Below are 72,089 nucleotides of genomic sequence, written 5' to 3' on the forward strand. Positions count from 1 at the left end.
TTTATGTGTAAAAAAAGAGGCAGGGTCATAAAACTAGAAACAAATTTGTAAAGAGCCAAAAAATCAATTGTCCCCTAGCCATCTATGAGCATTGGGATATTTTATAAATTTACTTGGAAAATCAAAATCAAGGTGTATCTTAAAAAATTAGATTCTAGATTTGTCTTTGAAACCCCTCACAAATAAGGTGTAGAGATTCCAAACCAAGGTGGTTCAATTAAAAAAAGGGATTTTTTATTCTTATACACTATTTGAAACTTTATTATCCTTAATGTTCATGTATAGTTAATTATCCAACATAAATAAGTTTTGTTTATAAAATATATACAATTCACCTTAAAAGACTCCCAAATCCATTATTTGTGCCTTCAATCAAGAGATTTAATTACACCTTTTTTTTCTCCTAGCCAACATGTGCTTTCATCCCACCGCTAGCATTGCTCCTCTTCACACCAACCCTCGTCTTTTCTTTCCCCCAGTATCGAAAATGTTGGGACAGCGAAAGACAACATGATAGTTTAGTAGAATAGAAAATATTGAGCTTTCTATGTTACTCCAAGTTTCAAATTTCAGGTTATTCGTTTCCCCTTCTTGAAATGTCTCGCAGACTGTAGCATGATTTGACCTTTTCACATTGCTCCTCTTCACACCAAAATATATCTCAATATTTGTTTAATATCAAAAAGAGTTTAATATACTTCTTAAGAATGACGTAGGATAGCCTTAATTTTAAAAGTATTTGTTTAAACTAGCCTTTATCTCTTTTCTAGGTATATTTTTTCTATGATCTCGAGATTTTCCCAGTTATTTTCTGTTGGATCATACTCAATACTTATAATATACACTTATTTACAACTAATCTAAAACTTATCTACAAATTTTATACATTATTTCTACACAGTTAAATACAACTACAATATCATACAACTTAAATATAATTTTTATACAATATTGTTCAACTTTCATATAATAGTTAAATAAAAAAATATATATAAAAATAACAGAATACAATTTTTCTACAATTTCGTAAATATAATGTATGTCATGTCTTCTTCTTCTTCGTCGAGTTTCAATCTAAAATTCATCCAAAATCAAGTCTAATCTTCACCAAAATACCCTTAAAATTGAGATATAAACTCCAAACCATATTCCCAATTGTTTGCAGCAACACCCAATCCAAACAAATAATGGTTTTTGAAAACCTAAATTCGAATTCAAAGCTTCAAAGCTTTTTAATGGTTGTCAATGGTGAAATTACTGCTCTCTTTTCATTTGCTTTACATTACTGAAATTAGGGATTGAGAGATAGAGAGAGACGTAGAGAATTCCCAATTCTTTGCAACAACACCCAATTCAAACAAATAATATTTTTTGAAAACACAAATTTGAATTCAAAGCTTCAAAAGGTTTTTAATAGTTATCAATGGTGTAATTGTTGTTCTCTTGTGCAAGATACGTGGGAAGTGGGGATGTGGAGAGAGAGAAACGTGGGGGAAGTGGAAGATACGTGTCACAACTCCTTTTTGCGCGCCCGACCCCGAAGGGTAAAATGCGCGAGGGAGTTTTTCCAATTTAAGTGACAATATACGAAATGAGATTATTTATTTAATTCAGAGTCGCCACTTGGAAAAGGTTTGGCTTTTGGTGTCCCAAGTCACCGGTTTATCTTGAATCCCAAATCGAGGAAATTTTCGACTTTCCAAATGAAGTCTGCGAACCAGAAATTCTAAGTAAGGAATTTTGTTGACCCGAGGGAAGGTGTTAGGCACCCTCGAATCCCGTGGTTCTAGCACGGTCGCTTAAATTGTTATAATGGCTAAATATCTGATTTAAATACATGTTGTGACTTATGTGCTTTTATTGAATTTAAAACCGCTTTTATTATTATCATTTATTTTTATAGAATTGCAACGTCGTGAAAATGCATCTCGAACCATGTCACAATCAATGCACCCGTAGTTGTTAACACATTTCGACTCCGTTGAGATTTGAATTTGGGTCACATAAATGCGCACCCGAATTTAGGAATGTAATTTAATTAAGTCGCGCCTAAAGAGTCTAACGCGTTATTATCTTTGGGGAAGGCAGTGAAATTCACTAAACAGTCCATCCCGAATTCTAAGTATTCAATATATATACACTTATGAGGGCCCCGCAGTTTATGTCTCACATTTGGCGAGGCTCGTCTCATTTTGTGAAGCAGGTAAGCCTACGATGATTACATTTTTATTATGTTCGTCTCTAATAAATGGAGAAAGAAATTACGTTCTAAGTAAATTGCATGCTTGGCCGATTTCCGGATTCTTGTTTAATTATATGATTGGTTGTTTATGAGGTGGGAATCGTCTCATGCCTTACTTCAACGAGTGAATACGCTTGTTAATTTGCTAAGGGAGATTGCAAGGAAGACTAATAACATATACTAAACTTACACTAAATGGCCTTCAAGTTTGAATTTAAACTAGCTTATTTGGGCTTGATTAATGAAATCGGCTATTTATTAGAAAACTGCTATGAATCCGTGCAGGGTTCATATACTAAACTTACACTAAACGGCCTTTCGTTATTCCCTGCAGGGTTCGTCCGAGCCCTTTCCCTGGCCTGAATCCGTGTCGGATCATCTCTTTAGCCACCATGATCGAGGCATTAGACAAGAAAGGCTGGGGGCAAGGTCTTCCCTCTTCATACTGCTCTGCTAACACAATTTCGAAAGCTTGATAGACCGTGTGTTCGCTCCCTTCTCTTTGTTCAAGATATGGGATGGATGGGTCCCGATAAATAGCCTACTCGTCTTCTCCATGGACCACAATCTCTCGGTCTTCGTACTCAAACTTCACCATCTGGTGAAGAGTGGAAGGCACAGCTCCTGCCGCATGAATCCAAGGTCTGCCGAGGAGGAAATTGTAGGACGTATCCATGTCAAGCACCTGGAAAGTTATTTCAAACTCCACCGGTCCTATGGTCAAAACCAAGTCTATTTCCCCAAGGGTGTCTCTTTTGATGCCGTCAAAAGCCCTTACGCTGACATTATTGGGGCGGATTCTTCCGGTCCCAATTTCCATTCTCTGTAGCGTGGAGAGCGGACAAATGTCAACACCTGAACCTCTATCCAACATCACCCGCTTGACGTAGTAGTCTTTGCATTTAACCGTTAGATGCAAGGCCTTGTTGTGTGCCGCTCCCTCTGGGGGTAAATCGTTCTTGCTGAAAGAGACCTGGTTAACGGTGAAGAACCTCTCCGTCATCCGTTCCAGTTGTTCAACTGAGGTTTCGACTGGTACGTATGCTTCGTTCAGGGTCTTGAGTAAGATCTTTTGATGCTCGGTTGACCTCATCAGCAGAGATAGCATGGACACTTGCTCAGGGTACTTGCGTAGTTGATCTACTACTTCGTAGTCTGGCATTTTCATTTGTTGGAAGAAAACTTCCGCTTCTTCAATGCTTACAGGCTTCTTTGGTGGGAAGCGTCTCCGTGTGGCGTTTTTTAGCTCTTGAGTGTTCGAATACCTTCCAATGAAAGTATTTTCCGGAAGTTCTCCCGTGACTTCTTTACCTTTGTACGTAACCAACGTCCTCTGATAGTTCAACGGTACTGTGGACGGGTTTGTCATCGGCTTTTGTGGCACGCGTCCGATAACCACTGGCTCATTCAGCCGAGGTGGTTGAATCGTCCCCCGGACCACATAGGCCCCCTTTGGTACGTACATAGGTTTTGCCCTTTTGACTTCAAAACCCTGTGGTTTCTCTGCTCGACCTCGTGGGATGTAAAGAACTCCATTCTTCACAGGCACCATCTTCTTCTCCACCTTCTTTTCGGGCTCGCACTTTACAGTACTGGCCTTTTCCCCTTTTTCTGGTTTCTGGGTTGTTTCAAGCTTTTTCCCTGCGTCGACGATGGCGATTATAGCTTTCAAAGCAGGGTCAAATTCTTTGTCTTCGCAAATCATTCCGATCAACGGCCCATTGTTGTGGGCAGGTAATGGATTGTTAGTCACATTTGGACCTCTTCGTCCCTTAGCACTATTTTCCCCTGCTCTATCAAATTCTCGACCACTCTTCTCAAAGCCCAGCAGTCGTTTGTATCGTGCCCTTCTGCTCCTGAATGATAGGCGCACCTAACACCGGCTTTGTAAGAAGGTGATGTCGGATTGCGCCTTGTCTGAGGGACCGGCTGCAGGAAACCCAACTGGACTAGCTTCGGGAACAAAGTAGAGTATGGTTCACCGATGGGTGTGAAAGTCCGCCTTCTAAGTGGTTCCTGAGGGCGGAAGTTATTTTGAGGAGGCTGTGGGTTGTAGTGGTTGCGGTATGGAGGCTGATTTCTGGGAGGTGGAGCTTGGCCTCGATTGGCTTGCTGCAGAGGATAGACATAAGGCTGGGTGTTCATGACCATGTAGGGTTGAGGAGCATATGCCACATTTTGGTGGGGGTAGTAGTGTTATGGGGTCCTTTCTGGAAAACGGGGCCTGGGATTACGATATTCCCTTGCTTCTGATGCTGCCATGGCCGTTTTTTCCTTTTTCTTTCCTCTTGCCATTCCTCCGGACCCGCTTTGGACAGCTTGGGAAGTTGCCCTTATGGTTGCCTGACTCAAAATTCTACCCGTTTTCAGACCATTTTCCACCATCTCCCCAATCTTAATTGCTTCTGCGAAAGACTTTCCCATGGCTGACATCATGTTTTGGAAATAGTCGGACTCTTGAGCCTGGAGAAAAGTAGTGACCATTTCTATCTCATCCATGGGAGGCTTCACCCTCGACGCCTGCTCGCGCCACTTAATAGCATATTCTCTGAAGCTTTCTGAAGGTTTCTTCTTCAAGTTTGACAGAGAATTTCGGTCTGGTGCAATGTCGATGTTATACTGGAATTATCTCACAAAATCTCTGGCGAGATCATCCCATATATGCCATCGGGATATCTCCTGGTCCATATACCATTCCGAGGCTATTCCCACAAGACTTTCCCCGAAATATGCCATTAGCAACTCCTCTTTTCCGCCGGCTCCCCGCAATTGGTTGCAATATTTCTTGAGGTGAGCAATGGAATCACCGTGCCCGTCGTACTTCTCAAACTTTGGGGTCTTGAAACCCACTGGTAGGTGCACGTGAGGGAACATGCATAGGTCGGTGTAGGAGACGCTCTTCTGTCTGCTCAAACCTTGCATGTTTTTCAAACTCTGTTCAAGGCTTCTCATTCTTTTGGCCATCTCATCTTGTTCAGCAATTTTGGGGTTCTGATCCTGCCCAGGCGAGAACTCGCATTGAGGTTGTGGAGGATGAGCGCTGGTGGCGAACCGAGTTGGCTCCATTGAGAAGGATGGCGCTTGGAATGTAAACGAGGATGAGTCGAAATTTGGCTTATGTGTAGCAGGTTGTGCCGTGATTGGATAGGGAGGTGCAGTAAAGATGTTTGTATTTGCATCTGTTGTTGACACCCGGGGATAAGAATCAGAGGGCGATCCAGTAGAGAAGGCCGAAATGGCTGGGTATCCGAACTGGGCAACCGGATAGCTTATGGGGACGTTAGAAGTCCCGCTTGTCCTGGAGAACAACTCAGGGAACCCAGGGATGACACTTGGTAGCTCTTTTCCGTTATTCCAGTCGTCCAGCATTTCCAACATGCGGAGCCTTTGGATTCTATTCTCTTCCGCGGTTGTGGACTCGGGTGTGAGGACGGCCGAGATCGAACTCTCCTCGGAAACAGGAACTGTCGGCAAAGGAATTTCTGAAGACATTTCTATGCTTTCTTTTGACCTTGTGAAATAAGTGTGAGCACCGCCTCCTGACTTAATAACATGTAATTGAACACTCCCTTTCGACCTCGTGAAGTATGAGTGCGAGGCCAGACTTTCACCAAACCAACCGCCTTTTCCAAAAACCTGGAGGAACTCAACAACAAACGAACGGTTAATTCGAAACGAATAACAGATAGGCAATCTCACGTTGGGGCATGATGAACCTATACAGTTAAGTGGATTCCTACATGTTTGCAACGAAAGCATGCGTCATTCCAGCTTCCTTTTAGGATTCCCTTTTCTTTTTCTTTTTTTTTTTTATTATTATTTTTTGTTATGTTTTTATTTTTCTTTCTTTCTCCTTTTGTTACTGTTTTCAATTTTTGTGGTTAAAATGCGACCGAATCCGATGAGGATTGCCTACTATCACGATGCCACGTGAATCAGACCATTACGTAGTTCAAACACAAATGAGTGTAAAAAGAAGCACGCCTTTTATTACTGAGACGATCTATTACAACCAACATTTTTGAAAAAGGAAGAGCAAACTTAAAAAAATAAACATAGACTCAAACAGACTAAAAACACTCTGATGCGAAAAGATAGACAGAAGATGTTAAGATACAGACTCGACCTATGAATACATAATGGTTTTGAAAATTGGTGCCCGCGGGGCATCGTTCGGCCTCACCGCGGTCTTGGGTGTGAGATCCCTTTCAAGTTGTTCTAACTCATGCATAGTCTGCTTGACATAACCCATCACTGCCGAGAGAACGGTAATGCTAGTCATGTTCTCACACCGTAGACATCGTCTTATGATGGCGTGGGCAACGGTCCTGATCCTATCTCTGGCTTGTTTCTTCTCTATGAGCAGGCGTTTTATCTGATCACTACACGTTTCTAAAACGTGAGAATCTTGTATATGCTGATTCTTCAGTTGCCGCACTTTTGTCTTCATTTGGGCCAACAGGTCGTAACAGTATCTGCTCTCAAATTGGAAATCCTCGGCCCGTTTAGCTGCTTTAACCTCAAGTGTAGCCATCTCTCTCTTCATTTTAGCAACAGTTTTCTCGTGGTCGCATTTCAGTTGGTTCAAGTATCGACGATGCTTATCTGTTCTTGTACCCCACTGTGCTTTGAGCTCTGCCATGACATTTTCAGACTCTTCTAAACCATCTCGCCATTCCCTCACTTCTCTTTTCAACCCTTTTATCAACTGCTCGTCTGATCGACTTCTGGGCTGTTCATCAAGAGCCAATCTCAATTTTTGGATTTGGGCCTTAAGTTCTTCATTCTCTTGGATCAATCTATTCTTTTCGCTTCGATCCGCAGTGATTTTTATGCTGTTATTGAATTTCAGACTGTCAATTTGTAGCTTCAAATCACCGATCTCTGCCTGATACCCCTTTTCTTTTGCTAACCAGTTCCATTGCTCTTGGGACGACTCAACGAAATCCTTGAGATGAGGTCTCTTAACTGGTCTCTCGCAGGACAAGTCACCTCTAAACCAAGCGTGATACCCCGGGGCAACTTCCCCTTTTGTTGTATCCATCACACAAGTGTTTGCTGTCAGATGTTGGCACTCACTCCAGATTTGGCGAACTTCCTCTTCGGGGAAATGACCGTCCGGGCTGATTTCAATCACTTGGGTACTCAAATCTTCATCTTTTGGTACTACTTGATACCTCCCAAGTTGCCTCAAAACCCGATACGGTGCATAGGGTTGGATGCTTTTAAGTCCCATTGACATAAAGTGGGGCCTGATTGCCGGCATGTATATGATTTCCTCAACGGGCAACCATCCGGGCATCCACTGGATTTGGTTGGCAGTGAGAGTTCGAAAAAATGAGGTCCATGATGTGACTCCCTCGGGTAGACTGAACCCTTTGATTCTTGTGTAGAATTCTCCAATACAAGTTTTCTCGGGTGAACCGTAACCCAAGAGCGAGGAACGGTGGCATAAATGATTGGTCATCCACATTTGCAACAGTAGGTTACATCCTTCGAAAAAGTCGCCCCTGGCTCGGCAAGCAGTGAGAGCTCAGAAAATGTCAGCTCATAATCATAGGCGCCAGAGTACTTTTATCTTGGGTGAGCAAAGTACTGACGACCCCAGTTATTTTTAGATCGATGTTTCCGTCTTTCCTTGGGAACACTATAAGACCTAAAAAGGCTGTCATAAAAGCTACCAGCCTGTGTTCGTCCCACTTTTGTCGGTTGCCTCTACTACATAGTTTGAAATCCGGCTTATTGAACCCGCCCACGTGGCCGTATCTAGCATATATGAGGTGGAGACTGCAGAAACCTTTGGCAAGATCTGGATGGTGAAATGTTCGGGGTATTTTTAGGAAATCCAGAAACCGGTGTACCGTGACGGCCCCAGGTGCAATCAAGTATTTGAACCTTAACGGAGCTTCATCACCTCCGATGTATCCCGCTATTTCTTCCAATGTCGGGGTGAGCTCAAAGTCTGAGAAATGAAATACATTGTGTGCTGAATCCCAGCAAATGACCAATGATCTGATAATATCACCCCGAGGCTGAACGTCTAGTAAATCCGGGAGATCTTTCAGATATTTCCTTACTTTGTCTTGCCCCTCCTTGCCTAAGTCGTTCCACCATAATCGCAACTCAAAAGGGATCTTGGTCATTATTGAAAAGGGTTCGTTTTGTATCGTGCTCATCCTGCACATTTATTAGGGTGATTATGCTAATGAAAAGACTTTTATTAGACTTAAAATAAAACTATCTAGATTTTTTTCAAGATTTTTTTTTTATATATATTTTTTTTCAAAGCGACTAACTTGATTTTCAAATGCGGCCTTTTAGCACTTCGAGAATGAAGACTTTAAGGCTGCGAGGATCAACCGATCAAAAATGATGACCAAAGATGGCCGTTTATGCAACGTCAGCCTTCCGGCGTCCCGTTTGGGAACATTCGGCTGTTTTTACAAAAAACGGCGTCACCCGACTCTTTATAAAAGTGGCAACATTTTGTCATTTTTTTTTATTTTTTTTTTGCAAAATGGGAGGTTGGACCCCGATGAGAGTTGCTTACGTATCTCACACTCTGTGAGAATCAAACCGGCGTAGTTCGGTCGGATCAGAAATAGGGAAACAAACAAAATCTTTTAAGAAAAAGAGGAATAACTATTTTTCTGGAATTTTATATATATATTTTTTTTATATTTTTTTTTGAAAAGAGACTAAGGAAATATTTATAAATTTTAAACTTCTTTTTCACTCTTTTTTTTAAGAAAATTCCGGCGAGGTTTTAACATTACTTGGGCATTGGTTTTATTTTTTCCAAAAATAAGTAATTATCTCCCTACCCTGTTATTCTTTTTTTTTTTTGAAAATTTTTGGAAACCGGTCAGCATGCAGATCCGAAGCAAATAGATGCGCAAAACAAACGGGATGCAGCAGGATGGTCTTTTCATTTCAGGTTGCCTGTCCTAGACGGACCCAACCCCTGTGTTGAGTCCCCTATGTCGAATGCAACATGATGCAGATAAGCGTTCCTACTAGGGATCCGGCATGAGGTTTCGTTATACTAGGTTTATAACCTGGGTATATGTTCTAGACTATGTACCCGAGCAGACAACTCGAGTCGAGGAGGGGGCAACTTACCGGAAACCAAAAGGCCATCCGGCTTCGTAACTTGTCCGGCCTCTTTCTTATTTCAGGTATTGACACTAACAGAATAGGGAGTCTCAACCAGTAAGCACATCCCCGGAGGTGAAGAGAGAAGGGTTTCGGCACAGTTTATATACATTTCAGATAATATCAAAGCGGTAAAAGACAATATTTTAGCACGTTATGTCAAAACATGTAATAAATATCAGATAATAAAGCCAAATATAACAATTATTCTAAGCTCGAATTCTTGAACCCTGAACCAGTGGTTCTGGGTTAAAAGATCCCCAGCAGAGTCTCCAGAGCTGTCACACCTCCTTTTTGCGCGCCCGCCTCGAAGGGTGAATGCGCGAGGGAGTTTTTCCAATTTAAGTAACAATATTCGAAATGGGATTATTTATTTAATTCAGAGTCGCCACTTGGGAAAGGTTTGGCTTTTGGTGTCCCAAGTCACCGGTTTATCTTGAATCCCAAATCGAGGAAATTTTCGACTTTCCAAATGAAGTCTGCGAACCAGAAATTTTAAGTAAGGAATTCTGTTGACCCGAGGGAAGGTGTTAGGCACCCTCGAATCCCGTGGTTCTAGCACGATCGCTTAAATTGTTATAATGGCTAAATATCTGATTTAAATACATGTTGTGACTTATGTGCTTTTATTGAATTTAAAACCGCTTTTATTATTATCATTTATTTTTATAGAATTGCAACGTCGTGAAAATGCATCTCGAACCACGTCACAATCAATGCACCCGTAGTTGTTAACACATTTCGACTCCGTTGAGATTTAAATTTGGGTCACATAAATGCGCACCCGAATTTAGGAATGTAATTTAATTAAGTCGCGCCTAAAGAGTCTAACGCGTTATTATCTTTGGGGAAGACAGTGAAATTCACTAAACAGTCCATCCCGAATTCTAAGTATTCAATATATATACACTTATGAGGGCCCCGCAGTTTATGTCTCTCATTTGGCGAGGCTCGTCTCATTTTGTGAAGCAGGTAAGCCTACGATGATTACATCTTTATTATGTTCGTCTCTAATAAATGGAGAAAGAAATTACGTTCTAAGTAAATTGCATGCTTGGCCGATTTCCGGATTCTTGTTTAATTATCTGATTGGTTGTTTATGAGGTGGGAATCGCCTCATGCCTTACTTCAACGAGTGAATACGCTTGTTAATTTGCTAAGGGAGATTGCAAGCAAGACTAATAACATATACTAAACTTACACTGAACGGCCTTCAAGTTTGAAATTAAACTAGCTTTTTTGGGCTTGATTAATGAAATCGGCTATTTATTAGAAAACTGCTACTAATTAGATTCAAAACTGCCTAATGAAATTCGGATGTAACGGAGTTAAATTGAATAGTTTAAAAACTAATGTTGCCTCTGTCCAGGTTAATAGCAATCCATTTTATACATGCAGAATATAACTAAGAATGAAGTCTAGTTTTTGATGTACCAATTACTCATACATTCCACGAATTGCGTAATCACATCACACACACAATTAAACAAGATAAACCATTGTAAGTTAAGATAATTAAACAGACCCAATTTTCAATTAAATACAAAACTACCTGTTGTATCTTCCTATCGAGTTACAATCTAAAGATTTGCGCGAATTTACTAACACTTTATAAGACTATAGGTGCAGTACCGAAGGACTAAAAATTCTTCGCGTCTTTCATTTCAACTCATTGCTATTGTTACATCAATGTGAGATTCAAAAATGTGTACCTGGATGCTGAAATGCAAAGAAGAAAATGGAAGCAGCAAGTCAGCAACAAACTCAGATGACAACAGTGATCACAAGTAAAAGCAACGAGCAGCAGCAGTAGCAACAAATGACAGCAGAACAAACCCAGTGCAAGGGTGCAACTATGACCAATGGAAAACAGTAGCAAGATGATAGCAGCGAATAGTGGAGTAAAGTCAAAATCCCAGATAGACCAAATCCAGGAACAAACCAACGAAATAAACAACCAGTAAACTCAGTTGGGACTTGGAAAAATCAGTGTTGAATAGACAGGTCGAAATAAGTGAAATCAAGACAACAATGGAAAGATAGTTTCTAATTTTTGTCTGTGTGTGTGCCCTCTATGCCTATCCAATCTCTGTATATGCCTCTCTATTTTTCTATCTCCTCTTCTCCAAAAAAAATCCTTCTTTTTTCAGTCTCTATGTCTGTCTTCCTGCTTTTGATTTTCAGTCCCCCAACTAAATGGAAGCTCCTCTCTATTTATAGCCTAGCATTAGGCCATTTACAACCTGTTAAACAAATCAGAACCCCTCTTTTCTGCTGACAGCCTTTTTATCACCTTATTAAACTAAAACCAGACATGGGCAGCAAGAATATAATCTAACAGCACATGCTGTCCAATTATTTTAAATCCTTAACAGCTGACCATACACATGCTGCCCAAAATCTAAACCAAGTGAACATGCTATCCATTTTAAAACCAAGGTCTGAACTGCAACTATGACACCACCCTTAAATGTTTTCTGATTCAAATTGAACAAATCACAGGCAACATACTCAGTTCCTAATTGAATTCAAATAAAATATCAGTAGGAAAGCCAATAACATGGATCAAATTATTACCATTCAAAGCTGAACTAATTGACGACATATATTGAATCGACTATGCGAATCACAACACATACAATCGAAGCTCAATGATCAGAATCCAACAGTATTAGCAGGGGGTTCAAGTTGTATTGACCAAAACAAAATTGGCCCTGGGAACTAATTAATCGACCCATTTCAATTTCAGTTGGTTGTACAGTTTACACATACACACATTATCAGCAAATGAAGAAAGATTTGTCCAAATACAAAGGTCCGGGCAAGGTGGACAGGAACAGTCGACAAACAATTCAAAATAAAATCAACTAAACATTTGGGGCAATGAATAGACATTCAATTACAACAAACACATGAACTGATAAGAAAAGGAAAGCAAAAATACCTTAAAATCTTGAAAAATCAACAAACCCTAGCTCGGATTTGAATCGACCTTTCTTGGGGTTGAACGGACTTTAATCGAAGTGTTCCCAACTGAGAACACTTCGATTAAGGTCCATTAGACCCTAATCTTTATGGTTCAAACGGACACAGATCGGGCTCAGGGTTTCTAGGGTTCCTAAGGGAAGATTTGGGATTTGTGTTTCCCTGGTTAGATTCAGACCAAACCAAGCATGGTTTGGTCACGAGGGAGGTCAGGGGAGTGCCCGGTATGAACCTGGGGTGGTTTGGTGTAGATCGAGTTTTGCTCGAATCTTCAAATGAAGATTCGAGAACCTAGGGGTTGATTCGAGGCAAAGGGACAACAGATCCATGTTCAGGGTGGTGAGGCAGTCCTATGGTGTTAAGGTGGTGATCACCGGCGTCCTTGCCGCCGGGTTTTTGGTGAGGGGAAAGAGGGGTGGCTCTAGGGTTCCGAGGGTTTGGGTCCGTGAAGGAGACGACTCGAGGGGGGGTGTTTGGATGGGGCGTGGGGTAAGGTTTTAGGTTTATATAGTTAGTGAGTGGATAGATCCTGGCCGTTGGATGAGGTGAGATGAAAGGCCAGGATCTTTCAGCTGGTGGGGAACGATGTCGTTTCACATGCCAGGGGTTGGGTTGGTCCGGGGTTGAATGGGTCGGGTTCGTATGTGGGTATGGGGGATGTGATCTTGGCCGTTGATCGTCCTGAGATCAACGGTCCAGATTAAAAGCGGCTCAACTAGATCGGGCAAACAGGGATGCTGGGTTGGGTTGTTTTGGTTTGGGCCTGTTTGTTTTAATTTGGACTGGCCCAATCCGAAAATCCTTTTTTTTTAATCTCTTAAATTAAATTGCCAAATAATACTATAAAAACATTAAACAACAATTATCACACAATTAACATTTAATTACACTAACATCACTTAATAACAAAATAGAATGAAAGATGCATTTTTTTTGTGATTTTCCTTTTAATAACCGGATTGCGGTTCACACGACATATATTTTTATATTTTTGTTTGATAAAAAATAAAAAATGGACAAGATCACAAATAACTACCAAAAATGCCACGTAAATTCAAAAAATTGTACAGCAGGACCATTTGCTATTATTTTTATTTCTTTTGGAGTGATTGTCGCGTAAAACAAAAATCACGTGCTCACAATACGTTAGAGTGATTTTAGGACACTAATTATTATCATTAATTCACTTAAAATGTATATAAATGGTAATTGAGTATATAAAATGTAATTTTACTAAAACTTGAATAGAGATGATAATATGGTTTCATATAATGTATAGGAATGTAAATATCTAAAAAAAAAAAAAAAGAAAAACCTGTTGGGCCAGAACGGTGAAATCTTCCTCCTTAAACCTATTGGGCCATAAGCCTAACTGAGTTAACATGTGCGGATGCTTGTTTTTGGACAGTTCTCGTGTCTCCTAACTCAGTTAGCAGTCACTTCCTCCTAGGTTACCTCTTTAACACAAAATAGCTCTTATCTCTCTTCTCCCAAACGGTAATCTCTCCCCTTCTGTCACCTCCCCCTTTTCACGGGTCATCCCTATTTCCACTGGTATACATGACCCTCTGTTTATAACCCATATGGCCACTGCTGTTTCTGGCTTCTGAGTTTACATTATTATAAGGATTATTAATTATAACCAAAGAAAGGTCTGTTCTTTATTTTACATTGTAATTAGCTAAGATAGTATGCACCCCCTTTTACATAAAATAGAAGATTGAATTTTTATCTTGGGCATGCTAAATAACGATTCTTTTTGATTGATTCTAATTGCTTTTGCTCGTTGTTATTGATTTTTTTGGGACGCCCCATTTCTCTTTTCGCCCAACTTTTGAGAAAATAGAAAATTCAAAATTTGAGGACTGCTGACATATGCTTGTGTGTCAATGTTATATTGTGTTTGTGAATCACTGTTATTGTGAATTTCTGTTTGTCTTCTTGACTATTTTGTGTTGTGTTCACGATTCTTTTTCTCTGTCAATAAAGCTTATTGTGTGATTATTTCATATGATAACAAAAACTTTGTAAGGTTAAGAAATGTGATTTCTTTTGCAGCTAAAAGCAGTATGAAGCTTATTATGATTTTAGTTTTCTCAGGAAAAATAGCAAGTTTTCATTTTGCTTTCGGACAATTGTGGACTAACCGTATAAACTTTGCTTGTTATTAGGTATCTATTATACCTTTAATAATTTGCAATGTATGTGAGGAGAATAAGAAGCAACAACCAAAGGTGGAATCTAGCATTTCAGCGTTTTAACCACTATGTTAGTTCTGGCTACAGAACTTACTCCCCTATACAAACCTCAAGCGTTACCTATATACCTTCAGACTGCATTTCTCTAGGCAGTGTGATAGGACGAGCTTTGTTAGATACATCTAAGTCAATACAGACTGCTTCCCAACGAGGGAATATAAGATTGTTGAGGATTTTACCTGCAACACATTTAAGGTATTTTAGTTCTAAAGGTGATGGTAGGGATGCGAGTGAGGATAAACATGTACACACGAGAGATAGTGGGAGCTCTGATAAAGGAACAGTTCGGCAGGAAAAAGGCGGTGAAGATGTGAGATATTGTGATGCACATGCTCAGCTTGGTGATCAAGAGCAGAAGGAGTGGCTCCGGAATGAAAAGCTGTCGATCGAGAGTAAGAAGAAAGAATCACCTTTCCTAAGTAGACGAGAAAGATTTAAAAACGAGTTCTCAAGGAGGGTTGTTCCGTGGGAGAAAATAGCTCTATCATGGGACACATTTCCTTATTATATCCAGTGAGTTCCTGCCTTTCAGATCTATTTCTCTTGCTGCCAAGTTGCTATTTGGGTTAATTTATGTCAACAAAACTTGCAGCGAACATACAAAGAACGTTTTGGTGGAGTGTGTTGCTTCCCATTTAAAGCATAAGAAGGTTACTGTGGCTTACGGTGGCCGCTTGAGTTCTTCAAGTGGGAGAATCCTGCTTCAAAGTATACCAGGTAGAGTTTTCTAGACTGGTATGAGATTCCTATGACAATATAGCTTTTTATTATTGCTTGTTAGAAATAAATGCTGAATTCTTGATGATGTTGCAGGGACTGAGCTTTATCGAGAAAGACTAGTTCGAACCCTTGCTCGAGATTTAAAAGTACCATTGCTGGTGCTTGATAGCAGCATTCTAGCTCCATATGTAAGTTATTCATATATATATATATATACACACACATACATATATCATTGGTTCCTTTTGACTAAACACCATTATTTTGCTTTTTATCGAATATCTTCATAAAGTTACTTATGCACAGGATTTTGGTGAAGATTGCTCATCTGAAAGCGAATCAGATGTAGAATCAGGTGAAGAGTGTACGTCGGATTCTGAAATGGAAGATGCAAATGATGCAAGTAATGAGGAAGAATGGACAAGCAGTGCTGAGACAAAGTCAGAAGCTAGTGAGGAAGACGTTGATGTTGAGGCATCTGTGGAAGCATTAGAAAAACTTATTCCATTCAACCTTGACGACTTTGAGAAGGTAAATTTTGAGTTAGCTGTAAACAATCTGAAATCTGGTACTTTGTTGGCTGTAAACTGTTCATGGGCACACACATATCAAATATAGGAACTTGGTAATTCAGTTGGTTCAGTTGGGATTAGGAATATTAAGCCAAAATGTATATATAAAATGATCCATGAAAAGGGAAAATGATATCTTTCCTTGAATAGTCTTCATAAGAGTCAACAATAGGCGGAGGTTCGTAGGAGGTTGGAGAATTGGATTTTAAATATAATATTTGCTTTTCTCTATTTCCTTCGAATATCATGTAACTATTTTTGAAAGAGAACCTTCATGGTTTATTATTATAATGTAAGTATTATGCCCTAGTTGAGTTTACATCCATATCTTTTTGAGTGTTACCAATTTCTTCAAAATGTCACTAATTAGAAATCCATCATTATAGATGTTATATGCATTTCTCATGGTTTTGATTTTAAACATTGCATGGATTTTAGAGAGTGTCCGGAGAACTTGAAAGTTCCTCAGAATCAACCTCGGAGTCTGTTGATCAATCAGAGAAAACTCAACGGCCCTTCAGAAAAGGTATGAAGTGCCATTTTGCAGCAGGATTCCTCATAGGCTGTGCTAACATCTTTTGTTTTGTTTGGTTTATCGTTTTTCGTGAAATCAGCCATGTGCTGTAGTCTTTGTAGGGTAGATTCTAGAAGATGGTGATCGAAAAAAATTTATATGTACTTGCGGCATAAAAAAAGTCTCAATCATCTTTTTTATATGTAAAGGTGGTGTTTGGGCTAGATTGCGTGCACCTTTACTATTTTGCCGCGAACCTGCTACTTCGCAACAGTATAAGTACTGGATAACTTTGCCCACCAAGGTTAGATAGATGAGAAGAAATCACCTAGTATTTTTGTTTTCGTTGGGAATTGAACCTTGGTCTTTGAAGTTTTACCCACTTCATTGACTGTTAGGCTACACCTTCGGGTGTAAAAAAAGTCTTTCTCTTATCAATTTTCTAGGAACGACTTAGTAAGTTCATCTTCCTGCCACTTCATCCAGTTGCCCGTTAGAAGGAGTATTTATTTTATGGCTTCCCTTTTTAATCAAAGTCTCTTTGTGGTCCCCCATTTTGTGTTTAGGAGTTTCTTAAAGGAGATATTTGTTAACAACTTTTTAGAATTTGCTTTTTTAATTTTATTTTATTTGAGGAATCCCAAGGGTTAATGGCGTAAAACTCGGTGGGTGATGGTCCCATCCCTATACCCTTCTCCACTTATCTATCAGGCTTTTGTGTGCGGCATGGGCCGAACCCATGGCATACACCTAACCTACATATCACAAGTCTGCACCCTTATCACTAGATCAAAGCCCTGGGGCAATTTTTTGTTATTTAACCAACTGATTTGGGCACTTAGTGGTGGTTGTTGTGCACACTTTTGTAGTCGCAACATGAGATTAGTAAATGTTTTGCACTTGAAAGAGTTGACTGGGCATCCTTACATGTTACCCAAGGCAAATTACCAATTAGTTCATGAAGGGGTATAATTAATGACATAGTGTTTGGTCTTACTCCCAATTATTCCCAAAGAAAAAAGTAGTTTTCATGCTCCCTCGGTCACGAATTGATACTTCGTGTTTTGGGTTGAGAAAATATTAAGGAGAGTTGAAGATGTATATTTTCAATATTTGGTGAGAGAACATGTGGAGTTGTTGGTTACGTCTCCATTTTTAGGAGAACAATAGTAGAACAAGAGTATTTGAAAGTGTAAAATTGTGGTACTTGAAACTCTTATGCGGGGGGGGGGGGGGACATTTTAAATTGCTGCCAATGGAAATGATTGTCGCTCTTAGTCTCAGTATCATTTCTCCACTTAACTATCCCTAACGTGTCATTCTGACAAAGAAGTTCCTTTGTTACATTTGATTTACAGTCAAGAATGAGTAAGGCTTGTTCCAAGCAGCACATACACTAATTTGGTCCTCTTTTCTTTCCGCATTAAAATTAGGTCATAGGTCAACAGAAAATCTAATAGATTAGTGTAAGTGAACAAATAATCCTTCAGTTCTGATATCACAAAATAAACCTTTAGTTCTTCCAATATTATATTTGATAAGAAAGTGCGCAATCACTGGTGTCGTCTAGAAATTGATGAAGAGGGATGAAGACCATGAGAGACTAGGATTCAAGTCCTAGCATATGCGAAAAAGCTCAGTCCCATTTGCCCTTCTTTGGTGAATTGAGTTACCCATTCTTATAATGGTGGGAGGATGTCGGTATCCGGCGCCACTAGTATGTTTATATATATCAGAAGGAAGGTGAGTTCGTTAGCCCTTTTAGATGGGTGAACACAAAGATATGGTATTGATTAGGATGGTGTGAGGAAAAAATTCAGAGCCTCGTCACTAAAGAGGTAGTAAATTGCTTGATTGGTTCTTGAAGTAGTGATAATGGTTAGGATTCGGCAATAGAGAATGGACACCTAACAATTCATTTCAGGTGGTGGATAGATATGTAGAAAGTATTAAACTGAAAAAAAGAAAGAAAAGGCTATGGAGTATCTCATATATTGCAACATGAGAAGATTAAGGAATTTGGGTGGTTCTGAACCTTGTCAATGGTGCTGTATTTGCCTACTAGCACTTCTCAAGATGATGTGTATGCAATACTTGAGTTGTATTCTTATGATATTTCATAAATCTTTCATTAATGACGCACTTGAGTATGTCAAAATTAAGGACAAATTAGTGATGCATTTCAATCATTCATTTTTATCCGGCCAACTATCTTTACAATATTGTATTCTTTCTTTGCATCAAAAGTATACATAGAATAAATGATTTTTAATACTTTCTAGATCCGTCTTTTTTACAGATCTATACAACTATCTATACAATATTGGATTCTCTTGTTGCACCAAAAGTCTAAATAGGAAAAACGTAAATTTTATGTCTCGCTGGAGTTGTTTTCTTCAAAGTTTTGATTGACAAGGGGTGGTTATGTCAATTTAGACCCATTTATAGATGGTCAAGAAAGGTTAAAGTCGATGAATCTGTGCCTCCTCTCTCTCTCTCACTCACACACAACCCCCCCGGGTTATCTACTGGTAGTGCTCCTTACTGCTCTACTATTTTCTCTTTTTTCCCTCTTTCTTAATCCCCCATGTTTCTGCTGTTACTACATTGAAAGCTGTTTACTTCTAAAAGATATTAAGAAAAAAAGGTCCGCCTCACAGATTGAGGCATATAACTTGCTTTACCACAAGAAAATCACCTTGCTCACACTGTTTTCTTCTAAAACATTGTTATAGTAGTAGTAAGAGATCAATAATTCGTGATTGTGGCAGTTTATTAGTTGGTTTGGTATATAGCTATATATTCATGTTATTTGACCTTTCCATTTAGGAAAACTGTAACCAGATAATTGCACTTTTAGTCCTTTAGTTATTGATAAATTCTTATTTTGGTCCTCTAAATATTCGGCTAAGCATGCTTAACCTTCAATTAAATGAAAGTGTTATTTTGGTCAGTTATATAGGAAATATGTGATTTAGACTATTTATAGAACTGTATTACCCTCAAATATATAGTAACAATACAACTTTAACATATCACAACAATAAGTAAATGGTTTAGCACTTAATAATCGTTATCTTTGTGAAGAATCACAAGTCATAGGGATCGAAAGTGCTCCTATCAATTTGATTGAAGGTTAAATATGCTTAACCAGAAATTACAAGCAGTGTTTTAAAAGTCGGGCGAGCCACGAGCAAGTGCACTAAAAACGCATTGAGGCGTATTGGCAGGGTGCAAGTATCGCAGCCGTAAGTCCTAACCTTCTGCCCGTTCCCTTAGGCGTAAGTCCCAACATTCTGGGCATTCATATTGGGCAAGAGAACTTTGTCAAGTTGGAGCCAAAATTGCTTAATAAATTCTTTTTTAATACTTACGTGCTCATAAATTAACTCATAGTAAATTCTTAAACTGAAAAACTCAAAATTCATAGATCTTTACTAATTGTTTATCCTAATTCATAATAGTCTTTTTTTCGTTTATTGAGTAACGAATATTCTTCCCCTTTGTTTTCAAAGTGCAAACTACAAAGCAAACGTTTGGTCCTCTGAAGCTTGCTCTGCTTCTGCACTTGCAACTTCCTTTCTTTGCTTCATTTTCTTCAAGTTTTGTTTTTGCTTTCTATAATTTTCAAGTTAGTTTTTGGTTTTAGAATTTCTTTTGGTATCACTCTAGTTTAGATATCGTTCTGGAGACTCTTAAAAAATGCTCGTTTTTTATTATAATGAGTATTTGTGATTTTTTTTTTTTAGTTTTAGGCTTTCTAACAATAATTTTATATTCTTGTCTTTTGTATTTTTTGAATTATTAGGAACTAGTATCATTTTTACAACTCTAAGGCCTCATTTGTTTGCATTTAATGGGGTCTGAATCTTAATCATTTAGATCTCAGACATTAAGTGCGTTTGTTTTTAAAGTCTGAATCTTAATTATTCAGCTCTTAATCATTAAGTGTGTTTGTTTTTTTTACTTCACAACCACTTAATGGGTCTGAATAGGTCTGTATGATTAAGATCTATAACAGAGACTTAATTTCATTAAGATGCTATCACATATTCATTATTAACTGCCGCTACCGCCTACCATTATCAACTACCACCATGCCACCACCATCACCATAGTCAACCACCACCACCACCACCATAGTCAACCACCACCACCACCACCATCCTCAATCATAGTCACCACCATTATTGACCATCACCATCACCATCCACCATCCCCACCACTCCGACCACCATCATTCTCACCAACAGTTAACACTTATCCACCTCAACTACCACAACCAACCACTCCATCACCATTAACAACCACAGCCGGCACCACCCATCATTATAACCTACCACGACCTTCTTCAATCACAAATCACCACCCGCCATTATTAACTATCACCACTCACCACCACCATCCTCAATCATAATCGCCACCACTACCAATCACTACTAGCTACTAGCATGAACTACCATCATCAACCAAAACTACCACCAACCACCGCCTCTAGTCGGCATTCACCCGTTAGCCATCACCACCAACAACTATCATATTTTAAAAAACTATATATATTATTGATAGAATATTAGATCTATCATATTTTTAAAAACTATATATTTTATTGATAGAATATTAGATTAGTTAGTATTTCATTTGAATTTTATGTTTATTATTTTTCAAATAAAGATAAATTTTATGCATTCAGATGTTAAAAATTAAACAGTCTTAATTTTTAATTTTTAGTATTTAGATCTTAATACACATCTTAATATATTCAGATTCAGTTGTCTTAATCTTAATACACATCTTGATATTCAGATGTGTATTCAGATTCAGACGTCTTAATCTTAAAAAAACAAATGAGGCCTAGGTATGTTCCATCATAGTCATGTTACAGGTGTAATGCATCATTGCATCTCAACGTCTTTCACTTTTTCAAATAAGAAAAAAAATTCTTTTATAATGTTTATGCACATGTTAGCATGTTTAAATAGATATATACATGTTCCTACTAATTTTATAATTTTCTACATTTTAAATGTAATTTTTACTTTTTTATTTATATATTTATTTTATTAATTTACAAAATATTAAAATTAATGATCCATGAGGTTAAGCCCTGCGCCCGGGGCTTATGCCTCGCCAAGCGCTAGATAAAAAGCCTTACCTCACGCCCACACTTTTTAATACACAAATCACAAGGACCAAAACCCAAATTTGTTGATATTTGAGGGACTAAAAGTACATATTTCCCAATTGTAACTCAATTTGGAGATGCTTGATTTATTTTATTAAATTAAATAAAGCATGCAGATGTAGCAACTGTATAATGTTATGACCAAATGCAGTTATTCTACTTTGAAATTCATTACAACTTAATTTGGGAGCTTCAGTACAATATATTTAAGTTTGACACTTAAAATGGTAACGTGATGTTCAATTTTGATAACTGCAATAATCATATTTACTATCTTTTGAGGAGTATCTGCTTTTACTTTGTCATGGTAGTTTTCCTCTGTTATATTTACATTTTTATCTACATACAGGGGATCGAGTAAAATACACTGGACCTTCTGGTGTTGTTAAAGCTGATAACAGGTTAGTTCTTCTATGGGGCACATCTCTCTAGTATTTGTCTTCTTAGATATCTTAAATAATCAAAATCGTCCTGCTTCTAGAGTCTTTAACTTTCTGCAAATTAGCTGGCAAATTTTATTTATACTTGCTGATCTACATGAGTAACCTTTCTTTCCATTTTTCTTACCAGTTCATCTATATTTTCACGATTACCATCGCACGTACCATTTGCTTTCATGTAGCCCTCCAACTTTTGTTGCAACCTTTATGAGTTGAAATATTTTCAATAGAAAGAAAAAGTGCCTGTAATACCCCTCCTCACTTTGGGTAGTTACACATCATTGCATAATCTGTTAGGCTTTTGAGGTAGCTGCTTCCCAAAAAGCTTAGACTTAAGCTTTTAATGAGCAACCAATAACCCAATAAGCTGTCTTGACCGATTGTTAAAATGGCATTAGAGCGGGTTATGTTCGGATTCACTGTCCATTATCAAAATTAAAATTAGGAATTCACTGTCGCGTCATATCTTAGACTAGGACATTGATTGTTAAACCTTGAGAACATATGGTTTTGCTAGGAAGAATCTAAATACCCTGTATTCTGAACTTTTTGTAAGACTACTAAACAATCAATTTTTTATAAGACTACTATTCCTCTAGTACTAAATTAGTTGGGCTTAATCAATATTGCACATGTTGCTCACATGAGCAACATTGTAGTAATTCTTAAGAACTCCCTGTCAGAGTCTTACACATGAGTGCTCATTCTTGAATACACCACCACAATGGGATTTTCGAAGGTAAGAACAAGAGGTAGAATCTGCTTTTTCTTTTTAATAGCGATGGTGTTTGGCCGGCTGGCTCGCACCTCGACTAAATCCACCGGGTACTTGCTACCTCCCCACCAACACAATTATTGGGTAACTCTGTCCACTAGAGTTTAGATAGATAAGGTTAGGATTTGCTTTTAAGTTTAACCTATTCAAACTGGATGACCTACCTATGACCTATCTATTAGGTTTGTATCGTTGGTTAACATCTTTTGATCCCAAAGACTACTATGTTGTCTGGCTGGAGGGCTAAGTTGCTCGGACTCGGTTGCGGGTGTTCGATGCAGGTGCAGATCAAGAGGTCAGATCCTTCATGATCTAAATTTTAAGATTCGGTAGTACGTATCCAGGTATGGATACGGGTGCATGAATTCGGCTAAAAGTAATTCAAATATTTAAAATAGAGTCATTAAAATATGTCTAAATTATGAGACATTATTTGAAAAACTTACAAGGTATTCCAAGAAGGAGAAAATATTAGTTAAGAGGATAATCCGAGTTGGAGATAGAAGTTTAAGGACTGACATAGAAATTTCTATACATAAGGTATTCCATTTTCTTCAATTTCACCCTAGCTTTTATTTTGATTTCATAACTCGTTTTACCTGTCCTAAAATTTTCCGTCATTTTTGGTCAAAGTACCCAAAATCGGTTGACCATATCCGGTGGGGATCCCATACCCACACCCACACTCACGTCGTGTCAACACGGGTGCGGCACCAAAGTGAAGAGTTTGAGCAACTTAGCTGAAGGGTACCTTTGTAAAAACGAAATTCCATATCATATAGAAAGAGGTGAAGTGTAGTGATTTGTACTACTGAAAAAGTTCTGCTAACTGATGGGCAACAGAATCAGCGGATAGGCGCAAGCAAGTTTAGCAAATTACAAGGCTTTCCACAAATTTAGATTTGGCTATCAAATTTTACCAACTTGTTGCTATTGTTTCTGTTACTTCGAAAGTAGCTGCATCAGTTTCATCCACTTGAACTTTTTATTATTTTCCTTTTTATTTCTCATCACATGATGGCATCTTCTTCTAGAAGTCCTTGCTTCTCTTGGGCTTCATTTATTTATTAAGATTAAGATGTCTGAATCTATATGCATATCTGAATATTAAGATGTGTTAAGATTAAGACGTGTAAATTTGAATACACATGTGAATTTTAAGATGTGTATTCAGACCTGAATACTGAATAAAAAAAATAATTCGTCTTTTCAACATCTGAATGTGTAAAATTTGCCTTTATTTAAAAATTAATAAATACAAAATTCAAATAAAATATTATATTAATAAACTATCTTTAAATTAATATAATAATTTGTGGTGATGATGGCTAACCATGATTGTTATTAGTGCCGATTGAGAGTGGTGGTGTTGGTTGATGGTGGTGGTTGTGGGTGGTAAGTAGTGGTGACGGTGGCTGACAATAAATGTTAAAGGTGATGGTTGATAGTGGTAGTTGGTGGTGACGGCTAATAATTGTGGTGGATGATAGTGATAGTTGATGGTGGTGGTAACTATTAGCGGTGGCTAATGTTGGTGATGGTCGGTGGTGATTGGTGGTTGTGTGATAATGGTAATTGGTGGTGATGATTGTAAATGGTGGCTAGCGGTGGTGGTTGGTAGCAGTGGCGATTGTGGTTGAGGATGATGGTTGTGGGTGGTGGTTGTTAATGGTGAGCAATATTGATGGTTAGTTGTGAAGGTGGATGATAGCATCTTAATGATATTAAGGCTTTGTTATATGTTCAAACCCACTAAATGGCTGTAAACGCACTTAATGATTGAAATCTGAATGATTAAGATTCAGACATAAAAAAAATTGCACTTAGTGACTAAACACACTTAATAACTGAGGTTTGGATGATCAGAATGCAGACCTTCATTAAGTGCAATTAAATGAGGCCTTAGTCAATGCAAGCTAAATTCCTGTCAATAGCTGAGATGTTCAATCGATTGCTTGAAAGAAGTGATTCACCCAAAAGATGATGAAAAACATGGAGGAGTAAGTTCCTAAATTCACTAGTAAAGAAGATATAGAAAAAAGAAAGTAAAAGCTCTAAACAATAAGTGCGTGAAGGCCCTTTATAGGTCGGTAAAAGGTTATCCCGGCAAACGATCCTTCTGCTTACACCGTGCAGTAGTGTTGTATGTGGAGGAATCCATGTTAAGTAGATGAAATATCAGCTTCCTTTTCTTCCAATATGAGTTGTAGTGCTTAGTAATGCCCTGCTATAATATGATTGACAACAAAATAAACTGCCAGTTCAGTTTTGATCCTAAGAGCAGATTATGTTGAAATATCTGTCAAACTTTGTGTTTCAGACTTCAGATGACCCTATATACTAGTGGCAATTAGGACACGTATATTTGAATGGATAAATGTGGTATATCATAGCAAGGCCAAAACAACATAAAGTGGGTTGTTGCATATTATTTGGAGTTGTTGGAGTTGGGTAACTTTTAAATGGATATCTGAATTTCTTTGTATTTGGTAGATTTGCTTTTGTAGGAAACTGAAAAGAGAGGAAAAAGGAAAGTCTCAAAGAATTAAGAGGTGCATCATGTTTAAAGCTTAGGAGTTAGAAGCATTCTATTCTTGTTTACATTTCTTTGCTGTACTAAAAACAGTTTTGGGGGTGTGTTATTGCTTTATTAAGAAATTGTTACTCTCAGAGCGAGCCATGCAGCTTTATTTTTTGCTTTCATGTTCGTGCTTTGCTTGTTTAGAGAGCTGAGAGTTTTGTTGCGAAGTGGAGGTCTTACCATTAGTATAACCCATGTGAACTATGGATTAAGCAGCATTTAGTAATTGACATAATCCAATTCATCACAGGATTGTATTGGGGAAGATACCTACTTCTGGTGGTCCAACAAATGCTTTCACTGTTATTCATGGAAGGTGGGTTGGTAAGTCGTCGCAAGTGCTATAGAGAAATTTTTTTCTCCATTTGGTGCTTGGACGCATGATTGTATCTTTGACGTTCCTTCTCACTGGAAAGATATAAAATAATTGGGATGGTAGTTGGGCTTTTTTGCTCATCATCCACCAGGATTCCTTGTGGCTTCTGTCTTAAAAAATGTCCTTTTTGATGCTCATAGTGATATACTGCAATGCTCTTGTGCTAGTGCAAGCGCTCGGCTTTATATCTAAGATAATGAAAGCAAGTATGAAGGTTCTGCATTTGATCTAGGCATCTGCAGTGAAATAAGTTGCCGTATCATTATTTGCCATCACTGTCATTGTCCTGATCATTTTTGTTTATTTGTTTGTTATTCTCAATATTAAAGCCAACATCTATGCACCTAGCTCTTTTAGATGTTTAAGATGCGAATTTGTTATTTAGTTTTGAAGCATCTATTTAGCAGTTAATGTGTTTTACAAATGTATCTGCCTAAAAGGTATTTAAGTAAAGAGTTGCTTAAATGTCATTTTAACAGACACATGCATATAAGTTGTTACAACCAATATGCCTTTGCAGGTCCATGTCCAGTGGTCAACGTGGTGAGGTGTATGAGGTGAATGGTGATCAGATTGCTGTAATTTTTGATGTTATTGAAAAGAAAACAACGGAAGAAGAGAAAGATGAGAAACCCAAATCACAAGATGTGAAACCATCAATATACTGGATTCCTGGTATGTATTTGTCATCTGAGATTGCAGTAAATTTGTGATAAATCATCTTCTTTTTTCCTTGGAAAAAAGAAAGATAAATCCATCTTCTTTCTCTTGTAGTTTCAGAATTTTCCTTTTTTCCATGTACATCTTTAAGCATACTGGGTTAAATTCAAAGAGGGTTTCATCTCATGTGTCTGGGACGAAGGGGGATTAGGTAGGAAGTGGTTTTCTTCAACTCAGGTCGAATCTGTAGTTTGTATGTTAGAGGGAAACCAAGGAAAAAGAGCTTGGCTTAGGGGTTAACTTTGAGCAAATCCTTGTGGTCTTTAAAGAGAATGCTAAAAGCCAAAAGGCCAAAAAAGTTGTTATTAATATAGGTTGATATTTATTTGTTTGTTGAGAAATTGGAATCCAGTTATGTCAATCGATTGATCGAGTATGCCCCGAATCCCAAATAATTGAAATCTAGTCATATTTATAAGAAAAAGGACTCTAAGAATTCTATGCAAATCAATCTAGGATTCCTAATTCTTGTCAATTAAGTAACTGTTCTCCCTGTCCTAAAAAGAATTGTACTATTACTATTTGGAAAACAACCAATTTTTTCTTTCACTAAAATTTCTTAAAACCTTTGACTTTTTTAGAAGAATTAACCTAAATAGCTGTCCATCCAACTGCTTAAGCTAAAAATAGCCGGTGGAGGTATAATATATGTATAATTCATGTATAATATGTGTATAACCGTATATAATCAGTGTATGATAGGAAAAGTAAATAGTGAATCCGGCTGATTATTTCTGTAAAGATCTCCTTTTTAAACACTAAGAAAATTGTTACTGATACAGAAACAACAAAAATTGTTATTTGTAGTATTTATCTAGTGTAGTTTCTAAATATATATATATATATTTTATTTTAAAAAAAATTCTAAGACATCAATATCTGAGCTCACGCCGAAAATTATATGAATGTTGACCCTCATACTCCCTACACTGCCATTCTTTGTGGGACAGAGGGTATGTTAAAAGAAATGAAAATAAGTTAAGTCCTAAGACAACTAGGGAACAGACACTCCTGTGGATCAATAGACCGGTGAGGTAACAAGAAGAAGCTGCGTTCTAATAGACTCGAAATGTACCTAGGAAAAAAAAAACTATAAATCAGATCACTGTAGAATGAACGATAGTGTGTTGAACCGTAATTTTACCCTCTCTGTTACTGCATCATTCTCTATAGTAACAATTCCTTTAAATTATATATTTCTGAATGTTATTTGAGTGGCCTTTTGTAGAATTGCGCTGCATTCATATATTTTTATTATCAGTCTCTGAGTGATTATATTTAAAAAAATCTTATTCATTTACCTACTTTTTTTGGTTTTCTTTTGGGGGGTGGGGGGTGGCTGGAGGACAGGGGGAATCTTTCAGTAGGAAAGTGTCTCAAAGAGCTACCTCCCCCAGGGGAGGGGTAAATGATTCAAATAATTATTGTACAATTAGCAGCATTGTAGAAATATGCCTTCTATGCCCCTCGACTGTTGAGAACACATAGTGGTATGTATGCTCCTCAACTAGCAGCAGTCACAGAAGTATCCGTGAACTGATGATGTTGAAGTTTTGATACTATACACACACACACACACACCCCCTTCCAAGAACCTTTTGCTTTCTCCGGACAATTATTCTGCATGTTGAAGACCGGCTTGAATTCACTTTAACTTTAGGAAAGTATTTCTTTCTCCTCAAAGTAGGGTTCGCTCCGCAGCATGAAAAGGTCGAGATGCAATGTCGATCACATTGGATGGAGCCATTCGCCCAGAGCAAAGCTTGAAGTAAGGGTACCAAGGTCCTGGCAAGTTCAAGCATGGAAGAAGTGCATTATCCTTCGACACTACATCTTAATACAGGTTCCTAGGAAGACAAGCATGTGAAAATTTGGTATATGGACAAGCATGCGGCAGATACAAGAGTGAATTTCAGATGGAGGTGAGCTTTGCTGGTAATATGAGAAGGTTGTGGTGGCAGCATAGGGGGCATTAGCGCAGTGTTGACAGAAGCAAAAAGCTCTAAAAAGCGCTTTAGGTCGATTGGGGCTTTATAACTAAAGTGCGGGCTTTAGTTAAAAAAAGGCACAACTAAGGGAGAAAATAAAAATACAAATGCAATTCAAGAAAAAAGAAACAAAATCATTCCTACTGTCTTCAACAACAACTAATACACTTATTTGCCATAACATTTATCGTTTAGTACCACTCGATTCAAGATAGAACTCATGGGCAATGAGGTGCACACCTTAGTGCTTGCTTACACTGAAGCACAACTTAAGCGAGGCGAAGCACCTTCCCTGAGCTTTAGGACTTAAAAGCGCCTTAAATGAGCTTTTGACAACACTGCTTTAGCGTAGGTTAAATCCAAGATAAACTAGGGCTATATCAGACATATTAGATTTTCGAGCAAGGTCTGATCTTGGGAGAGAAGTTAGTTGCATAGACACATAAGAATGTATTCAAAGGAAAGGAAAACTAACTGGGCTGGTTTCCATGACTAAGTTTTCTCAAAAGATTTGGATTCCCATTTGAGGCCAACCTCCCTCCCCCCTCAAAAAAGAAAATACAAACAAAAGAATATTTATCTATAATGCCAGAGGCGTTGTTTCTATGGGTCTACTAAATGCATTTGGATTTGCTCTCATATGTCCTTTCAACTAGGTTTTCTGTGATAAATTCTACTGATTTCCAAAGGTTTTATGCTTCAACGTGGTATGCCCCTGATACTTTTTTCCCTTTTTGTGGTTTAGTAGGGGGAGAGGAGAGGGTGGATGACAAAGGGGCTAGACGGGACTCTGCAGTTTATCATTGAAAAGTTGTTTAAGTCTCAATACGTTGTTTCTTCAGTACAGAATGAGTGGCCTATTCGGCTGCTGATTGTGACTTCAGACTGGATGGTCTAAAAACTGACTTTGACTTCACACTGGATGACTATCAGTCTCAATAGACGACAAGCAATTGCCATAAATATTATTGGGGGAGACTTTTATTTGACTTCTTGTATAACTTGTTAAAGTATTTGTTTCCGGATAGGCTATTCAACATGAAATTTGTTTGGTGATAAAGAGATTATTTATATTGAGTTTCCAAATTTCAACCATAGTCTGTATATTGAGTAGTACCGTGGTATTTAATGTCTGAACGTATATGCATAATTAAAAATATTAAGATTTTAACTGTCTCCTCTGTTCACAGCCAATGAGATTGAACACGATCTCGATGCTCAGGCTGAAGACTGCTACATTGCCATGGAGGCACTATGTGAGGTGTGATACTTAATTGATCAAGAGTCTTATGTTCGTTTACCACTTTGATTTCAAGTTTGTCCAACTTTTTTGAGACTTCATTTAATTGTGTGCAGGTCTTGAAGTCTGCACAACCTATTATTGTATACTTTCCGGATTCTTCTTTATGGCTGTCTAGAGCTGTTTCCAAGGCAAATAGGAAAGAATTTGTCCACAAAGTGCAAGAAATGTTCGACCAATTATCAGGACCTGTTGTCCTGATCTGCGGTCGAAACAAGGTTGAAACAGGGTCAAAAGAAAAAGAGAAATTTGTAAGTCCATTATTCGACCTGTCTTATTCCTTGACTTTTTACGTTTTTTTATTTTGCGTCTTCACTTTTTTTTTTCTGTCAACAGACCATGATTCTTCCCAACTTGGGCCGCCTTGCGAAGTTGGTAATTCTCGTGATCTTTAATCAAATTATATGGTTGTTTGATCTTTTTAAGCTCCTACGATTTGTTTTTATGGGTACATCATGATACAAATCATTGTGGCATCTAAATATTGGCTTTAGCTGCTATGACTTGGGTATGGAATGATGACCTTCCTAACAGATGATATTTCAGTGACTCGGGGCTGAATTCATTTTCTTACTAGTTGGTCTTGCTGTAAAATCATATCTAGTTTGTTCTTGATATCTCATTTCAAGTGCACTGGCTTTTACTCTATCATTTATAGGCGGCTTCATCTATGATTTCCTTGTGAATTGTTTTTTCCCCCTTATATTTGTTACATTTTGTTGATATATTTTCCCAATATTTGATGCACTGGTTTTTTTCAATATTTATTTTTGCAGCCTCTTTCTCTGAAGCGACTAACAGAGGGATTAAGAGCAACAAAACGTTCTGTAGATGATGATATACATAAGCTCTTCTCTAATGTTATGAGTATTCATCCTCCAAAGGTTAGTTTTTTGTGCTTTATTGCTTTACTTAGATTTTTATACTAATTTGAAATGTATTGGCTGCTGCTATAGCCGGAAGAAGGGGGGGGGGGTTTAGAAACCGCATCGCCGTGTCTTATTATGTACTAATTTCGTGCCACTTAATCTTAGTAGCATTATAACCGAAAACTCTCTGCGATCGTGCTAGGTGATCAGATGATTTATTGTCTTTTTCTGTGTAATTTGGAAACAATATTTTGTGCAATTTGTAAATTTCCCCATATGTGATCCATATATCAGGGAGCTATTTTTCTGAGTATAAATTTCCTTCTACTCAGAAATTTCCCCGCAGAGTAGGAGCTTAGTGCACAAGGCTGCCCTTTCTCTAAATTCATTTTACGCGAACCAGAAAGGTCTGCTGGTGTTTCAAATTATAAAACGGTTCCGTAGGATACATGTCGGTTGTCTTTGGTTAGTGTTTAATGATAAGACAATAGGGAAGTCACTGAACAAAAGATATATATACTCCATACCTGGAGTTCGGAAAAGAATTCTTTCTTAATAGTATGAGATTTTCCATATTGAATTTGTTCCGTCATACATCCAGCTCAATAGCATAACCTTAAGATTACCAAACATCACCCATTCTATCTGGAAAAATTCCAAACATCTCCTCATTCTGTTGGCAAACAGTGCAAAACCAAGTGATTTATGCCCTCCCCTGAAGATTCACTCACTCCCTACAGTTACTTGATTCATAGTAGAGTAGTAGACTAACCTGTGTGACTCATCTAAAAAGCAATTTCTTTCCCTAATACGTCCAGCTCAATAACATATTCTTAACATTACCATATATCACCCACTCTATCTGGAGAAGTTCCAAACAGCTGTCCACAATCTGTTGTTGAAGTCGCAGTACAAGCAAATGTTTGACTCCATCCACTACTTTTTAAGAAGCAGGATTCTGCTCACTCCCTGCATCTATTTGATTCATAGTAGACTAACATTTGTAGTTCGTTGTAGTGGAATGCGAAAATTTCTTGTCAGATACTGAAATATGTTGATGAACCCATACCTACAAATAGGCGCTTGACATGGCATGTACTATTTAGATGGTTAACTACTAAAAATTTCTTACTGTTGTTGTAGTAGTTTTTGTTTTTTTGATAATAGGGAGCTGTAATTGCTTATATTTCTGTGGTGTGTTACCAGAAACAATAGTAGTGCTTATAGTTTCTCATAATTGTTGTACTGTTTTGCTATACTTTAAGGAAAGGACTCATAATTCCTAATTTACTTGTTCCTCATATTAATCGAAGATTTTTTTCCCCAAGACTCCACGGTGTGGGATAATACTGGGTATGTTGTTGTTGTTGTTGTTGTTGTTGTTGAAACTATGCATTAAGCCAAATGAATCATTAAGCCATGAAAGATGGAATGATTTTGTCACCTAAAGCTGTTTATTATGCCGATTTTTATGATTTTGGTTTGAAGATCCATTTGTTTAAAGTCATTTTTGTTCCAGTGAAACTTGAATTTCTCTTTAAAGTATACATTTTGTGTAGTTTCTAACTACAGGAAATGCAATTAAGTACTTCTTTTCCTAATTTTAGCAGTTTTAGTGTTGCGTTATATCATGTCATTTGGTTCTCATTTTTTATAAGGTGATAAGATTTCATCAATGAAGGGCATAAATACCCGTATACCAGAAGTATACCAAAAAATAGAGAAACCTCACAAAGAAATACGGTTCTCTACGAAAGACACCCGATCTTCTATGCTTAAAGATCTCTCATGGGTGCACTAAAACCTAATATGGGAAAAGAGGCTAATCCTCAAATGTACAAGTTCTTCTCTGTTCCATCAAAGCTCTCCTATTTCTCTCTCTTGAAATGGTCCACATGAGTGCAAGTAGCGCACAAACACTTCTTGCTTCCGTACGCTCGACATTCCGAACGCTAATAGGTTAACAACATATGATTTTCTTTGTCACAGCACTTTCTTTGTTTTGTTGTTTGATGCCTCATTGGTGAAAATAGTTTTTTCAAGTTATTCCTTTCGTACATTTGTCTTCTTAAGCATTGTATTCAGTTTGGTGGTTTCTCATCCTGCCATGGTTTTTCTATTTACAGGAGGAAGATCTCCTTAGCACATTTAATAAACAGATTGAAGAAGACAGGAGAATTGTAATAGCTCGTAGTAACCTAAATGAATTGTACAAGGTATGGAGAAAGATATGTGCTTTTGGATGTATTCATTTGAATTTTATTCTATTTAAGATCTTCTAAACAGATGGTTGGGTACCTCTATATGTTCATTTAGTTGCACATCTTTATCGTCTCTGTATTGGTGGTTCTTTTTGATTGGTGGAATTTTCACTATAAATATATATATTTCAGGTTCTGGAAGAGCATGAGCTTTCATGCATTGATTTGTTGCATGTAAATACTGATGGTGTAATTCTGACAAAGCAGAGTAAGTGTTTTGTGTGAAATCAGAATATATTGTTTCTTTTAATTGAACAAATCAGAATGGGAATGTTCAGCTCTCACTTGGTCATAGATATACTAATATCCGAATTCAACTTTTGTGTCTTTCTCCAGTTTTATCAAGAATGGAGATCTAGGAAGTATAGGTTATTGAGATTATATTATGGTTTCTTGGAGTTATCTCTTAAATAATACTCCCTCTATCCAGTAAAGAATGACGGGTTTAAAGTACGTTGTGTCAAAGTATCTAAACTTCATTGAATTCAGTGTTGTCTAAGGCGAAAAGCTCTAACAAGCGCTCTAGGTCTACTGAGGCTTTAAGCGCAAAGCGCAATTAAAGTGCGAGTTTTAGTTAAAAAAGCGCAATGAAGGATAAAGATAAAAATATACATGTAATTCAAGAAAAAAGTAACAAATTCATTCATAATATTTTCCTTAACAACTAATGCACTTCTTTGCTGATTATATTTGTTGTTTATTACCACTCAATCCAAGATATAAATCATTGGCACTGAGGTGCACGCCTTAGTGCCTTGCCTACCTTGACCGCAGCTTAAGCAAGGCGAAGTACCCTCCTTGAGCTTTTTTGAGCTTCAGGGCTTAAGCTCGCCCTAAATGAGCGTTTGACAACACTGATCGAATTAGGATATTGATTCCTAATTTTTTTAAAAGTAAAAATTTACATATTTGTAAAATATGTATAAAGTAGTGTTATTAAGAACCATTGTGATGCAAAGCTACAGGTTATCGCTTTATGGGTGAAGCCATGTGCTTCAAACTATGATACGCAAAGTGATCCCAACGAGATGCGGTTGGTCCTTTGAATCTAAATTTGAGGAGTTGGATTAATATCATATTGTATACTTGAATTAATGGTAATTTGATTGCTGTAGTACTAAATCCATATACGTTTGGTATTCTTTAAAGTCACGAATTCTAGACTTAACTTCAAAGAAGTGTGCACTTAAATTCTCACTTTTCATTTCAAGGCCATGAACCCTGTCATTTTTTTGCTTTTCGTCTATAAAAACATTGGTAAACAGTACTGTGAAGTTCAATCATTATAATTGAAAGCATTTAAGAAATGATTAAATCAAAATAAAATATTTAAGAAATAATTGAAAAAGTATCATTGAAGAAAAAACTGTCTGATTTCCCAAATAGTAGTAGTGTTATATAAAATGGGATGCAGTTTAAGGAGAAACCTGCATTAAAATAAAGAATGCTGTTAGTTTATATGGGAAGGTAAATCATACTTTCATAAATTTAAGGGAAAGCTAAAAGCTTTTGCATTATTGGTCTGATCTTCGGTTTCTCTTACATCTACAGAAGCTGAAAAAGTTATTGGTTGGGCAAAAAATCATTACTTGTACACGTGCCTCCAACCATCTATTAAAGGGGATAGATTGTATCTGCCTCGTGAAAGGTAATTCTTTTTTGCTTTTCTGTATGTGTAAATGGACTTACGTTTTGCACGAGTTTGAAGTTCATTTCTGCTGTTTATCATGCGAAGCCTTGAAACCGCAATTTTGAGGTTAAAGGAGCAGGAAACAATGTCAAAAAAGCCGTCCCAGAATCTTAAGGTATTATCCCCTGCTTTAATGCTAAAAAAAATATATTAAGAGTTCTAGTTTATTACCATGGACCACTTTCAAATTTGCAGAATCTTGCCAAGGATGAGTATGAGAACAACTTTGTCTCAGCAGTCGTTCCACCAGGTGAAATTGGAGTCAAATTTGATGATATTGGTGCTCTTGAAGAAGTAAAGAAGGCACTGAATGAACTTGTAATCCTACCAATGCGGCGACCAGAGCTTTTCTCCCGTGGAAATCTGTTGCGGGTATTTTATCCGTCTTGCTAGTAATCCTCCTGAAAAAGAAACAAAAGAGAACGTTTTAGGTACTGTTTAGTTACCTTTTTCTTTTGATCAGCCTTGCAAGGGGATCTTACTTTTTGGGCCTCCTGGAACTGGAAAAACTCTTGTTGCTAAGGCGCTTGCAACAGAAGCAGGAGCTAATTTCATTAGTATTACTGGTTCAACCCTTACATCAAAGGTAAGTTAAGCAAATGCTATCTCTTTATTTTCATTTCTTTTTTGTCTTGCTGGGACAATGTCCAGTTATGTACTTTATCTTTTAATTTATGTTATCATCAGCATCATCTGAAAAGATTAAAATTATTAATTAGACCAGAGCATAACTCATATATTGACATGTTTTTATACTAAAAAGAAACAAAATATGGGTAATACGTCATGGGTGAACCCTGCCGCAGACAAAAGCTTGGTAGTGAAGTGGAGAAGGGTAGAGGGGCCGTTCAGTATCCATCGAGTTTCAAACCGTGCGTCACTGGCCCTCGGGGATTTCTCGGTTATCGAAAAAAGAAAATTTATGGGTAATAAAGTCTCTGGTTAATGTGATAAATTAATAAAGGAAAATCTCTGCTGAAGGCAAATATTTGTCATGACAGACTGGAGCCTTACAGTTACTAGTGTTGCTGGAAAATTCAAAAAATATGACAGTCATTAACGAGCTTCAATTTTTATTATGCATGATTCACTGCTGGAACTAAGAAGTGTAAAATGAATGCCGATGTGCCCTGTTTGCTACGCAATCTGACAACTCGTCTTGTCAAGTCAGCATTATGTAATACCAAGTTAACGGCCAAGCTTCCTGAACTGAATACCATGTAAGAGTATCAGCTACAAGGGAAAGTTAGCCTTCTTAATGATAAGGAAACAAGAAGCTCCTTTTGTCCTGATTACCAATGTGTACCATGAATGTGTCTGTTTAGCAATTTTTTTGGGATTTGCCTACCTTTTTGAAGTTCTCTATGGGGAATGGGGATGTGGAGGAGGCAGTTGGTTGTTCATTAATTCAACTAATTGTTATTAATTCCTTATCCTATCATAGTTGGTATATTACGTTATTAGTTAAGACTTTTATTAAAGGAAAATCCAGAGTTGCAAGTACTACTGTATTCAGTAACCTATTTATTTTATATTTGGCATAATTCTCGTCCTTTTGTATTGACTGGCATGAAATTAGTTTGTATTGCACAAAGGAATGAGTCTTGTTTAAATTTTCTAGATTCATCAGTATTTCATCTTTCTTCCTGTAGTTTTATTCTAAAAAGGCTGAAAGGATTCTTAATGGGAACTTAAACGTTGTTTGCAGGAACAATTAGTCTTACTTTGCATTTTTTATGATAGAATGCTGTTGTGAGCGGAGCTGTGTTTTTAATCATGTTGACATCAGAAAAGTTCTTGTTACCGACTATTAAAACAAAATAAAACAGTATTCATGTTGTCAATCTACCTCTTCTGCCTCTCAAGGCTGTGTTTTGCGTCTCTTTTCGATGTTTTCATTGTCTTATTTCTGGAAAGCTTGATTGCTTCCTCTTAAACTTTATTAAACTATTTTATATTTTACCTCCTTTCTCCTTTTGCAGTGGTTTGGAGACGCTGAAAAGCTTACCAAGGCACTCTTCTCATTTGCCAGTAAGCTGGCTCCTGTAATAATTTTTGTTGATGAGGTAAAAACCCCTTTTCATGTGATGCCACTTTTTCTCATTATGCTTAAACATCTTATCATAAACTCCTTGTGTTTGTCTCACTTTCTTGACAAAATTCTACTGTGCTTAATCCATATTAGTTCCATGTGTCAGCATTAAGTGTCTAATGCATTTGGAACGGTAATTACCCGCTAACTGCCTCTAATTATGGGAGCAGTGGACTCACATTTGATTATTTATAGTTCATTACATGAAGGTTTAATGGTGAACATTTCTTATTTGGATATGGTGAGACCAGTTAGATCAATATAAATATCACTTGGTCAACTTTCCCTTCTGTTAGTTTTGGTACCAAATTACCTCAATATATCATCTGTAGAGGTACAATTTTATAGCACAGAAAAAGAAACAACTAGGAAACAATCAAGGCATTATTTCAGCTTAACAGATTCCTAAAAATACTTAACAACGTAGCAGATTGGATTTTATTTAGATCCTACAAATCATAATCAAATATTCACAAATCAATACTCCTCTTCAAGTTGGCATGTAAATATCTGTCATGCCTAACTTGCTTACAAGAATTCAAAATTTGTGAACAAGCCTTTTGTGAAAATATCTACAATTTGCTGATTTGTTGGGGAGAAAGGCATGCAGATACTTCCTTCTTCAGTCTCTTCTTTTATGAAGTGCCTATCCACTTCAACATACTTTGTTCTATCATGTTGAACTGGATTGTGAGCAATGCTTATTGCGGCCTTGTTGTCACAGTATAACTTCATTGGTAGAACAATTGCCTTTTTTAGTTCTTCCATCATCTTCTTGAGCCAAATCATCTCATATATCCCCTGGGCTATAGATCGATATTCAGCTTCTGCGGTGCTACGGGATTCTGCTTTTTACTCCTCCAATTCACAAAATTTCCCCAGATGAATTTACAATATCCAGGAGGAGACCTCCTCAGTAGTAGAACCTGCCCGGTCCGCATCTGTAAAGCTTTCTATGCCCCTTTGTTGATTTTTCCTGAAAAGCAACCCTAACTTTTCAGATATCTTGGAATCCTGTAGACTGCTTCTTGATGCCCTTCCGTCGGAGAGTGCATAAATTGACTGACTAAGCTTACTGCAAAAGCTATATCAGGCCGAGTGTGTGACAAGTAAATCAACTTCCCCACTAGTCTCTGATATTGACTTTTGTCAATTGAATTTCCTTCTTTATTTCCGAATTATATTTTTGGATCAATAGGTGTCACAGCTGGACAACAACCACTCATTCCTGTCTCTTTTAGAAGATTTAGCACATACTTCCTTTGTGAGACCATAATACCGTCTTTTGATCTCGCTACTTCCATGCCAAGATAATATTTCAACTGGACCAAATCTTTGATCTCGAACTCTGATGCCAGCATTCTTCATTTTCGACAAGTCATTTCCTGTAAGTATGATATCATCGATGTACACTTATTAGGATAGTTGTCTTCTAAGTTGCTCGGACTCGAGTGCAGGTGTCCAACAATGGCGGAGCCACCTTATAGGAAGGGGTGTCAAATGACACCCCTTCACATAAAAATACACTGTGTAGATAAGTAAAAAACTAAATTATATGTATATATACTATGTATATGTATATATATTATGTATAGACTCCCCTTAATTTTCTGGTATGTTTACTTTTATATATTTTGATACCCCTTAACGAAAATTCTGGCTCCGCCACTGGTGTCCAACACGGGTGCGGATCTAGAAGTCAGATCCTTCGTGATATAAAATTTAAGATTCGGGTGTGCGGATCCAGGTATGGATACATGTGCGGGGTTCGGCTTAAATAATTTAAATATTTAAAAATAGAGTTATAAAAATATGTCTAAATTATGAGACATTATGTGAAAAACTCACAAGGTATTCCGAGAAGGAGAAATTGAACAAGAGGAGAAACCGAGAAGGAGATAAAAGGAAAAGGACTATAGAAATTTTTATTTACAAGGTATTCCATTTTCTTCAATATCACCCTAGCTTTTGTTTTGTTTTCAAAAATCATTGTATCTGTCCCGAATTTCTCCGTCGATTTTGGTCAAAGTACCCAAAATCGGTTGACTAGGTGTGGTCGTGATCCCATACCCACACCCATGTCGTGTCGATACGGGTGCGACACTGAAAGTGAAGTGTCCAAGCAACTTAGGTTGTCTTTCCCTCAAGTGAATGTTGAATGAATATAGTATGATCTGCTTGCCCTTGAGTGTACCCTTGTTTTCTCACAAACCTCTCAAACCAAGCTTTGGAGATTGCTTGAGCCAGTAGAGAGATTTCTTTAGTTTGCACACTCTAGTTCCATAACTTTCTTCAAAACCCGGAGGAGGATCCATGACTTCTTCTTCGAGTTTTCCGTTCAAGAATGCATTCTTCACTTCTAGTTGTTGAAGGGGCCCATCAAGGTTGGCAGCAACGGTTAGGACCCTGATTGAATTCAGCTTAGCTGCCAATGTCTCGAGATTGTCAATCCCGTAAGGTTTGAGTGAACTCTTTTGCTACCCCACTTGCAGCCCACTATTTTCTTCCACGTGGTAGTTCTACCATTTCCTAGGTTTCATTTCTCTCAAGAGCGTTCATCTCCTCTTGAATTGCCTCCTTCCACTAGGGAACATTCAAAGCATCCGGCACATTTCTCGGTATGTCCATTCGTGATAACTGAGAAAGAAACGCTATATAGGAAAAGGGACAAGTTTCTATATGACCTAAAATTTGACATGGGATGCTTGGTGACTTTTCTTACCCTTTTACATTTGGTAATCGGAAGGTGAAGGTCTAAATAAACAAGGAGTAAAGCGAGTTAGGCTTTGTAGAATTACCTTGTATTTCAATGAGATCTTGTGGGCGGACGTTTGTGGTTTTTTTCTTTTCTGATTTTTGTTTTTTATAATCGTGGTGTCTGGGCAACTCGCGCGTACCTTAACCAGTTTTACAGGGTACCTGCCACCTCCTACCAACAACAAGTAGCAGATAACTCTATCAACCAAGGGTTGGATAGATTCGCTTGTGCTTTTTGCGTCCGCTGGGATTACCTCATGGTTCTTACCCACTTCATTGACCACTAGGCCACACCCTTGGGTGCGACGTTTGGTTCTGTTGAGAGTCTTTAATCTCTTTTTCTTGGTCCCAATATCTCCTCGATTAAACCTGTAATTCCTTTGTTCCATGTCCTTTCTTCTGCTTTTCCAAAACTGCTTATGCTTTTACTCAAAAGCACTTTTTTTCTTCTAAAAGCTTGGCCAAACACTAACTTTGAAAAAAGGCCTAGCTTCTCCAAAGCCAAAAACACTTTTTTTGAGAAGGCAGTGTTGTAAATAGCGCTCGCCTCAGCGCTAATAGTGTGAGGCGATGCGAAGCGGAGGCTTAACGCTATTTTCATCTGAGGAGTAGCGTTTTCTGAACAGCGAGGCGACGAGGCGTGAAGGCGACAAAAGCGTCGCTTTTTTAAACTAACAAAAATAACAAGTGACTTAAATAAAACATTAGGGTTTTCTTCTCTTCAAACCACTTCTTCCTCTTTCAGCAGTCAGCACAGGCGCACCTCTTCTTCGAGTTTCAGGTACTGATTTCTCTTCTTCTTTCTTTTTCTTTTTCCGTCAGTAAGTCCTCTGTTTTCCGGCAGCAAGTCCTCTCTTCTTTCTTCTTCTTTCTTATTTTTTTTCTTCCGACAGTAATTCTTCTTTGTTCTTCTTTGCAGTAGCAACTGATTTCCGGCGTAACAATTCTTTCTTTCTTTTCTTTCACCTATGTTTTCTCTCTTTTCTACTCGTCTTTCTTCTTCTGTTTCTCTTTTATTCTATTTTTTCAGTTTTTGTATACAAGTAATTGCATATTAACTTCTCTCTATAATTATAATTACAATTAATTGTTCTTTTCTCTCTTTGATTACAATTAATTTCTCTCTTAAACAGTATATTCAATGAAATATTTGCTAATCTATTATTATTATTGAGTTTTTGGTTATTTATATATGCAAAATTAAAATTTTAATTTTTTTGTATTAATTGGCGCTTCAATGCAAAAATGCGAGCGCTTCGCTTCTCGCCTCAGTGAAGCGGGCACTCGTCGCTTTTTGTCGCCTCTCGCTATTCAAAACACTGTGAGAAGGTAACATTTTTTATGTATATATTGACTTTACCAAAGGTCCTCCTAGTGCCGGGCTTTATCTATTGGTTATTGTTTTTCTTTTCATCTATTTTTTGGTTTTGGTAATGGTGTTATTTTTTTCTATGATTTTTATTGTTGGTACTAATATATTGCCTCTTTTCGTCTTCTTGAGTCAAGTGTCTATCGGAAACAACCTCTCAAGGTCTGCGTGCACACTACTCTCCCCAGACCCCACTAGTGGGATTTTACTTGGTCGTCGTCGTTGTTGTTATTATTGTTGTTTTATATTGACTGTACCAAAGGGAGTAAGGTCACCCATATTTACAAAACAAATATAGGAAGATCTGATAATTTCTTTTTGTGATAAGGTAAAAGTTTTATTAATGAGGCACCAAATGTGGTACAAAATGTTACAAAGAGCACCCCAGAAACAGCCATCTCCTTCAGCCCTCCTAGTAAATCCAGGAAATAAAATACATCAACAATGAATTTTTACATCAACATCTGATAATTTCTATTCTACTACAAGGCCCCTAAGTCTTCAACAATGGATTCTGGATCTTCCAAATACTCTTGTTTACACCAAAAATGGAAAAGGACTAAACATTACGTTTTTAGTTTCTAGATGGAGCTTCTTCTGTCTTCAAAACATCTTTAGTTTCTCTTTTACCAAAGTGTCCACCAAATACAAATTGGGACAATCTTCCGTCTCTCTTTCTGGCGGGGGAAGGTACTATATTTGCTCCAATATCTTAGAACATCAATTATATCCCTAGGCATTACCCACATTGTCAGATTAATGAAAATCCTCCATATTTGCTCAGTAATCGTCCAACGCAGAAAAAGATGATTGAATTGTCTCAGCGTCTTCACCAGATAGTAGCCTATTGACTTTTGTTCTTCCTAAATCTGAAACAAGAGCTAAAATAACTTATTAGTAATAACTATTGTTGGTCTTTCTATAAGAATCTATTGTTTCGTGCATCAGAGGAACCCCAATGATGATTTGTATGCACTGTTTTTTTTTTGAGAGCACTCTAAAGATGTAATAAGAAGGTTTGGAGACTTCACCCACCTTGTTTAAGTGTTGATCTTTTTCAAGGTTTACGGTGTGTTTGGATCGTATGGATCCTCCATTTTACCTTAACATATCCATGTCGAATAGGTGGGTTAATCATGTGGATACTTCGTATCGGTACTCTTCAAAATACACTCAAAATTAGGGAAAAACTTGGCGTACTTTTATAGGATACTTACAGACACCTGAACCAGATACATACCCCTAAACGAATCCATGTAATATAGGTTTGAATTAAAATATTGCAATTTACTTTTCAGTTTTCATTGTGTATGAGATGGGGGCCTGGTAGAGGAGAATGGATATAGAAGATACGTGTAGCCTATCCCGACTAGTTTAGATGAAGGCATAGTTGATTAATTGGTTTGATATACTTTTCATTTTAGCTTTGTCAATTTACATTTTTGTGAAGGCGTCCTCCGAGTAAAATCTGATATTACTCGGACCCCGCGCATAGCAGGAGCTTAGCGCATCACATCCTTCGAGTAAAATCTGATATTCAAGTTGTCTCCGGGGAGAATTTAGATATTCAAAAACATGATCTAACTCTTTATCATGGATTCATATTTGATAACATGCATTGAAGTCTTAAATAATGCAACATTTTTATATCTAAAAATAAGAATTACCTTTTGAGGCATTAATTATATGGATCAAATGTCATCATAACTTTGAAGGGGAAAGGATGAGATGTCAACAAGTTGGAGAATGTGTAACATCTTAGATAGTCAATTTTCTTTTTTTGTGATAACGATGGTAATTGAATCAGCTTGCACGTACATCTTCTATTCCGCAGGGTACCTGCTAGCTCTCACCAACAGAAGTACCGAAAATTTCCTACCAAGGCTTAGTTAAATAGGGAGAAATTACCTGGTGTTTGTCTTATTGGGATTGAATCTTGGTCTCCAAGATTTTTACACCACTTCATGGTCCACTAGACTATTCCTTTAGGTGCGACATAATAAGCGAAATTGGTCTTCAACCTTTCTGTATGTCTTCTAGAGAAGTCTTCGAATGGAAAAATGGATCACTCCATGTCGAATGTGCAATCGACTGTCGCTCATGGATTACTTACCATTTCAAAAAACATCAACTGTTTCTCATTGCACCACGAGTAGGTAGGGGTGCAAATGGGTTTTTTGGGCTGAATCTTGGCTAGTCATAATACGTTGAATCAATATATGGATCATGCCTGACCCTGCCTAAAGGTTACTTGGGCGGAGACGATCTAGGTCAAGGTGAACTAAACAATGGGTCGTAGTCCAAATAACCCAACTCTTACAAAGTTTTAATTTCTTTATTTATTTTGTTTCTTTAATTGCCAGACACAACTAATAAAACCTTTTTTTCTTTATTATGGCTTAATGTAACAAATCAAACAAAAAAATTATTTTTTAGTATTTTGATAAGTTTTCTCTCATGGGCCACTTTGAGCTTACCCATATATACAGCCCAAACAAATAATTTAAAACGAGTATAGCACAATAAGTTTTACATTAAGAATAGCCAAATTGCTTTTAATAAGTGTTCTCTCTTTTAATTTTACTTTTTAACTTTTTCCAATTTTACTTTTCCATTTCTCAATGCTGTATACCTTTTTTTTTTTTTTGGCAATCCGCTAGGCAAGCGCCTAGGGCTAGTTTTTTATTAATAAAAGAAAAAGAAAAAAATACAACAATTCGGAAAAGTACAAATAAGGGGGACAATAGCACCGGTATTGTTAACCATATGCCTTGGCTATATAATCACTCCTCTGCGCCTCACATTGCCTTATGATGGCAGCCTCATGTAGAGGATTCATGGTGTAGCTGCCGGCAAAGTCTCACGAGGGCGTATAATCTCATAGCCGTGTGGATATTTTTCCAAAGGCATAGGACCAAGGCAACTCAAACCGGGCTAAACCTTACCTTACTAATCCTATTGAGGCTTTAAATAGCCTCACCTACTAGCATGCATGTAAAAAATAAGAACTGGAAAGTACCAAATATTCAATGATCATCACAGAGTTTATAACATACTCTGTGATGATATTACAAATGAGAATACTAATATAATGGTAGAATAAAATGATGAAGGAATTAAAATGTTGTCCCTTCTTGTCCGAACTTGTAATTTCTTCAATTTGTAACTCTTTTTCATCACAATCCCAATTCTTCAAGATGTATTCAAAATTCATGATTTCTTTTTTGAACGATTGGACTTTGTAGATGTAGTTGGGGCGGCCTTCTTTTGTTTGGAAACTCTCATTGGAGGTCGCCTAACATTTAAAAAATCACTAACCTTGTCGTCCCAATTAAATTTCCTTGTATGAGTCCTCTTACCTTTACCGCTATGCATTGGTGATAGATCCCCTTTTCTTGCTGCCTCTGCTCTACACTGTTGTAACATTGCTTCTTCCTCTCTATCTTCATACAAGTCTCTCCCCAGGTGCACAAGTTGTGGAACATTTTGGTCGATAACAATTGTCTCCAATGCAGATTGACCTTGTGTATTTGTCACCATTGCCTTGCTTTGATGTTGTTCTATTTTTTGCAATTTGTTCCTGCTCTTACTCAACATTCCAGTGCTAGAAACAGTAGGATTTACAGGATTTAAGGGATTAGAACTCACCATTGCATCCAAGAGTCTTCTTTCCTCCTCTGAAATATCTGTGATGGTTGTAACAATTTGGTTCTGTCCAGAATTTGTTGTTGTGACTTCTCGATCACGTAGATGAGTAACAGCAGTATGAGTAACATTTGAAGTGTTGGGAATAACTTGCTGCTGCTGCACAGTAGTTGTAGGTGTTCCAGCTGCTGCATTTTGAATAGCTGGAGATGAAGGACTTCTGGGAATGAAAGCAGGAGCATTGGAGTTCAAATTGCTCATTGGACTTGCTGCTGGCATTCTTTCAAATTTTACCATCGCTAAGGAATCAATCTCCTCACCTGCACTATCATGATTAGCCTCACGATCAGCTTCTTCTGATGAATAACCAGCAAAACCATCTCCCCAATCCTCTTCATCATCATCATCCCGTTGATCTAGCCAAAGTTTGGACTTGATAGCCATCAACCTCAAATTTCCTTGTGTAACTCCATTGTTATTCCCCGTTGATAACATAAGTAGCCCAGTTTCACCTTCAACCCCTCCACAAGATTCCATTGACTGCGAAGGAACCTCAAAAACAGATTTGTTTAAGGTGACCAAAGGTTGTTTGACCATGGGATTGTTCATCATCATGTCTTTTTGAACATCTTTAATGATTTGTTCAACCTGTGGATTGGAGAAGTGCAATGTAGGTGCATTGGAGCTGTGTACCTCTGCATTTTGCGCATCAACAGGAACAATGTCCTTCGAAGTAATGAGTCGTTCACCTGTGTTCTTGGACTTTTGCTGTTGTGTGTTACTGCCTCGAGCTTGTGGCTGCCCATATTTTGGAGTTGTGTTGATCATCATAGTTGCATGGGCATTCTCTACCATTTTATCTAGCTCTGTATTGGAAATGTGCATTGTTGTTGTAGGATCATCAGGTACTTGACTTTGCTCATCAAAGTGATATTTATCTGTTGCAGTCCCAAGTCTAGCAGCTAAGTCCTTTGCATTTTTCTGCTGAATTACATTGCATGTAACTCTTGTTTTTCCACCAACTGATTGTGTCTCATCACCCTCATTGACCAATGCATCAAAAGAGTTCGCGACTCCAATGACTGTTGATGGTATAATCTGATTTTGAAGAGCTGGAGTTTGCTTCTTGCTAGGTGATTTACTCACCACTGTCCAATTGTTTTGATTTGATGAAAATTGCTGTTGAGTATTAGGTGCATCAGTCGTGCTTGATGAAAGAAATACCTGCCTTGCATTTGCATTCAGTGTTTGGTGCCCAGTTTTACCATGAAGTTGCTCTGAGCCAGACCTTATAGAATCCCCAGCTATGACAGGAACCTCAACCCCTGCTACTGCTGCATTATTCTGAACAAGATCAGTTGTAGCTTTGTTTGGAGATGGATGTGATCGATGCACCACAGACCAATCTCCAGCTTTTGCATTTTGCACACCCTGAGCATCAGATTTTTGTGCAGCAACTACCTCCAACTGCCCAACACTTTTAAACTTGGGATCAGTTACTGCTGGATCAACTATATGTTTCAGAACAACAGTAGGTTTCAAAGCTCCACGATCAGTTGTCTCTCCTCCTTTATTAGCTTCATTTTTTTTCATTTTTGCTTGTGTTACTTGTTGATCCTTTTCCTGCCGTTGGCCCTTACAAGATTGCCCAACCTCTTTAACACCAGATCCTCTTAACACCAGCAACATCTATACTAGGTGTTTGGACAGCTGCTTCAAGAGCAGCAGCTTTAGTATTAGGGACCCTTGTAGAAATTGCAGCAGTAGGTTTTGTTAATTCCTGTAGAAATTGCCCAGGTGCAACACGATTATTCTTGGGATCTTTAACAGCATGCGCATCTACTTGCAACTCCTCAGAAATCTTGTATAAGGCTGCTTCAACTGGAGCTATTACACCACCATTAAATACTGCTCCTTCATCAACATTTCCAGCACTAACAACCTGACCAGTCTCCTTCATCAGCATTGTTTCCCTAACCAAATTCACTGCATTGGAAACTCTAGCTAGAGATCGATCAACTGGAATATCGGCATGAAGTGATGCATTAGTTTTTTGCTGCGACTTAGCAATTAAATAATCCCTGGCATCCCCTTGTAATTTTTCCACCTTACTCATCTCCTCAGCCAAAGCCAAAACTTCAGCAGGCATTACACGATCAATATCAACAGTTTCTTCATGACCTTGCACGTTCCTTGTTGTATTTTTATTTAATCTGCGACATGTTTTTTCATCATGTCCTTGATGTTTGCAACAGTTACAATACAATGGTAAGTTATCATAAACAAAATCTTGAAAGAATTCAACAATCTTGCCCGTTTGTTTATCCACAAATTGCAAACGCAACTTCTCAGGTAATTTGTCCATTAAATCAAGAATCACTTTAACTCTTGCAGCACTAGGACGCGACTTAGTCTGGGTAGCTTTGTCTATGGCTATAGGCTTTCTAACAACTGAAGCTATTGACAACAAAGCCTTCATTGCAAAAAGCTCCGTTGGCAGATTAGGCAATGAAATCCAGACCACTGCTTTCGTCGTTTCTTCATTTACCTTAAAATCAAGGGACCATGGAAATATTCGGATTTGATGCTCCTTACCATTGTATTTGAAGTAGTTAACTGACCTCGCAAGTGAATTAACGAAGTCTTCATGTTGATCCACCCTGATAAGCAATTGTCGAGGTGCGAGTTGACCAATCAAAGATGGTCCTTTGATTCCGAACAGTTTCGACAGTACATTTCTTAATGCTATTAGATCTGGTGCATTTGGAGAGAGCTTCACTACAATAGCTTGGTGTAAACCTTCTTCTTTTGCGAATTCCATCCTTTCCTCCATTGGAAACTTGATTGTTGGGACGCCATGAATAATTTCAATTGGTTTCAACAATTTTTGATTCAAAGTAGCGGCTGCCTTTTGTTGGGACAATTGAGCAGCATACGTATGTTGTATGTTATTGGGTTGGTCACTCTTTACAGCTGCTGGAGGTGGTTCGCCCAAAGCTAAATGTGTGGGAGATAGATGCACGTTCATAGCTGCTTAACTGCCCATTGTTGTCGGTAAAGAGAAAACGAGAACTGAAGCTTTTGCGCTACAGTACCTACTACGTTTATCTTCAAATCTGTAGTAGATGGCTATGGATTTGAGGATGAAAACGATTGGGGATTGTGCGCAATGAGAAGACGCTTCTTTTGAGACCAATTTGGTGAATTTTCACTGCCGGAATATGGAGTTATGGCCGGTGAACTGTTGCGTCGCTACTGTTCATCGCAGCTAGAGAGAGAAAGAAGAGAGAAGGAGGAGCAAATCAGGTCAAGGGTTCAAACCTCCACGCTGTATACCTATTACGCATGTACGTAATTTTTATTTTTTACACCACCTTATATACACTGTTATACATATGTATGTACATTAATTATACAAGTATATACCGTAAGTATACATTGTTATGCAGTAAATATACACCCTTGAAGGCAAAAAGCCAAGCTCTTCTCTACCTTTATACACAACATAACCGTCTAAATTATACACATATCTACAAAGCATATGCATATACATTTATATAGAAATCATATACATATATACAAAGTATATACACATCATAATACGCTTGTTTTACTCCCTTTAAAATATTCACTGTATTAAACATGTGGCTCAGTTAACAACTAGTTAGATCATTCAACTACTCTTCTTCGATAAATCAATAACTAATCAAGACAAAATTGAACTAAACTAAGGAGCATGGCAATCAACACAAAGCACTTGAATTATCAACTATTCAGCTAACAAATATTAGGGTTTAACAATAACCAAATGAGGTTCGTAAACCACAGAGCGTGAACCCCGATGTCAAATAACCAACAGAATTATCTAAGACAACCACTAGACTTTGGACTTCGCTCAGTCACTATGTTGAAATTCGGCTCTTCATGTTCAATTGCTTGAGATAGTAAAGTAACGAGGCTGGAGCTTTAAGGTGGCTGCCAATGACTCGTCGAAAAAACTGATTGCCGGAGTGTCATACTGAAACCGATGCCAAATGATAGATACGTCTAAGATCTATCCATTTATGTAGGTTTTGTGTTGTAGAGATGAGTGTAGCTTAACGACTTTGAGAAGAAAGAAACTAGGGATTTTGGATATTCTGAAATTCGTCGAGATGGAGTGAGTTTTGAAGGTTTTGGGTTATGGATCTTGGTAGAGGAGAAAGAGATGACTCAATTCGTATAATTTGAAGGTGAACAGAGATTGTCGGCCGGCGGCGGCAATTTCCGGCTAGCGGAGATAGGGCGACAGACGGTTGTTACGTGGTGGTCTGTGGCGGCGGCTATTCCCGGCTCCTGCACAAGGGAGAGAAAAGTAGTAAATGAGCTAACAACTAAAATGAGAGGAAAGAAGGGAATAGGGCATGAGGATAGTCACGTGGGAGAAGTAGGGACTAGGGTTATACAAAAACCTGGCTAAGTGGACTAAAACGGGTAATAAAGTAGCAATTGGGCCAAAATTGGCAAACTAGATAGCTAGGGGGTATTGTGCCATAAATATTGCTATATTTAGCTCAAATCAGCCCAACTTTTAAATGGGTTGATTAGGCGGGTCAAAAGAGGCTTAAGTAAATAAATGTGAGGGTCATTAACTCGCCCAAACTTAGCAGAATGGCAGGTAATTTTTTCATTGGCTCGTTTTGCCACGCCTACGAGTAGGTATCTGCTAATATTTTACCAATATTTGCCAACACTCCGGTCAATCAAGAACTCCCATGTCTAGAAGATGAAGGTGGCAGAAATGAGGATGTTGAGATGGATGTGCGGGCATACGAGATTAGATAGAATTAAGAACATGTGAAGAGGAGAGGCACATATTGCCCAGTGAGGAGGTGTGAGAGGTTGGTCTTGGAGGGCTGAAGGGGAGGTGTGAGAGGTTGGTCTTGGAGGGCTGAAGGAGAGGTAGAAGTAGGCCGGAGAAGTATTGAGCAAAGGTAATTAGGCAAGACATGACGATGCTCCAGCTTCCCGAGGACATGACCCTGGATAGTAAGGTGTAAATGTTGAGAATTAAGGTAGAGAGTTAGGTAGCCAAGCGTTGTCCTTGCTCGTTTCAGTAGTTGTAGTGCATTACTTAGTGTTAGTCTTGTATTTTCTTGTTATTGTATTTTTGTTATTACTTGTTTTTTTCGCTTCAGTTTTTGATTGCAGTACTTAATGTTAGTCTTGTACGTTCACTTCGGTTTTTTGATTGGTTTGCTTTTGGCCGCTCCTTCCTTTTTTCTTTCCTGAGCCGAGGGTCTACCGAAAACAACCTCTCTGCCTTCTTAAAAGGTAGGGTTAAAGTCTGCGTACACACTACCCTCCCGAGATCCCACTTGTTGGATTACACTGGGTTTGTTGTTGTTTTTGTATTAGCCAACACTCCACATCTCCACATTCCATAGTTTGTTTGTGTTTTGACATGTAGCCTTAAATTGTGATGTTTTGATGCCCACAAGTTGTTAATTGTGGGCTAGTTTTGTCACGCCTACCAGTAGGTATCTGCTAATAATTTTACCTATATTAGCCAACACTCCACATCTCCACATTCAGTAGATTGTTTTCTTTTGACGACATGTAGCCTTAAATTGTGATGCTTTGATGCCCACAAGTTGTTAACTGTGGACAAAACAACTTAAGGAAATTTGAAGATGTCAGTCAATTTGTTTACATTTAAATTTTGTAAGATTGTGATTGAGAATCTCATCTTTGTTAATCTCCTTGAAATCATTATTCAATCCATGTCATTCACATATGTACTATCTTCCGTGGGTCCCTTGTTTAGCAACAGTTCCCCTCCCCACCACCACAAAAGAACCTAAAAAGGCCCTTTCCCTTTGTATACATTCAACTTTAGTATCTACCAGGATCAGAACTCCAAACTGTTTAGACACTCAAGGCCATGATTTTGTTACCCGTTGCGGAAGAACTGTAATATCAAACTTTGGATGCATACTGGCATTCAGATAAACTATGTAGTTGCTTAAGTGATTCCTTCTGGAAAGTAGAGCTGTAGGTACCTTGATTATCTTGTTAAGGATAAAACTTAATATACATCCTTCTAATAAATTCTATTTCACTTTAGAACACTGTCATGTGATTGTGGAGATGTTAGTTAATGAAACAGTTTCCATTCATATATACCTCTTGAAATGTGAGATAGAAGTACTTTAAATAAAGCAAGTACGTGGCGAGATAGGTTCCCTTATGGTTTACAATGTTACGCTTATGGCTTCATAACACTGACTTCCCTTATTCTGATTTTCTAGTAATACTTCTTTTAACCTATTTATCATCAATGTAAAAGAATCATGATCTGACTATTTTACCCTTTTAATCTATTCTTTGTTAAAAAAAACACATATAAAACACATCTTTAAAAAAAATCAATAGTTAAGCTGGAACCTAGGCATGAATTGTCATGATGTACGAAAGCAGGTGTGGCCGTGTGGGCTTGATAATTTATGCGTGAAATTGATGGAAAATTAGAAATCTGAGGCTCCTTTAACAAGATCACAGTGATACTTCTCCTATTAGCAATATTTTCATATCCCAGTAACCCTGTTGGCGAATAAGAAAATGGGTTTACAGAAGTTTACTATTTCAGGGATGTTGCTGGAGTCCTGTCGATGGGTGATTAGGATGATAATTCACATTTATTGCCACCTTCCTTTTCCTGAGGCGTAACTCATCACGGGCAGAGGATTCTTCTTCCTTTGCAAGGCTCAAAGAGCTAGGTCTAATAGTGATATAATTATGGAGGAGCAAGTTACTTGAGAATTTGAGCCAAGGATCTATCGGATACGTCCTCTCTATCTCTGCGAGGTAGGGGTAATGTATGTGTACACATTACCCTTCTTAGACCCCACGCTGTGAGAATATACTGGGTATGTTGTTGTTGTTGTAAGTGTTAGATAGTTGTGTATTATGTATATAAGGAGTCTAGTTCCACGTTGGAATAGGAGTAATATGTACATGTAGAGTATAGCTATAAATAGGACTTCTTGTATTATATTGTAAAGTAATATCAATAATATATTTTTCCGTGCTTTCTCACAGTAAGTACATGGCGAGAAATTTTAATCTTTGCATAGAATTAATGCCCATCTGAAGTAGTTAGCCAGCATGCTTCTTCCTGTCTGAAAACTGAGATCATGTTTCTTAGCATAAGATGTTTTAGGTGTGTTTTCTTCATCTGTTATTATTGTGTTGCATCAAAACAGGTTGACAGCTTACTTGGTGCTCGTGGTGGTTCGTTTGAGCACGAGGCAACTAGAAGAATGCGGAATGAGTTTATGGCTGCATGGGATGGCTTGAGATCAAAGGAGAACCAGAAGATCCTTATACTTGGTGCAACAAATCGTCCCTTTGACCTTGATGATGCTGTTATTCGCCGTTTACCTAGGAGGTATCATTCTGTTATTTTTTACTAAATGGTACTCTATAATTCCTAACCCGACTTTATATGCTTCCTCATTAATCTGGTGCATCACTAATACCAGATGCATATAGTATGGTTCCGTTTCTCAGAATGGGACTCATGTTAAATATAAACAGGATAAAAACATGTTTCGGCCTAGATGTAAAAAGCTGCTGATAAGTATGTGGTTATTTTTTAGGATATATGTGGACCTACCAGATGCAGCAAATCGCACAAAGATACTAAAGATAATTCTTTCTCGAGAAAATTTGGAGCCGGATTTCCCGTATGAGAATCTTGCAAATGCAACTGAAGGTTATTCTGGTAGTGATTTGAAGGTAATCGATTATCATGTCAAATTTTTATATGCTGGCATGTTTTTTATTTGTGACTTGTTCATCACCAATTTTTTCTTTACTCTGGCACCATCTGCAGAACCTGTGCATTGCGGCAGCTTATCGACCTGTTCAAGAAATACTAGAAGAGGAGAAGGAGGTGAGTCCCATTTGTAATTGGTCATTGCTGTGATTATATCTAGCAATTTTCAAGGACTGACATGTCCTTTGTCTTGGGTAAGTTGGCCCATAGTAATATACCCAAGTACGAATCTTATGATGCGGCACGAAAGGTACTGTAGTTGTGGTTGGTCTTAGATTGTTGTTTATTATTTCCTCCTTTTTCAAACCTTCAACTATGGTCTCTCATAGTGGTTTCAAAAAGTTTCCTCCAAATATTATGTATAGAGAGTACATTGTTATGTTTTTCCAGACCACGTAGCTACTGATGCAGTTTAGTGTTCTCATCCTGCGTGGACTTGAAAGAATTACCTTGAAGTAAAAAAGGTTCAACATTGACTTTGTTTTAAAATGGATGATTAAGTTTGGGCCAGCATATTTTTGGTGGCTATTCCACATGAGTTGAGTCAAAGAATTTCTTTTGTCCCCTGCACATGCTTTAACACTCTCCCATACTTCCTGTGGTTCAATTGGACTCAGTAGCATCTGGTTCTCTTCTGTGTTGATGGTGGGGCAGTCCCTTAAGTTGCACTGTGGTTGCCACTCCTCAGCCTCTGTGTAAAGGTGTTGGTAAAAGGCAACTATCTCTCTTTTAATATCTGCAGGGTTCTCCACTGTTTCTCCATTCACTTGTAGCTTGTCAATGTTGTTGTACCTCTTGTGTGAATTGGCAGTTCTGTGAAAGAACTTGGTGTTTCTGTCCCCTTCCTTCAACCAAACTGCTCTAGACCTTTGCCTCCATGGTATCTCTTCCTTCCTAGCATTTTCCTCAAATTTTATCAATAAGGTAGCTTTTTTGAATTTCTCTTCTTCATTCAGCATCCGCAATTCTTGTGTCTCTTCCAGTTCAGCTAGTTGGCCCAGCAAATTCAGTCTCTGCATATTCAAATTGCCTTGAGTTGATTTGCTCCACTCTTTGAGTTTCCCCTTCAGAGCTTTCAGCTTGAAGGCTAGGATATAGTCAGGTCTACCTTCACAGGTCTACCTTCACCCACTATACTTTAATTCTTTCATTGAATCCTTCAGTCAACAACCACCAGTTTTCAAACTTGAAATAGGACTTAACTGGTTCTCAATGATCTGATGTAACTCTCTGTAGGATTGACTGGTTAATTTTTCTAAACCTTACTTCCCATTCTTCTGATACTAGGAATCTATCCAGTCTAGCAGCAATATTGTGATCAACCCCTTTCTTCCATGTGGCTATCCCACATGGCTTTTTTATATGAGTTGAGTCAAAGAATTTCTTTTTCTAAATGGAAGTTTTCTACGGAGATTTATTCAGCCATTTACTTTGTCAATCAATGATGAAAAATTGTTGTTAATACCTTTATTTCTTTTCTCAGGTTGAATCACTGGGAGGTAGAAAAGATGGAGTTCCAGTGTTAAGACCGCTTAGTGTAGACGATTTTATTGAGTCAAAAGCAAAGGTAAATTATCTTAACTGGAAATTCTAATTGAAGGGCCTGAAATCTATGTTAAGGTAGATGTCGGGTATGTTCTCTCTATTATAAAGCAGGAGGATATCAATGTTGTGTGCAAAGTGTTATCAGCAGATATTGCTTAGCGCAATACATGCTGCAAACATTGTGTATCTGCTGATCTTATTTATTAGCTCTCCGTTCCCATCATGGATCTTAACCAATGGTTTGTAAAGTGACGACAAGATCATGAAGCTCTCTGTTAAGTTTTCTATAACTGTTTCATGTTCTCAATACTCAGGTGGGGCCATCAGTCGCATATGATGCAGCAAGCATGAATGAGCTGAGAAAATGGAATGATCAGTATGGTGAAGGTGGAAGCAGAAGAAAGTCTCCATTTGGCTTTTGAATCTTATATAACAGACGGAGGAGGTAGTTGGAATGTCCACAATTTGGCCCGTCACTCTGAATCAACAGATTACGTTGTCGTTACAATTGTTTATTTAGGTAGAACCATGAATGTGTAATTCTTTTAGCAGGTCTATCTTCTTTTTTTTTTTTGGTTACGGCAAATTCCAATGAGTGGCTTTTGCTGCATAAGGTTGGTTTAGTAATGTAGTACCAAAGCAGGCAGAGATAGGATAGGAACAGAGCCATAGAAGATACAGGCTTTAGAATGCCAATGTGTATTAACAAAAAGTTCAATTTTGTAATTCTTCCTCTATTATAAGGGGAAAAATTCAAATGCCAAAGGTCGTAAATGATTTTTTTCTGCTTTAGAATTTTAAGAAACAGCAGTTCTGAGTTTGCTAGATGAATCTTGGAAATGTATCAAATAAATAGGGAATACCAAGTTGAGCAAACCTTTTAAGATCATATTCAAAAATGGATTTGACCTAAAGCTTCAGGGTATGTCTGACCAAAGATTTTGATTCCAGTGGGGACAACTATGATCATGGTAGCTGTGGTGAAATAGGCATGGGTATTAACGTCTAAGCCCACAATAAATATATGATGAGCCCAAACAAGAAATCCAAGGCATATTCTTAAAAGGCGCCACTAGCTGGTGCAACAAGAGTTCATCAATATTTGGTAATTGAAATACACAACTTCAATGTTTGATTGAACATTAAGCAAACAAGTAGCAAGTGATGGTCTTTGTGTTGCTTCAATTTTTAAATTAATTTAAATCGTTTCGAAAATATTTGTTCATTCATTCTCCAATATTTCAGTAAGTTTTTATTTCCTTCATCAATAGTATTCCTGCAAGTAAATAAACATAAAGCTCGTTAATTTGTGAAGATTGTGATTGGCTAATCATTTGCTGAATAGCACCAAAAAGTTTGTGTAGCAGTCTTTTTAAGAATTTGCGATGATAAAGAAGGAAAGGCACCTCTAGTTGGTGCAACAGAGTTTATCAAGTCTTTGGTAATGGTCATATACTACTTTAGTATTTGAATGAACACTAAGCAAATAAGTAGCAAGAGATGGTCTTTATGTTGCTTCAATTTCTAAAGTAACGTAAATCGTTTCATTAAGTTATGTGCACCAAGAAATCAACAATAACGTAAATAATAGGAATAGAGAAAAAATATTTTTAAATTTTTTTAACTATTATTTAAGCATCTTTATATTAATTTTTTTTGTTTATATTATAACATTGAAATTCCAGCTATATAAATTAACATGCTAGAAATAGTTGGATAATATACCCCAACATTTTTTTAGTAGCATAGAAATTTTTTTCTAAAAATTGAATAAGATGAAAATCGGTATCCCAATCATCATATGTTATCATATCTTAAATAGAAGAAACATGTTGGTAGTAGACAATCAATGTTCAACAGATAAGATATCATATACTGAATTCCATCTAGTTGCAGCAACAAACATAATATCGTATACTGAATTCCATCTAGTTGCATCCTCTTCAGCAAATTTTCTAAAGGGTAATTCGTAAGATTAACAATGCATCCTAATTCTTTGCGTTTAGAGGTATTTGAGACTAAAAAACATAACCAAATGCAAATCAAATTTTGTCGAGAGTAGTGGCAAACAAAAAAGTCCATCTTGAACAACCAAATTATAAATATGACATGGACATTTAATATGAAATAATTTCGCGAAAGGTGGAGTTAATCTATTTATCAAAACTCCTACAACAGAATTGTTACTAGAAGCATTATCTAAAGTAACTATAATGATTTTGTTAGAAATTTCATAAAAATCATATTTTTTTAATTTGTTTAGAAATAAAAATATTTATGTGTCGGTAATCAACCAATTTATAACCAATAATGATTTTTTGCGTAGGCTAGTTGTTATCTATCCGATGACATGTAACTGTTAAGTAACCATAACCATTAATACTACGACCTGTCTGAAGCGATAGAAACTCTATAGTCTAAGTAGAAAAATAAACAACATAAATATTGTTAATAATCACCGAATTTAAAAATATTATTTCTAACAATTGTTCTAGGAAACCTTGAAAAATAGGATTATATGTTTCTTGTATGTAACGAATAAACTCGCTAGAAGAAGAAAAATTAAAAGGCAAACCCTCTACAACAACCATATTTTGTATATTTTCCTATCCATTTTTGTGTCATAACAGAGAAGACCTCCCGCCACAGGATTAATTTGTGGTTGTAAAGTATAAGAACCATGCCCGAATTGTGTAGGATTTGTTTCATAATGGGAACCCCCTCCCTTGCAAGCCAAACAACTTTGCGATGAATTTCCATATGCTTCTTTAAACCTCTTGTTCTATCATGATTAGATTTAATTTTAGAAGATAACCGTTGTTGACAAATTTTAAAAACAACTTTTCTATTAACCTTATCCTGCGCAAACTATTGCCAAAAAGTTGATTTTTTTTTTAACGTTCAATTGGTTGTCTAGTGGGAGGTAACAGAGCTCTAAACTAAGATCGATCCTGAGTTGGAGATGCAACAGTAAAACTAGTTGGTGTTTGATCTAAGTTATCATTCTCTTCTCCTTCATCCTCACTCAAATTTTCATAATCACCATATTGTGCTAGTGCTTCATGATCTAGTGATTGATAATTAACACCAATATCGTGATAGACAAGTGTTTCATCTACGTGATTGAAGTCATCAATAAGGTTAGAATTACTAGATCTAGCATTATCCATAATCAATTTAGTACATATATTTTTTATCACTTTAGGAGCCATTTCTAATAATAAATAAAAAAATAAAAAATAAAAAATAAATAGCAACACAAGTATAACAAAAAATAAATGTGAAAATTAATAAAAGTTAGAACGAATGTACCAGAAGCTGAAGTATGATTGATGTTGTTGAAAGAAAATTACTCCAACTAGTAGTGTAGTGCCAAGAAACCGTATACGTTGATGCTTGAAATTTTTTACTAATACTAAAGTGCTAGAACGTAAATTGCAATTAGAGATATAGAGAGAAAGAGAATTAGAGAAATAGAAGAGTTTTATATGATAAATAAAAGAATAAAATGAGGTATTCATAGTTTTAAAATAGGGTCAAAATATAATTTAACAAAATTAGGGGTCAAAAAGTAATCGTCGACTAACGACAAAAAATGGCTAGATTAAAGAAAAAGTTAAGGGTACCAGTTTGGTACCGAACCGATACCAGTTCGGTACCTTAAGGATACCAACCAAATCGGTTCTAACAGTACTTTGACCAGTCCCCTCCCACACCCCTTCCTCTTAGCCCCAATCCCTTACCCTACCCTCCAACTGAACTTGGACGGAGAGGCAGCGGTATCGATATGAACCAGACCGGTTCCGAGTAATCCTCCCCCTTAGACAACCCTAGGCTAACTTTACAATTTCGTGTGGAATCTGCAATTTTTTTTATCGAGTTCCATATCAGATATAAAGATATTCCGAGGAGCATGGAAAAACAACTCAAAATTCACAAAAATCATAAGAATATTTATGGAGCGTAACAAGAAATCTTGTTTTCAATTTTCGTTAATCAAATTGTATATGATGAAAGTAAATGCTTTTTCTTTTGAAATTTCTTAATTCTTTCACAGTTTACCTAAAGATATTTTTCTCACCAATGGTAAAGCAGATCAAGTGCGTATGGACTATTGAGTTAAAATAACACAATTTCTAAACCAAACTCATTCAAAACAACAACAATAATATACCCAGTATATTTTCACATAAAGGATCTGGAGAGGATAGTGTCTACGCAGGCCTTACCTAGTGAAGGTAGAGAGGTTTACAATAGACCCTCGGCTCAGAAAAGTAGGGAGGAGAAAAAGAAGAAGAAGAAGAAGAAGAAGAAGAAGAGGGAGAAGAAAAGAAGCAGAAGGAGAAGAAAAAGATAACAACAGGAGAATACGATAACTGAAACAAACTAAACAACATGATGTAATATAAATCCGAGAAATAAGAAAGTACATGCGTGCTACTAATACTACCGGTAAGAAAGGGGGGAAACTCTCAAACTACCTCCTAGCCTTCTACCATAATCCTCGACCTCCACACCCTCCTATCAAGGGTTATGTCCTCAATGAGCTGAAGCCACGTCATGTCCTACTTATTCACCTCTCCCCGGTACTTCTTAGGTCTTCCTCGACCCCTTCTCAAACCCGTCATGGTCAACCTCTCACACCTCCTAACAGGAGCATCAATACTTCTCCTGTTAACATGCCCGAACCATCTCAACCTCGACTCCCGCATCTTGTCCTCCACAGATGCCACTCCCACTATGTTCCGAATAGCTTCATTCCTAATCGTATCCCTCCTAGTACACTCACACATCTATCATAACATCCCCATTTCTGCTACTTTCATCTTCTGCACATAGGAGCCCTTGACTGGCCAACACTCCGCCCGATACAGCATGATTGGTCGAACCACCACTCTGTAAAATTTACCTTAAGTTTTGGCTGCACATTCTTATCACATAGAACACCGGATGCAAGCCTCCACTTCATCCATCCCGCTCCAATACGATGTGTGACATCCTCGTTGATCTCCCCGTTACCATGTATAATCGATCTGAGATACTTGAAACTAATTCTCTTGGGAATGACTTGAGTATAGAGCTTCACATCCACGTCTGCTTCAAGGTCTCGTCACTAAATTTGCACGCCAAGTACTCTGTTTTGGTCCTGCTCAACTTGAAAAATTTAGACTCCAAAGTCTGTCTCTAAACCTCTAACCTCGCGTTAACCCCGCTTCGTGTCTCGTCTATCAACACAATATCATCTGCAAATAACATGCATCATGGCACCTCCCTTGGACGTGCCGCGTCAGCCCGTCCATTGCCATGGCAAATAAGAACGGGCTAAGAGTTGATCCCTGGTGCACCCCATCATAACTGAAAAATGTTTCGAGTTTCCTCCCACAGTCCTCACCTGAGTATTAGCACCATCGTACATATCCTTAATCATCCTAGTGTACGCTACCAAGATACCGCTAACTTCTAAGTACCTTCACTAAACTCATTCAAAAGTGGCACGGAATAATTCGTTAAGTTATGCCACAAAAAATCATCCCTTTTTAATTACATTGCACGCCAAAATGCCAACTACCTAGTGGTAGTTCCTCCCATAGCATCTTCCCTAAGTAACTGCATCATGCACTGTGGTGGATCGTTGATAACCATCAGCTCATCATCCCCATTTGCATCTTGTCCCTCCTTTGCTAGATAGTCTGCTGCCTTTTCTTTGCCTCCATGTTTTATATCACATTGCAATTCTCCATCGATTAGTGCACGGCAATCTCATAACAATGCCCCTGCTAGAGTTCGTTATACAACAATCTAACTCCTATGAAGACGGCTGTTATGCCCACAAAATTGAGCATTGCCCTAGCTTGTCTCTTACATCTTCACTTAGGACCATCTTCGCTTCTGATATGACCCTCAATCACAATGGAACTCTGAGTACCTGGCATCTATATTCATCTTGCAAAAAGTTTGCAAGAGAGTTGCAAGAGATAATTGGAAATTTTGCAGATTTAATTGAAACAGGAGGGCATGCTTTGTTTATCTCTAATGGATTGCATAAATCTAGCACAAGAGGTAGGGCAAAGGTGTTATTCTCTCCCTATATATGCCAAATGTAACAGCATTTTGATTATCACTCAACTCATTTCTTGATCTCTTGCAGCTACAAGTGTTGATGCAAAATGGTTTAAACTTTCATCACGAATCAAGAACAAACAAGGAAATCCGTGTACCCTCCAAACTAGCAAATTGAGCTTAGCATGTCCACTCACTGAACTCTGCCATCCAGTGTGTTTTTCTGAGAAATGTTTCTTGAACTCAGCTAAAAAATAGAACAAATCATCACCTAAAAAAATAAAAAAATAAAAACTTAAAAATCCAGATAGAAGAATCTTTTCTTTGGAAGGTGTGTGCAATTTAAACTGAAATGTATAACTAGAATTACGAAGTCCTGCCCAATAACTTTGAAAGCAGGCAATTTACTTCTTATAAATTTCCAAGGTTGCAACAGCATACAACCTTAAATTTAGAGCAAAAATTTGCTCAATCACTAATTACCTTAGTGTCACACTAATATGAGATGGGGGAAAAGAATGAGGCACTGGAAAAAATTGTTCAACAAACTTAGAGTCACTGTTAAATAATAGAATTGCTAGATTTTCCTGTCCAGCGGTGTTCTCTTCGTACAGTTCTCCATGGCACCTTGATTGCATACTAGAGAAGTGAAGAAAAACATTTAATAAACAGCAATTAACTAGCAAGTGAGTGCTTCAAGTTCAAAACACAGAACCAAGGTTCAAAATACCAAAAACATCCCTGATTATTTGTTAAATGAGAAACTATGCAAGTAATCTCCTATTGGAACTCTCTGTAACTTTGACTCGAGTTGGTCTCCAATGAAATCAAAGATAGATGAACAAAAGATTCAAATATAAGCTTCTCTCCCTTCTCTCTACCTTTTTCGTTGGACAAGTTTTCATTACTAACACCAAGTCTCTGTCGAAAGTATTTACGAGTTGTCTATATGACTCAACATGAGGCAAACATTGACATTTATCATATTTTTATCAGTAGTCTATACAACACCATATTTTCTGTTTACATCAAAATGATAAGTGAAATAAGAAAGATCTTTTCATGATTTCCACATCATTCTTATTACTGTGGGACATTCAATTTCTTTCAATCCATAAGCAACAAAAGACTTCCTTCTGCCTACATCTTTCTTCAAAATTTTTATATTCAGTTCTGGATACTGGGGGTTTCAAAAATATGGATAAAGTGGTATCACGGGAGGTGTGTCCAAGTCATGATGGCGAAAACTAAATATTAGTTATCATGTATCTGAACCAACAACTTGAATTATGTACATATTTTACTAACCCAAAAAGCTTCCTAGGGTATCTTTGTGGTCAAAATATTTGTTGAGAACAACAGCTCATCAGTAATAACAATGGAACAATTCATGATCTTTTCATAAGAGCTTTACAACTAAAATATCATACTAACTTATCTAGATTTGTCAGTAAATATATCATACCACCAGACCAAATGCCCTCACTTAAATGGAGCGCCAGTCAGGATTCATATAGCTGACACCAACTTTTTTGGATTGAGGCATAGTTGTTGTTTGTGAATATATCAATCGTTTTTTTATTATTTTGTGTCTTTGTCTTTCTGTGTGTTTGTGCATATGTACTAGGAATATGGATCTACAACACAACTGCAAGCAAGGAGTACCATACAAGTTTTCATGTTGAAATAGTCGTAAACTTGTACTCTGGCAGCACCAGGAGCTTCTTCCTGCATTCAATTATTTTGTCATCGGCGTGAAGATATAATAACATGACATGCCATAGAACTGGAAGAATTCATATTGTTCATGCTTGAGGCGCTAAAAAACCTGTTAGCATAGCTGCTTTTTTCTGCAATGCCAGTTTACACGTAGTTTTGAGTTTCAGATTTGTGAAGCCCTTAACGTGCCTCTAGCAGGGGATGGTGGACCTTGTATGCAATTCCAGCTTCGCCTTGGAAGTGAAGAAAACTTATGGAGGTGATATCTTCCAGTTCAGACCCTCAACTTCAACATCATGAGTGTAAATTAGTGCCTGGATCAGTGGCAGAATGGCAAGGAAGCCACCAGAATTCTCTGGTATACCTAAACTAGATTCACCAATAATCTCTGCACGAGCACTGGTAGTCCTTGAAACAATGAAAGCGGTTGTTATCTCTTACTATAATTTCTCTACCAGTAATGCCCGATATGAACTTTATTGCACTATGGCAATCCACACAAACCCTCAGATTTTTTGTTATCCTTATAGGGACTCCAGGAGGGATAACAATGAGACCAAATGCAAGTGCAATCTTCTCACTATGGTACCAAACTTCTGATTCCTTTTCTTCTTCCTCTAAGTCATACAGAGCAAAGTTCGTGTCAGCAGTATAACCTGCTGCTTTCATATCTCTCTTTAACTTGGCCAGCATTGCTTGAATCTCTGGGTATCTCTCATGAATTGTATCCTTTGCTTGGAAAATATGGACAGAATTCCTTACAGATATCCAACTGAATCCGGCCCCTTTGTTGATGCCCACATCCTTCATCTCCTTCCTGACGAGATTAGCCTCCTCCCACCTGCAGTTACCTCTTATGATAAATAGGTATTGGAGAACACCAAGCTTATATACCAATGACCATGGACAAACATTCAACTTGAATTCTGCAGATAGAAGTACCAATTTATAAAAAGGGACAAGCAATAGTCAAGCATGACAACCCCCCCCCCCCCCCCCACACCCTCTCCTTCCAAGCCAAAGTTAATAGTATAATAGTATTGATGAAAATGTGTAAATACTTTGGGTTCCCAAAACAGAAAGAGTGTCATAAATGAGAATAGAGGAAGAGATATTTCCTGAATCCAGCTGTCGTAGTAACACAGATAAAGAACTTTATTGGTCCTTCAAAGGGTTAACAGGTTTGGACTTAACAGTAAAATTTCATGCAATGTTTCAAAAACAAAGTTAAATATAGATTAACAGGCCCTCTGTTCTCCTAGGATAGCTTCACAGTTGTATGACAAGATAACAAGAACATAGATGGTCCCTTATCCCAAAAAAAAAAACAAGAACATAGATGGTCGAAAACAGAATAAACTAACAACACACTGTGGAGGAGCTTCGAATGTCAGTTTCTATACACATTAAGTTAGTAAAAAAGAAAGGACACAGACTGCGATTTGGTGAACTTTTTGCAGGCAATAAGATGTTCAAGAACTATCTTAGGGAAACAAAGAACTAAATGTCACCTTCCAGCAGCTGCAAACATATTTGAAAGAATAACATGGTTTCCAGAGTCCTTTGGATCAAGTTGAAACAAATTGTCAGCTGCAACCTTCCCTAGTTCAGGTTTTCCATAAACTCTACAAGCCCCTAAAAGAGCCCCCCAGACTGAAACTGTTGGTGGAACAGGCATTTTCTTGATAAACTCGTATGCACGCTCCACCAAACCAGCCCTTGCAAGCATATCCACTACACATGCATAATGCTCTGGCCCTGGTTGAATCCCATACTTTTTCCTCATAGATTCAAAGATATCCATGCCTATTTTAACAGTTCCAGCCCTACTACAAGCTGTCAATACACAAACTAATGTCACATAATTAGGCACCACGTCATGGCTTTCACTTGTCATCTCCTCAAACAAATTCAATGCCATGTCCGCATACCCTTGATGAGCATAACCACCCATTACTGCATTCCAAGTTATCAAATTCCTCTCAGGCATTTCATAAAACACGCTCTCACAATCTTCTATGTTACCACACTTCCCATACATGTCAACAAGTGCACTGCCAACAAATATGTTACTCTCGATACAAGCCTTTACTGCAAGACCATGAATAGACCTCCCAAGCTCAAGCACTGCCATTCCTGCACAAGCACTAAGCGCACTTGAAATCATAAATTCAGTTGGCTTAATATCTTCCTTCCTTGCCTTAAGGAACACCATAAAAGCCTTCTCCCATATATCGTTCTGTTCATACACCGCCAACATGGTGCACCATGATACACCATTTCGCTCATTTATCTCATCGAAAACCAGCTCCGAATACTTCACCTCGTGACATTTGCCATAAAAATCAATCAATCCATTCAGAACAGAGACATCAGATCGAAACCCAAGCCGAATCACATAACCATGCAACTGCCGCCCAAGCTTCAAATACAAACCATCCGAGCAAGCATTCAAAAACACACAAAAAGTAATCGAGTTTGGTGGCTCTTCGCCCACTCGCAAGAGCTCAATAAACTTCAAAGCAGCATCGTAAGACTTCCCGTCAAGCACGGAATTAGAAATACGTGCATTCCACGTGGCTATATTCCTATGCGGCATTTCATCAAACATCTTCCGCGCATATTCCCGTAGACCCGTTTTACCGTACATGTCAAATGCGCTACACCCAACAAAAACATCCTCAATCAAGCTAGTTTTCAATGCCAGTGCATGAAGCTGTTGACCAGTAACGGGGGAATGCAAAAACGCAGAAGCTTTAAAAAGGCAAGGGAAAGTGAAGTCATTGGGTTGAACACACTCACGGCGCATGTTAGAGAAATGTAACAGCGCGGAGGTAAAATGACCAGTTTGGACGGAGCCGGCAATGAGAGCGGTCCAGGTGACAACAGAACGGTAACGAGTCGGGGTGAGCGAGAGGAGGAGTTGAGCTGAGTCGAGTGCGTCGAGTTTGGAGTAGAGGTTGATGAGATGGTTGGAGAGGAAAGGTTGAAAAGGGGGTTCAAGAGTTCTGATTATATGGGCATGAGCTGCTCGCCCAAGAAGAAGGGATTGAGTTGATACGGCTGATTCAATCAGCGATCCAAGAGCGTTGGCGCTCAGGAAGGGCATGGAGTCGCTCCGTGGCCACGCCAATGACGGGTAATAACGCTAGTCTATTTATATATATACTACTTCCATTTCAATTTAAACGAGGCTGGGTGCGCATTTATGTCTGTACCCGTTTTTGGGATCACGTTTTAACTTGTGCCCGCTTTATAATAAAATTTACAAGCGTACCCACTTTTTCGCGTAACTTTAACATACGGGGCTGAAGTAGCAAAGTCAATCACACAAAACTTCATCATTCTAGTAGACGGGCCTAAAGTAGCAAGTGTGTTGAACCAAGTGTCCTGAAGTTTTTGTTTGTACTTGCTGAACTTAAGCATAGTAGCTGAAGTTTTGTTCTCTATTTGCTGAAGTTTTTGTTTGTAATTGCACTAAATAAGCTGAAGTTTTTTTTTGTCCTGGACTCATTAGTTTTGCCATTAAGCTTTTTCAAAAATTTCAGCATAAGATGCAAACTTATTTAGTTCATTTATAAAAAGTTCAGCACTAAATAAGCTGAAGTTTTTTTTTGTCCTGGATAAGCTTTTTCAAAAACTTCACCAGAAGATGCTGAAGTTATTTAGTTCATTTGTAAAAATTTCATCACTAAAAGCTGAATTTTTTTTGTCCTGGATTCATTAGTTTTGTCATAAAGCTTTTTCAAAAACTTCAGCAGAAAATGCTAAAGTAATTTAGTTCATTTGTAAAAACTTCAGCATTATATAAGCTGAAGTTTTTGAAAAAGCTTTATAACATACTAGATAAATAATCAGATTGCCAACAGTATCTAAATCATAAATTTTGAAAACAATAAACGTGAAAAGAACAGACTTATCGTTGTCTACTAAGTTACGTACGTGGAAATATTCACAAATTATTATCTACTAACTTACGTAATTATTTATAATTTATTTTTAAATAATCTTATAAACATATTTATGGCAATCATCCCATGAACTGAAATTTCATAGCAGCACCAACAACAGCAGAAGAAAGAAGAAGAAGAAGAAGAAGAAGAAGAAGAAGAAGAAGAAGAAGAAGAAGAAGAAGAAGGAGGAGGAGGAGAAAGGAGGCTGAAGTTGTTTAAAAAGTGGGTACAAGTTAAAACTTTTTTAAAAAAATAGGTATAGGTTAAATGGGGGCGACCAAATAGGGCGCCCAGTGCAATTTTTACGGTTGTTTGCTCCGCATGGGGTTCTAAGAATTATTTTTTCCTTTGAAACTTGTGGTGTTAAAAGCTTTAAGGGTCAAAAGCTTTGTGGGATCATGATGTTTGAGTGATTATAAAAACTTCTAATTGAGGGTAAAATAAAGAATTTAAAGTTGAATTAATTACAATTAAAATATATATATAATTCTTTATAGAATGACTAATAAGAAAAATGTGTCATTTAAATTGAAAAAGAGGGAGTGCTAGTTTTTCGTTACGTATCCTATATTAGTACATAAAAGTTTAACAAAATTATATACATATATTAAAAATATGTCTGGGATATAATATAGAAAATATGTAAATAAAAAGGGTAAGATACTGAAATAATGAATGTCAATCATATTTAGCTGACTCATAAGAAGATAGTAAATCTGAAAATCCTAATCACAATTTTAATAATAACAGCTGATGAAAGCATACAAAAATAGTGAGGCTTCCATCTAGATTTAGGGTGATAGGGCACGCCATAATACGATAAGACACACCCCGAGGAACATCACATGTATGATAACATATAACAATAAATTTAAAATTTTACTGCTGGTAGTAGCTGCAAAGAAATAACAAAAGTTATATTTTTTTTGAAATAATGTATAATTATTTTATCATCTAATATAATGGTAAAAATAGTACGGGCTAGTTAGTTTTCGGACTGTTCATTCAAAATTAGCCAGTGTTTGCAAAGTCATTAAAAAATAGTCATTATTTTGCTTCAACGCGGAAAGTTCCATCATAATATACTGGAGACCGGTGCACCCGTGTATGAACCTCCAGCATATTATGCTGGAACTCCAACACGCGAAAAGTTCCAGTATATTGTGCTGGACCGATATATTATATTGGAACTATAGTATATTATACTGGAGTTTCAGTATATTGTACTGAAATTCCATTATATTATATTGGAGTATTTTTTCGGATTTTGGACAGTGCTTTCGTTCAAATTTATCTTTACATGAAAAGTGGCTAAATTTCGATTACTCGTGAAACTGTGACTATTTTTGAATGACCGCTTATAAATCTGACTATTTTTGAATTTCTCCAAATATAATGTGATTGAAAACAATATTTTGCAATCATGAGACTTACTGACAAGACTGCATATACACCAACACAATAATCTAGGTCATTTGTCAAAAGTATTATTGCATTAAGTATCTACCTTGCAAAATAAATTAATATATCTATAAAAAGTTAAAGTAATTCGTCTACCTAAATAAACTGATAGTGGACTGAACACACATTTCTTTTTTTAGAGATTTTCTTCAACGGGGCACTTTGCTAATTTTTCTATAAAGCTTTAGCTTGTGCATATGTTTTTCAAGTCCATTCACATTATTGTCAGACATCTTTAATTGACTTTCCTACAAGATAATAGTCTTATGATTTCCAATTTGTCAATAAGTTAATAATCACTATTTCTTCCCAAAAGATGAAGTTAAAATAATTAAGTCTGAGTGGATCCATATGATAACCAAACACACCAAAAAGTACATAACAATACCAAGAAACATGAGGATAAAATTTTCAAAGGTAAATATTGGAAAAAATAAAATATAAATATAAATATCGTGAAGGTGCGTATAAGGCAAGCGAGTATATTATCTATGAAAAGTGAAGGAGCAAATTATACATACTTGCTTTCGGATGATAATCTTCAACTTCAATATTCTTCTGATAGTGTTATATGATGATATTTTAGAGGGTAATGCTTTATCCCACTTTCCAGTATATAGCAATTTAGAATTACTTTTGATGCTATCACTTAAAATTAAAAGCATTGAAATTGTAAAAGTAACATCCGGAACAAATACACTTGTCACGACTCGGATTTTCCACCCTCGGGAGTCGTCATGACGCCTACTCGTGAAAGCTAGGCAAGCCAAATATTATAAAATCATTACCTTTTTTGTTAAACATATTCAATAATTTTAAATAATAAGTGATTAAACAACGGAATAATTTAAATAACCAGAAATGAGGAAGACGAAAACTTAATAATTCAATCAAACTCTGATACATAATTTGAAGTCTAGTACTACCCAGAATTTGGTGTCACAAGTCACGGACTATCTAAGAATACTACAAATAAGGTCTGAATGGAAATACATAAGTCTGTCTCTGAATAAGTAAAAACAGAAAGAGAAATGATAGAAGGAGACGCCAAGGCCCGCGGACGTCTGCAGACTATCTCGGGTCGCCTGAGTGGACTGAAGACAGCACCCTCATTGCGGTCCAAACGCTCCGGTATCAGTATCTGCACATAGTGCAGAGTGTAGTATCAGCACAACCGACCCCATATGCTGGTAATTGTCTAGCCTAACTTTGGCGAAGTAGTGACGAGACTAGGACCAGACTACCAAATAAAACTGTGCAGTTAAATCATATACAACAGAAATAAAAGTAGATAGTTACGGTTAAAGTTGGGCGGGGGAAACATGCTGCGGGGAGTAACAAATAACAACAGAATAATAGTAGGAGAAATGTAAGGAACGCCATAAATCAATTACCAACAAAAGATAAGGAAATAAGAAACAAGTACACATGTAATATCGTTGCAGGCGTGCAACCCGATCCCATTTCATATAGTACCGTTGCAGGCGTGCAACCCGCTCCCATTTCATATAGTACCGTTGCAGGCGTGCAACCCACTCTCATTTCATATAGTACCATTGCAGGCGTGCAACCCGCTCCCATTTCATGTATTACCATTGCAGGCGTGCAACCCGCTCCCATTTCATGTATTATCGTTGCAGGCGTGCAACCCGCTTCCATTTCATTTATCAACATCAATCATAAAAAAAATCCCGGCAAGAGAACAATAGCATAATAACAACATCCTGGCAAGGGAACAATAATATTACAACAACATTCCAGCAAGTAGGGGTATACAAAGGAAACCGACAAACCGCACCAACCCGATAATCCGAGTCAAATCGAGAAAAAACACCCGATTATTGTTTGGTTTGATTTGGTTTGGTGATGGAAAAAAAACCCGACCATAATTGGTTTGGTTTGGTTTTAACTAAAGAAAGTCAAACCGAAACCAAACCAACCTGACATTACATATATAAAAAATTTAGATATATTTTATGTATAAATATACTTATTGTGATGTTATTTATAAATATTTCTTAAAAGATTTCATAATTTTATCTTTTGAGGTATTATTTTAAGGTTGGACTTAGAACTTTTGAATGTTCCAATAAGTTTTATAGCCATTAACATTAGTAAATTAAATAGTACTAACAAAAGTCCAAACCAAAATCAAATCAATACTAATGCTAACAAAATATATTCAATTCAATACTACGAACGTGAATGTATTAAATATCTACTTTTGTTTTGCAATAATTTAAATAAAAATGCTTAACCTATTTTTATTTTTTCTTTAGCGTTTAGTCATATAATTAATACTCCCTTATTAGTTTACTTATTTTAGCATGACTTAGTACTTTTAGATTATGTTTATTTTTATTATGACTTTTTAATTAGCAATATTTATATTACATAATTTTATTGTCTTTATTATTGAATATTTTAGGATAATGCCATGACATATCTCATATTTTGTATTATTTTCTTGGAAAATACTTTATATAGTTATACCTTACTAGGACTAAAGAAATATTTTGAGCACAATTTATATGTTTTGTTCTACGAAGATTTTACCGGAAAAAAAAATCAGAAAAAATCCGAATAACCCGAAAATCCGAGAAAACCCGAGAAAACTCGAAAGTGAAAAACCCGAGTTTTATTGGTTGGTTTAGTCTTTAAATTTAATAAACCGACATAATTGGTTTGGTTTGGTAATTGTAAAATCCGAACCAACCCGACCTATGTACACCCCTACCAGCAAGGGAACAATAATATCACAACAACATCCCGGCAAGGGAACAATAATATAATTCTCATATGAAGCATGAATAAACCACAACAGAGTCATAAAAATTACAATACAAGACTCACGGGCATGCTTGACACCGGCATGTAGATACTCGTCATCATGCCTATACGTCGTACTCCACAATTAACACATAGCAAATAAGATATAACTCTTAATCCCTCAAACTAAGGTAAGACCAAACACTTATCTTAAACTTTCACGGCCAACTCAAGCCTCAAACACCGCTTTTCCTTTAAAATTCGCCTCCAAATTACTTGTATCTAGTCCAAATTAATTTAACAACATCAATATATACTAAAGAATTCATACCCAATGCTTAATTATATGTTTTCTATCATTTTCCCTAAAAAGTCAAAAATTGACCCCGGGCCCGCTTGGTCAAAACACGAGGTTCGGACCAAAACCCGATCACCCATTCACTCACGAGCCCGAATACGCAATTAGTTTCGGAATCCGACCCCAAAAAAAGGTCTAAATTCCAATTATTCAAAAAGGCCTAACTCTACCAAAATCCCCAATTTCTACCATAAAGAATCATGATTTAGGCCTAAAAATCTAATGGGTGTTAATGTAAATTAAAGAAAACAAATCTAAAAACACATACCTATGGCTTTGTGGTGAAATCCCTCTTCAAAAATCGCCCAAGTTCGAGTTTAAGTGAAAAAGTTATGAAGTTTTGAAAAAATCCTGTTTTTCTACTGTTTTAAAATAACTGGGCAGGGAACCTATGCGTTCGCACACGGTTGGATGCGTTCACATAGAATAAATGATGACCCCTAGAATTAATTCTATGTTATCGCGGACCTACCTATGCAATCACATAAAACAAATGATGACCCCCAGAATTAACTCTATGCTATCGCGGATCTACCTATGCAATCACATAGAACAAATGATGACCTACAGAATTAACTCTATGCTATCGCGGACCTACCTATACGATCGCATAGAACAAAAACCTGGACACAAGCAAACAGCAAAAACACTAGATTTTCTAAGTTCAAATCACCCCGACGCCTATCCGAAACTCACCCGAGCCCTCGGAGCTCTAAACCAAACATGCACGCAACTCTAAAAATATCATACGGACTTGCTCGTGTGTTCAAATTGCCAAAATAACATCTTAAACAACGAATTTAGCATAGAAATCTAAGAAAAATCTCAAAACTTTCAAAGTATCAAATTTTACAACTACGGATCCGAATCACATCAAACGACTTCCGTTTCTTACCAAATTTCACATACGCATCTTAAATATCATATTGAACCTGTACCGAGCTCTGGAACCAAAATACGAGCCCGATACCATAAATTTCAAATATAATCAAATTTCCAAATACCCTTATATTTTCAGTAAAATAATTTCTTTCAAAAATTTATTTCTCGGGCTTGGTACTTCGTAATTCGATTCTGGGCATATGCCCAAGTCCCATATTTTCCTACGGACCCTCCGGGACCGTCAAATCACAGGTCCGAGTCCGTTTACCCAAAATGTTGACCGAAGTCAACTTAAATTAAATTTTTAAGGCCAAATTAACATTTTCATCACATTTCCACATAAAAGCGTTCCTGATATGCGCCAGGACCGTGCACGCAAATTGAGGTGAGGAAAAAGGCGGCTTCTAAGGCCTCAGAACAGAGAATTTACTCGTAAATCAAGTGATGACCTTTTGGGTCATCACATCCTCCACCTCTAAAACAATCGTTCGTCCTCGAACGGACATAAGAAGGAAGTACCTGAGTCGGGGAAAAGATGGGGATAACGGCTCCGCATATCGGACTCGGACTCCCAGGTTGATGGCTTAGCAGGCTGACCTCTCCACTGAACACAAATATAAGGGAAACTCTTCGATCTCAACTGACGAACCTGCCGGTCTAGAATAGCTACCGGCTCCTTCTCATATGACAAGTCCTTGTCCAACTGGATAGTGCTGAAGTCTAACACGTGGGATGGATCATCGTGATACTTCCGAAGCATAGACACATGAAACACTGGATGCACGACTGATAAACTCGGCGGTAACGCAAGTCTGTAAGCCACCTCTCCCACTCGATCAAGAATCTCAAACATGCCAATGAACCTAGGGCTAAGCTTGCTCTTCTTTCCAAATCTCATCACGCCCTTCATAGGCGACACTCCCATGAATGCCACATCACGAACCTTACGGTCGGCATAACTCTTTTGCCTGGACTGAGCTGTACGAAGCCTATCCTGAATGATCCTGACCTTGTTCATGGCATCCTGAA

At 37.5% G+C, this 72,089-nt stretch overlaps 2 protein-coding genes across 8 annotated transcripts; one reads left to right on the plus strand and one right to left on the minus strand.

Annotated features, from left to right (window-relative positions):
• Positions 1 to 13,767: 13,767 nt before the first annotated feature.
• On the plus strand, positions 13,768 to 54,663 carry LOC107767135 (uncharacterized). Of its 6 annotated transcripts, none has more exons than XM_075233086.1 (25): positions 13,768 to 13,879; positions 14,554 to 15,153; positions 15,233 to 15,357; positions 15,454 to 15,548; positions 15,667 to 15,891; positions 16,371 to 16,458; positions 21,981 to 22,032; positions 25,678 to 25,743; positions 26,324 to 26,478; positions 29,702 to 29,772; positions 29,868 to 30,062; positions 30,148 to 30,186; positions 30,588 to 30,695; positions 32,807 to 32,896; positions 33,074 to 33,149; positions 34,493 to 34,589; positions 34,677 to 34,746; positions 34,827 to 35,003; positions 35,095 to 35,217; positions 36,614 to 36,697; positions 51,739 to 51,923; positions 52,135 to 52,273; positions 52,371 to 52,430; positions 53,797 to 53,880; positions 54,173 to 54,663. In XM_075233086.1, the coding sequence occupies exons 2-25, from the start codon at positions 14,582 to 14,584 to the stop codon at positions 54,278 to 54,280; spliced, it is 3,084 nt and encodes a 1,027-aa protein (XP_075089187.1). In that variant the 5' UTR covers positions 13,768 to 13,879; positions 14,554 to 14,581; the 3' UTR covers positions 54,281 to 54,663. The 6 variants fall into 6 exon arrangements, with proteins under 6 accessions (XP_075089187.1, XP_075089189.1, XP_075089186.1 ...); XM_075233085.1 differs by having other exon boundaries at positions 13,796 to 14,034; XM_075233088.1 differs by lacking the exon at positions 25,678 to 25,743.
• Positions 54,664 to 61,263: 6,600 nt separating this feature from the next.
• On the minus strand, positions 61,264 to 64,791 carry LOC107767133 (pentatricopeptide repeat-containing protein At4g14850-like). Of its 2 annotated transcripts, XR_001643847.2 has the most exons (3): positions 63,149 to 64,791; positions 61,747 to 62,478; positions 61,264 to 61,646 (listed from the first exon to the last, which is right to left on the minus strand). XR_001643847.2 is itself a non-coding variant. In XM_016586055.2 (2 exons), exons 1-2 carry the CDS (start codon positions 64,744 to 64,746, stop codon positions 62,013 to 62,015), a joined length of 2,064 nt encoding a protein of 687 aa, XP_016441541.2. In that variant the 5' UTR covers positions 64,747 to 64,791; the 3' UTR covers positions 61,264 to 62,012. The 2 variants fall into 2 exon arrangements, 1 of the variants encoding a protein (XP_016441541.2); XM_016586055.2 differs by having other exon boundaries at positions 61,264 to 62,478.
• Between the last annotated feature and the right edge of the window lie 7,298 nt (positions 64,792 to 72,089).

The sequence above is a fragment of the Nicotiana tabacum genome, chromosome 16 (assembly GCF_000715075.1).
Source record: "Nicotiana tabacum cultivar K326 chromosome 16, ASM71507v2, whole genome shotgun sequence".
Taxonomy (NCBI): Eukaryota; Viridiplantae; Streptophyta; class Magnoliopsida; order Solanales; family Solanaceae; genus Nicotiana; species Nicotiana tabacum.

Coding starts and splice junctions, on each gene's coding strand:
- LOC107767135 (XM_075233086.1), top strand. CDS start 14,582: ATGTATGTGAGGAGAATAAGAAGCAACAACCAAAGGTGGAATCTAGCA. Junction 35,004..35,094: donor CCCGTGGAAATCTGTTGCGG/GTATTTTATCCG, acceptor TCTTTTGATCAG/CCTTGCAAGGGGATCTTACT. Junction 51,924..52,134: donor ATTCGCCGTTTACCTAGGAG/GTATCATTCTGT, acceptor GTTATTTTTTAG/GATATATGTGGACCTACCAG.
- LOC107767133 (XM_016586055.2), bottom strand. CDS start 64,746: ATGCCCTTCCTGAGCGCCAACGCTCTTGGATCGCTGATTGAATCAGCC. Junction 62,479..63,148: donor ATGTTTGCAGCTGCTGGAAG/GTGACATTTAGT, acceptor AGGTAACTGCAG/GTGGGAGGAGGCTAATCTCG.